This window comes from Ruditapes philippinarum, unplaced genomic scaffold (genome assembly GCF_026571515.1).
Source record: "Ruditapes philippinarum isolate M1 unplaced genomic scaffold, ASM2657151v2 ctg298_1_1_1_1, whole genome shotgun sequence".
NCBI classification, from domain to species: Eukaryota; Metazoa; Mollusca; class Bivalvia; order Venerida; family Veneridae; genus Ruditapes; species Ruditapes philippinarum.
Genome location: NW_026853973.1, coordinates 64,922 through 137,010, shown reverse-complemented (window position 1 = coordinate 137,010; position 72,089 = coordinate 64,922). Strand labels below are relative to the sequence as shown.

The window sequence follows — 72,089 nt, the reverse complement described above, 5'->3', positions numbered from 1 at the left end:
CCAAAGCATCTCCCGGGGATCGAACCCACGCCAGAGAGGTAACTGGATTAGAAGTCATCGACTCTAACCCCTCGACCACGGAGGCGGTTTATTTCTGTTTGTACAGATACATGATATGTGAATTGCAGCATGGCATCCAAATGTTATAAATATAGTAAATTTCAATCTTTATTTACTATATATGTATTAACTTAAACTGGGTTTGTTCTAGTAATAAAGAAAATGGATATGTCAATTAAATTACTTCTATACACTCACTATATGTTAAAGAGATAACACTGATATTGCCATGACAATAAAAACTAAAAGCTTTGTTTCAGCTAGAAATAAGGTCAATTGGACAATGAACATCACAATACTGTAGCAATTATACTTCATCTTATATTTTTTTCTTTATATAGTTTTGCTTTTGTTTCCTATGAACATTATGGTCTGAAATTTGACAGGGATACAACTTTTTCAATGAAAAGTTTCCAAACCCTCCAACCCTCCCCATCATCTGACAAAACTTTTATTTTTGCATGAAAAATAGCTGGGGAAAAAGCATTTGGCATTGGTGAGGATTTTATTTTCCAAGTGTCTTCCAGCAGGGCTGAGATTTTACAAGGTATTTGCTGGTCTCATGGTCAAAGTCCCTGCTATAGGAAGGTATGGATTACAAATGACTGGTGAAATGCTCTTACACTTTTGTTTCAATTAAGGAAAATTGCTTTCAAGAAAACATTGTGTTTCTTTGTAACAATTTCATTTAAAGGGTCATGATTAATTTGTCTTCATTGAAAAGATACATTCATAAAAAACTTTCATTAAATTAAGTGAAATTCTGCTTTTTATAGAAATAAAACAAAAAAAGAAACAACTTTCAGTGATAAAAACTGTCACTCCAATATTTTCAATCGCATTTCTCCAATTAAACAGTAAAAAGTAAGAAAATCAATTAGGACATACATTGTACTTTATATAATACTCTGGAGAGGTACATAAAGAAATATACTAATGGAAGTGAATCAAGTACTAGCTGTAATTGAGGAAGTATCACTGACATTTTACCTTGATTTCATCATCCCAGTATCTGTGACACATCACTCGAGACTGTCACGCAATGTGAACATTGAAACCTTACTTTTTTATACTATTTTCTAACATGCTTTAAACGTGTCAACCATATGGCATGTTGAGTGATGGATGTGATTCCAATACACATAAAAAAAGCACAACAACTGTGGTGTAATTGTTCATGTAATCATATGGGAAGGGGAAAAAAAACAGGCCAATAACTGAACGTTTTAGAAAATTGGATCAAAATACTAATGAAGAAGTGAGCTATAGGTCTGGTGTCAATGCATGCCTGTCAATCTTTTTTCAGGAATTGACACTTAAGAAGAGAACATTTCAGTATACAAATCAAATCATTTTAAGAATTGGACAGGACAGTGACTATCAAATTGTCAACTTTTATTTCAACAATGTTTTAAAAGAAAAATTTAATTCACAAAATATTTTTTCTGTGTTTGTTAACATGAAATTTTTTCCTACATAAAAACCAATTTTGTTTTGTTAGTCACACAGAATTAGATGATATTCTAAATTTGGGTAAAATCATTACAGGAGAATTTTGTGATATTTATATACATTTGCAATAACTATTTCAAACTTTTTATACACCAGAAACAATACATGTACCTTTATGAAAACAATTAAGTCCCAAAACTTCATGAAAGAAAGATTACATACTTTATCAAATGTAGACAAATATAGACCACTCTATCACGTCTAATTTATCTTAACTTCATGAAACATATGTCTTACTGTACAAACAAGTTTAAATACTCAACAAAATTACACAAACTTGGCAAAACTAACAAACTTTAAAATTTGTATTGCCCAACAATTCAGATAACAAATAAAACATGGTATTCTTGTATCACTATTAAAGTTCCATTAAATAAATTTCATAAAAAACTAAATAGCGACATTTCATTAATAAATTGGGTTTTATATCGACTCCAGGTCTTATTTTGGTGTCCAAACAACCAAAATGAGTTTTATTAGCATAAAAATAGGTAACCTCATTGTGGCGAAATGGGAAATACAATTTCTGTTTGCATGAGAAACTCCGCCTTCGGATCATCCGTACATCAATATTAAATCAACAATCATGACTATAAGTAGCAGTCCTAATTTAACGGTATATTTCCGCATTGTAACGGGATGTTTTCATACAAATTTAATCTTTTTACGAGATTATTACTTTTACTGAACCCAGTTTAGTGCACCGTGAAGCTTAAACGGTTAAAGTGTGTTTGCACAAGAAAATATCACATTTGCTGTGTTCGAATAGCAACTATAAAACTGTGACGTAGCGCATACACGAGCTCATTATAGTCTTCATTTGCATGTTAAAATTCGTATACGAACTTTAGAGGTACCGTGGGGTTCCCCGTTTAAAATCCTTATTTATGAACAATATTTGATGAGATTTACAACAATACTATTAAACAGGTTAATGAAACTGTAGAATGTTTGATTTTTAGGCCGACGGCAAAATATTTTTACATATTTATTTAATGTAACTTTAAAAGCAAATATGAACTTATGTCTAATTGACAAAAGAATACTGAATAAATAACCAAAACTGTTACACATTTAAGTTCAAGGTCATTTTGACAACAATATTACCTTCACCTTACCTTTGATAACAGATTGTGGATCCTGATTCAGGTTAGTTGGGGTCACGACCTTGAGAATGGTGTCCCACTGTGTGTTGACCTCTTTAAGAAAGACATCAACTTCTTCAGTGAGGACAGGTTGACACATTTTAAGCTGTTTGGCATAGTCATTACACAGTTGTAATTTGGGGGAGCGCTGCATCTCCTCATAGTAACTCTATAATGGGGTTATAAAAACATTTCACATTAAATTGTATACTTTTTTGGTACTAAAATCTTATAAAAGTCTCCTGTTTAACATTGTGCTAACCTTAGTAATGCGCCGGTGGACCAAAACCCCAGCTCCTATCCCCTTTTAATGTAAAAGACAAAGGTCCCTGCTATTCCCAAGTATTGGCAAGGCCTTTATAATTGACTAGTACATACTGCATTCCTTACAATGTTGTTATAAATATTTGAGGATGTGTAAGAATATTTAAAGTAATCATTCATTCTGTAAGTTTGAAGTTATATAACTCATTTTATTGGTGAACATAGTTCATTGTGGCCATAAAAACAAACTTTTCATATGTCATTTATCATGAAGGCATAATGTTCATACATAACACTGTCAAAGATTTTTTTCACTTGTAGGAGAATGGTGACAGGACCCATGGAGAAGGGAACATTAATTCATGGAGGGAAAATAAGTGACAGTTGCCCAATTTATGTTTAATTTGGATACAACTCCATTAATTTATCAGTTCAGTAAGTTCAAACTACAAGTGATGTTCCTATTTTTTTCACTGAAGGGTGTTTTTTTTTTCAGAAAAAGGGAGTAAAAATATACATTTTATATATCATATATTATATAACATTTTTGGTTAGGAGAATGGGGCTCAATTCTCCCCAAATTTGGACCTAAAAAGTCACTGGCAGACTGCACAATCCACTGTACATGATACTTATTGTTTTAAACAATAGCATCAGATTCTGCAGTTTCAATCATTATCATATGATCCAGAAAATAACTGAAAATACCAAATGAGCCGCGTCATTACAAAACCAACATAATGGGTTTGCGACCAGCATGGATCCAGACCAGCCTGCGCATCCGCGCAGTCTGATCAGGATCCATGCTGTTCGCTATCAGTTCCTCTACTTGTTATAGAGTTTGTAAGCGAACAACATGGATCCTGATCAGACTGCGCGGATGCGCAGGCTGGTCTGGATCCATGCTGGTCGCAAACCCATTATGTTGGTTTTGTCGTGACACAGCTCAAATGGTTTCAACCTTGAACTCCTTACAGTTAAATGTAAAAAAGAACTCATGAACATTATAAAAAGATAAAGATGTTCCTCTTTGGTGTAGCATTATTAAATATTAAGAGTTGATAAGGGAAGGTTTAGTGTTATAAAATTCCCCATAAACATTTTTTTCCCCCTGAAATCAGGAAATTATGCCAGTGTTTTATATGTCACATGGGAAATCAGAATTGTCAATTAATCCATCATTCTTTTTTTTATATTCAGGTAAATAGCCAGATGCAAAGTTACTTTTATTGATTAGATTTTCAACTTAAGTTACACATTACACCCTAAAGGAAAAACAAGTCAAGTAAAAGGTAATGCTATTGAATCCTTCATAGCAGCAATAAAATTGTCTTTGATTGTAGAAATAAAACATGGTTCTAATAATTATAGATTGATGGTAAACCATACCTGTCTGAAAATAGACAGATGCCATTGGTCAGTTTTAATTTAGAGCTCAGAATTTACCAATCAGGACAAAGAAGTCATAGTACTGGGTTTCTTGACTGCCACTCCATACTCAAAGGAATTTTTCTGGTAAAAAATTGATCAGGCTGCCTTAATAAGGATGAAGAACACTAATTAATTGATAAATATCATATTATGTCAGAATATATTGTATTAAACCAAGACATGTGCCTTCTTTTTCTGACAGTTTTCATATACTTATTTTTTGTACATTTTTTCACCTGGGAAAATACCAATAAAGAGACTTTTATTCAGTTCCGCCCATTGTTTTCTCGTTTAGGGCACACACTTTCTATTACATTGGGACCATACGCTGCTTTTCATGGAATGGCATGGAAGTGTCAAAATTGAAGGTTCCATGATAACCGTCATATGAACACATCTGCGGATGTTTCTAGGTTCAAAATTTTTCCATTTCATATTCTGCTTAAGCTGGTGCTAGGGGGCGTGGACGGTAGTTTGCACTTTACAGTACCGTCCATGAACAGGCTCAATCAAACCCAGCCTGCACAATTTTCAATTTTGTCGTTCTGGGCTTTCTTTTTGGGAATCTTATTTTCTCTATTCCATAGTCAGATATCTTTATTGGGGAACATAATTTCCCATTCTTAAATACAAAACTTCTTTCAGACAGATTATATTCACATTGCAGCTAAATAAAGCCTATGTGATGCAAAGAGACAAGAATACCATCCCATGTTGATGAACTGATGGGAGACAATAGTCTAACATCTGGCTGATAGTGTATAACAAGCCTCCATTACTATGATAGGTATAGATGTTATAGTTACTGTTTACAAATATCAATATTGACAGTGTTATTTTCATCACCAGATGCTGCAATAACTAAGATGTACTGATAAAGGTGAGAATGAAATCATGAAAATATGTGCCTATCTCAATGTGTGATCAGGTAGCACGAGCCAACCAATCATGAAATCATTAGTACAAAACATATCCGCCATTAATAAAAAAACTGATCCCCTTAGAGAAATATAGATGAATATCTGTAATGTGAATAATATATACAATGAGTTGGGTTTCTTTTTTGTGAATATTTGAATACACTTGGTGTGTATTGATGTAAATTAATTACATGAATGCTTCCTACTAAAACATACTCAGAATGTAAATTTGTTCAATTTTTTTTCTATGCATGAAATGACAAGTTAGAATTTCAGTACAACACATTACAATACAAGATAAAAATAAAAATCCAAATTTATAAGCCAAAATATAAGTTTTAAACCAATCTCTCAACTTAATTTCACACTGGTCTCACAAAATTTCTTACAACAAGCTCAATCACTTTTTCACAAAATGCTGACTAAGGGTTTTTTGTTTTTATTTTTTAAGACTCATCTTTTCGGTTCTGAGACAACTAATAAAAAGAATATATTTCACCAAAGTTGTCATATAAAACTGACCAAGACAAGATTTGTATGTAAGATATTTAAGATCATAATGATGTTACATAAAATGTTACATCTCATTTGACTGTTGTCATAGGAACATCACATAATATACAGATAATTGTACTTAGTTGGGTTTTTTATTCTCAGTTCTAGATATTAAAGATACAAAACTTTGATATCATCTTTTATTTTAAATACTTGGAAATTGTGGTGTAAAATGAAAAATTGGTAGTTTTCCTTAAATCATTTGATGACTTAAAATGATATTTTAAATGATATTTTATTTCACTTACATCTTTTAACCTCAATAATTCAGCGTAAAACAGAAATTGTTTAATTGAATTTTAACAAGAAAGATACAGGAGTGTAGCTGGTTTAGTTTAAGTTGTGTAAGCCAAATTCTACGTCTGGGAGCATGGACGCCAAGAATTTTTTTGTTTTTTTGTTCTAGATTGTCAAAGATATCTTTTAGCATGAACATGCATTTAGTATAATAAAATAAGTTCTTGTGATTGCAAGTACAATGTATACCAATCAATGATTTTTATTTTTTCTTTCAGCCTACCTAAACGATAGGATCAGGAAGCTATGCAAAGCTCTGACAAAATGGCATTTTCCTAAACAGAATTTTTTTGCATGTCACTAATTACAAGGTATGGCAGCAAAGAGTAATATATTTCCTATGTACATTAACACGATTGATGATTTTTTTAGAAATCTGAAGCTGCTTGATTTCACATACAATCAAATACATGTACATTATCAGAGAGATCTCTAGATCATGATTCTCTACAGGATCCTGTTTATATACTTACATGTATATATAGTGCTAATTGATTCTCTATCTACATGTATACTGCTACTAAGAGTTCATCATCATAAATACCTTTATAATCAATATAACACAAGGTCATTTTTACTTATAACCGCCTTTTAGACTCTTTTACTGTTCTGATTAGGTTAACCTGAAACCTATTGGATTTTGTGCGCAAATTTTTTTAATGTGCTTTGAATTTGGAACTGCTTTTTGTTTAATATACATGATAAGAATTTGAAAGCTAAGAATATAATAAAAATTTAATAGTTGATATAGTAGATACTGGTCATAATCATAATGCGATGATTTTGTTTGTTTGTTTGTTTTATTTTACGCCTTTTGCCAACAGTATTTCAGTCATATAGGCGGATAGATTCCTAACCATCGTTCCTGGAGAGTTACACCAGTACTAGACTACCTTCCTCCATGCTAAACTACCAAAGCATCTCCCGGGAATCGATCCCACGCCAGAGAGGTAACTGGATTAAAAGTCATTGACTTTAACCCCTCGACCACAAAGGTGGTTATAATGCGAATGAAAAGCGGGCCAGGAAAGTTACAGCTCTATAGCATTGTCTTTTGTTAACTTGATATTAAGATCTATATTTCCTTGAACTGCTAAATAATGATAAGAAAAGTTACACAAATATCATCTTATTACATTCTTTTTTAAATATAAAGTGCTTTGACAATAATAGTTTATAAATCATTCTTTGTCAATTTTCATACTTATTAACTAACCTTTAAGCATGTAAGTAGTGATAATGAAATTGTTTGTGCCACCAGTAACCAGAGTCAGGTCAGACCTTAAAATTAATCGGGTTATAAACTGTTAACGACTTCATTTTAAATTTTTAATATTTTGAAATCAAAGTAACTGTCATAAAGGACAATCTGTCTAAAAGGACAGTTCAAAATTTGAATTGTGACAAAATACAAATTTGCCTGGGTAAGGGCAAGGGTCTATAAGTTATAAATATAGACAAACATGATAAAAAATGTAAAACTTCTCCCTAGAAAATTACCTGGTTGAGGTATTTCTCTGAAAGTGCCAGAGTAGATGCCGCCTTCTGTTGAAGTGCGGTCTGAATAGTTTTCAGCCAATCAGAAAGCTCCTTGTACTGCTTAAGGAACTCACTGAACGAAACATTTGAGTTGGCTTTAACTTCCTCCACATCACTCTCTGGGGTCTGTAAAGAACATTAATTTTATAACAAATAAATGATTGTTATTTAACAATGGAAACGATATTATAGTGTCAATAATCATTTTAAAAATTTGAAAGTTTCATATTTTCCTTTTTTCTGTTTTTTTAAATATGCAAAGCCCCAAGGAAAACAAATTTTAAAATCTGACCCAGAACATATTCTCACAAAAAAAAGTTTTTACATGTAGTTTGCGTTGTTTTGTATTGTTTTTAACATGCAATTGTAATGTTAATTGAAAAGAAGTTATCATAATAAAATTGCTAGAAATTATTTTATAATCTATATGGCTTACTTGACAAGCTTCGATAATTCCTTTATCCATAAGGTATTTATAATTGGTTTCAATGGATGCCCAAAGCTCGTCTTTTCTATATTTTCTTCTGAAGTGTTCCTTCAATGTCCCGGATGGGGACGCACTTGGTGTGCTCATTAGACTATCGTCAAGGAACTCAGACAGCGTGGGAGAGTGTGACCGACTGCTCATCTGACTGCTCACTTGACTTCCGATCGAGCTCGGAGTGTCTTCTGCCATTATTCGTCGCCTTTTTGGCTCGGTTGGCAAGTCAATCAAATTATCTTCTAGATTAATAGAGCACTGACTTCCATACTTCTTATGATCTTCCGTTGATGGTGATCGCTCCAGTTTTGAAAGGTGTTGAAAAAGAAGGTTTTCCTTGCTTGGTGACCACGTTTTCTGACTCATTTTTCCTATTTTACACGAAATTAAATCCAATTCACTAAATAGATTACACAAGTGGTATGGAACACAATAAACTCTCAAATGCTGGAATAAAAACTCCCAAATCCCTACAAGCTCCTTATCAAAAACTTAACAAGGAGCAAGGTGAGAGTTACTTCCCTTGAATATTATAAACGCATGGAGAATGCATCTCCAGCGTAGAACACTTCTATAGGACCCTTCATATTTGGATCCAACTTTAATTTTCTTCACTTTTACCACAAAAATAATTAAAGCGAGAAAACAAAAAATTTATACAGTTTTGTAACAAGTTTAATTAAAGGGGTCCCATGTGCACCTTTTGTTTGGGGCCCCTTGGCCTTTAATTTTTCGGGGGCTGCTTTGACCCCTTTTTTTTTTTTTTTTTTTCCTTTAAATTATAAAGGGGGGGGGAAAAGGGAGATTAAATTTTAAAGGGAAGGGGGGGGGCCCTTTCCTTTTTTTAGGGGGCTTTTTTTGTTTGTTTTTTTAAAATTAAAATTATTTATAAAAAATTTTCCCGAAAATGAAACATCAGGCTTTTAAAAAATTTTGTTCAAACTGAAAGACATTTTTCTCCCCTCTCAGAAAACTCTATAAAAAGGCAAAATACAAACCCGTCCCCCTCTTTATATAAATTTCCCGCCTCAGGGAAAAAAAAAAAACGGCCCCGGAAAAAAAAAAACCCCTTTCCCGAAAATTTAAATTTATTTTCCTTGTTTTAAAAAACTATGTCACCTAAAAACAGATCAGATCAAAAGATAAAATAGTGTGATCAATAAAAGTCTTGCTGTCCTTATAATCCATTAATTGTAATATCATATTCCATAGAGATTTTAATGAGGGCAAATAGTGGCAGCAATGTGGTGTTGGAACAATACAACATTATAACATTAAATGCAACACTGTTATATCTCAACGACCCTAAAAGACATAATTATCACAGTATTGTATCCAATAAGCAGAATGGTTTCAGAACCTGTCATAGTGACCTATATAGGTGCCACTGATCAATAAACCTTGTCTAAAACCTTTCAATTAAAACCTTTTCATTATTTTCTATTTCTATATAAATAAGTTATTTTATGACAAAATTTTACACTTTAAAAAAAAAAAAAATGTTTTATATTTTCAGAAAAATATTTCTGCTGAAATAGTTCAAAAATTTTATCACTTCCAATTATTGCTTTAATCCCCTAAAAAAATCAATAAATCAATAAATCTATTTCAAACACCAGAGTCATTTAGCAGTCCTCAAGAATGTTTGTCTTATTCTTTTGAACTTTCTGCCAAAATGATAATATCATACAACTGTTAAATATTATCTTTATCCATCTGCTGCAGCCTCTCAAACAATATCTGTAAATCCTGCATCTTGCTTACAAACAAGTAATGACAGTTTTACAACAATCAACCTGCCAACAATAACCTAGACTAATTCCCCCGGTAAAGAAAATTACTGCATGTGTGCATCTTAGACAAGTGAAAACTCCAATAATCAATCAGTTGGTATTGATATCTCTGCAGGCAAGATCATATCTTATATGCAAGTTCTCAAATTTTCTGTCAAAACAATTGATCATTCAATCAATGGTATCTTGGAAAATAACTTTCAGATAGCACTTAAAAGATCAGAATTCACATATATTCTAATATTTCAACTTAATGGGTTAATTAATATGTTCTTCTAACATGATTATTAAGGCAGTCTCCTCTAAAGGTCTTTGTCAATTTTTTCATCATAATGTCTATACATAAAACAACTTGACTATCAATGAGGGTATATATACATGTACATTTGTGTTCATAATCTCATTCATGTCATATTGTTTAACTTAAGTCATTTCTTTACTAGTCTTGTTCATAATACAATCAGGGTGTGCTTATTGGCTGTGGTTAGCAAATTTATCTATTTTATGTTGAAAATTTCATAAATACATGATTGTGTCCCAACAACAATAAAGTTGTTATTACTTTAATTTATTTATATGTTGAAATAATTCCAGATCAGATCTTGTCAGACTGTTCAGCAATGCATGCTGTTCATTCGTTCCAAGTACTTAATGCATTGACTATTTACTTTTAGTTAAATTGTTTTATTTGAGTTCATGTTATACTTTTTTTATGAAAAAGGGACAATTTTTGTTCTGATTTCTTATAATACCTCCTACTGATTCTTCTAACAAAATATTTCATGAATAACACCTGAGTTAAATGCATACCTTTGAAGTAATGAAAAACAAGAGAAAAACAGTTTCCATAGCAGACAACATGTTGTTTTACAATATTAAACATGTCTGGTCATAATAACATCTTCATGGGAACTTTTCCCATTTTCAGGTGCAAGTAAATCAAACAGGAAGGTATATCCAAAAAAAAATTAATCAACAGCACACTTTTATCACAGATATATTATAAATAAAAAGAGAGAATTCTTTTTAAGTTGTTGGCTTTACCGTAACATTAATTTTGTTCTAAAACTAGTTTTTTTTTAATTACATATAATTTCAAAATTTATTCTCTGAATGGGGTTTTGGGAAAAAAATAAAAAGCCCAAAATTTCCCAAATGGGTTTACAACAAAATTTTTAAATTTTCTTAAATTTTTTCTTTTAATTTTTGACAAGCTTTCATTCATCATTTCCCAAGGTATTTTACAATTTTACCCTGTTAACAGCTGGTTCATACAAACCCAAAACTGTTTTAAATTACATTATATTTTTTAAAAAAGGGCAAATAATCAATTTTTATGGGGGAGCCCTTTCTTTTTTATAAATAAAAACTGGTTTGTGAAACACATTTTCAAATTTACAACACTAGATCACAATTTATTTCAGCTACCATTTTTCCACTGTATATTCCTGTATTTATGTTCATATGTTACAATTATAAATCAACCAATTAAGTTTACCAAGTTATATATTAAGTAATTCATTAATTAATCAAACAAATGTTACATTGACCCCCACACATGTCTACAGAAATGTTTTTTCTCACCCTTTTCCCCAATAAAATAAAATCACTACAAAATTGATTTTTCTCTACCCATTGTTCTTTCTTTTCACCCCCTTTCAAAACCCTGCTTTTCATAAGAATTCAATTAAAACACATAATATCTTGTGACTGTATTTTTCATGGCTTTTTTAATGTTCATCATGATTTATATAGCAACAGTGCACTCAATACAGGATATAAGTAAAGTACATAATCTTTACACCTGTATTTTATCAGTTCTTACCTTTTCCTTTTCTTGTATGTATTTTACTCCCCCTCCCAAATTTTAAACCTCCCCGAAATTTTCACATTTTTCTTTTTTTTTCTGATTTTTTCTAAATCACTAATTTTTTTAAAATTATTTTATGTTTAAAAAGGTATAAAAAAATAAGATTTTTGTCCCGTTAATAAAAAAATTTAGATATTTTAATTCATTTAAACCCCGAAAAATTTAGTGGCAATTTGCCTGTGTGATGGTTTATATCGAACTTTAAAACCTGACATAATAATAATGGATTGTAATGTAAGTATTGTTACTTTATAACTTATAAGTTAGCATCCAACATCCAATGGCATGAAGGTTCTGGCCGACCTGATGACATACTTTTGCTGACCCTGTAATTTGCATGCCAATCATGCTACTTAAGCACTCAAAACACATAAAAACTTAAATATACCTACACAGCATTGTTCCTTAATATTCACAAAGCCATATCTTTTCAAAAAGGTTCTCTATTCCACACATAACTTTATCTTCTCATAAATTTAGTGTACCTACTATTATTATCAGCAAGATCGTAATTATCCTCTTATTGTAGGAAAATATTGCACTGGCCTGTTTGAGCTGTGGCACATACATTATTTATTAGCAGGATCTATTAAATTCAAAGTAAGGTATGACAGATACCCAATATTGTCATGATTTGTGTGCATTTTGCATCAATAAAACATTCTTTAATAATGACAGAGTATTTTCTGAATATTTAGATAGTTACTGCTGCTTTTACAAGTGGCTCAATATTGTCAGGAAGAGACAACCTATAATCAAATGAAGATGGCATGTCTTGCTGATTATTTCTTTAAACATAGCATGTTCTAATCAAACATTTAAAATCAAATTGTCATTTAAATCATCTGCTTGGAAGAACGTGACTTGGGACACTTAAGAAACACTTTTTTTTAAAAAACAGAAATACACAACCATACTAAATATCCTAAAATTCTCAGAAAAGAAAGTGTTGTTGTGACCGACATTACCACTCAAAAAGAATACTAAAATGAACAATGAACAATCAATATGTTATGTCATATATTAAAGCCAGTATTTTCTTCTTATGTTCGCTTGCATGTTAAAATATCCAGTCCTAATACTTTGTCAATACTATATTGCATGAATTCATACAAGTTTCCATGATTATACATAAAGAGGATTTTGCCAGGAATACAAAGCTGACAGTTCACTAATTAAATAACAACAAAGTTATCATGCAAATGTGCCTAAAGATTTTATGCTTGACCAGGAAACTATCTTCATTGTGAACGAGACTATTTCTAAACTTGAAACTGGTTTTCGGACACAATCGGAGATTGACGTGGTATACGATGACTGGTGTAGAATTGTCACTCATAATATGTATAGAAAGCTACCAAATAAAAATATACACTACGGGTCTAGCAACAAAAGACGCCGTCCTGGTAAACCATGGTGGTCCGATAAACTTACTGATTTATGGAATAATGTTTGTATTGCAGAAAAAAGCATGGTTATCTTGCATTGATGTAAGTGATAAGAAGTCTTTTAAAACTGTTTATATAAAAACAAAAGAAAAATATTTGACCGTGAAGTACAACGAGCTAAGCGCTTACATTGGTATTCTTTACAAACGCAACTAGTAGATGAATGTAATATTGACCCTGTGAAATTTTGGAAATCATTTGGTAAAATAGGTGTTAATGTTAAAACTAATAATTCCATTCCAATGGAAGTAGTTATGCCAGACGGGTCTATATCAAATGATGTTGATGTTGTTCTTAATAGATGGAAAAATGATTTTAGCTCGTTGTTCAACACGTCAAATTTAATATCTGTTGTTAATATTGACAATGTTGATAGTGGGGAATATGCCAGTGATCCTTGTTTTAGTGACCATATATCATTGCTAGAAGTACGCACAGCTTTATTATCTGCTAATAAAGGCAAGGCATGCGGTATAGATAGTATTCCCGTTGAAGTGTTGAATAACGATGTTTCTATTTCTTTTCTTCATGTATTGTTCAATATTTGTTTTGATAAAGGTATTGTTCCGTCATTATGGTCTAAATGTATAATTAACCCTATTCCAAAATCGTCTACAACTGATAAAAGAGACCCAATGTCGTATAGAGGTATTTCTCTGGCGTCATCGATGTATAAACTGTATTGTCAAGTTTTAAATAATAGACTCACCAAATGGGCAGAAGCTAATGATATCATTACAGATGAGCAAAATGGTTTTAGAAAAAACAGAAGCACGACAGATCATATCATGTCTTTACATACAATTCTCGATACCAGAAAAAAAATCTCGTAAATCTACTTTTTGTGCTTTTATCGATTTTAGGAAAGCGTATGATACTATAAATAGAAATATCCTATGGAACAGACTGGCTGAATTGGGTATTAGGAGTAAAATGTTAATAGCTATTAAGTCCCTTTACAATTCTGTTTCTGCTGCTTGTGTAAGGATAAATTCATGTAGAACAGACTGGTTTGATGTAGACTGTGGCTTAAGACAAGGCTGTATATTGTCTCCTCTGTTTTTTAATTTCTTCATTAATGATTTATCAATTTATCTAAAATCGTTTGGGATTGGAGTACCGATCGATGGTGAAAAAGTCTGTATAATGCTGTATGCTGATGATGTTGTATTGCTGGCTGAATCCGCAGACGACCTTCAGTTATTATTATCTGCCTTAAGTAATTGGTGTTGTACAAATGACATGCAAGTTAATGCCAACAAAAGCAATGTTGTCCATTTTAGACCAAATTCCGTAGTACGCGCAACGTACCAATTCAAGTGCGGTTCCAGTAAATTAGCATATGTTGATAGATATATCTATCTGGGTGTTGCTTTTCATGAACATTTGGATCTTTTAGTAACTGTTAAAACTGTGGCCCAGAGTGCAAGTCGAGCGTTAGGTTTGCTTATTGCAAAAATCTAAAAGTTTAGGTAGTCTTCCATACAATGTTTTCACGAAACTATATGATACAATAGTTTGGCCTGTTATAAGTTACAGTGCTCCTTTATGGGGGCATCGTGTATATTCATGTATTGACGCAATTTATAATAGGGCACAGCGATTCTTTCTTGGTGTTGGCAAGTACACACCAAATGTTGGGCTTGCTGGTGAAATGGGATGGAAGCCACCAATAGTCCGTCAACTGAAATTTACTGCTTTGTATTGGTTAAAGTTAGCAAATATGGAAGAGTCTAGATTTACAAAACGTATTGCACTCTGGGCGTATAATAAAGCTAATTGTACATGTAAGAACTGGTTTTTCCATATAAAATCATTTTTAATTAAGAATAATTTGAATGTATATTTATCTCTACACAATCCCATTGCTAGAACGTTTGTACATATTGTTGAGTCTGTGTCTCTCAATAATTTTATTAATGAATGGAAAAACTAGCTTACACAATGATACTGGGCCGTCTGGCCGCGGTCGTAATAAGTTACGATTATATAAAACTATTAAGTCTGACTATGAAAGCGAACAGTACTGTAAAATGATATTACCGCCCTCTCATCGGTCAGCATTTTGTAAGTTTAGATTAGGAGTTGCGCCGATTCGTATGGAGACCGGCCGTTATGAGGGTCTGAGCATAGAAGATAGAATTTGTCCTTTTTGTAACGATATATCAGTTGAAAATGAATTACATGTTTTGTTCAGTTGTAAGGTTTATGATGATTTAAGAGTAGATTTGTACTCTAGAGCAATAGAGCATGATAGTTTGTTCTCTGAAATGCAAGATTCTGATAAATATACTTACTTGTTTCCCAATAAAGAGCCAAAAATGATAAGATATTGTGCCAAAACCTGTAAAAATATTTTAGATAGACGTCGTTTTAAACTTTGTAAATAAAACATTACAATAGATGTGGAATGTTTCACACATTTTTTATTACCTTATATATTTTTATTATATGTCAGAAACCTCTTAAATGCATGTGTTTCTATGTTGATATTCGTGCTTTTTTATTATATGCTGATATATGTTTTATTAGAAATAATTGTTTTATGTCTTACTTGTATAGTATTTTAACTCCATGCTTAGTTTAGATAAACTGTCCGATTTTAATGTATTTTCTCACGACCATCTCTTATAATTCCATATGGAATGGCATTGCATTTATTTATTTTGTTTTTAAATATATATGTATGTTTTATCATGTATATGCAATGATGAGATGTAAATAAAGATACTACTGCAACTGGTTCCTCGTTTAAATACGGTCATACTGACAAAAAGAGAATATTGATCAATTCACATTTCTAAAATCATCAATATATGTGCAATAAACATTTTTTACTCTATAAAAGCTCTGACAATTAATAGCAAATAAAATAGGAGCACTAAACAAATGCACTCCAAATTGATCAATTCACACTTTCTAAAATCATCAATATATGTGCAATAAACATTTTTTACTCTATAAAAGCTCTGACAATTAATAGCAAATAAAATAGGAGCACTAAACAAATGCACTCCAATAGCTCCTTGCTATTGTACAATTAACCATAAATACATTATCCACAAACTTGTTAAAGATATATAATCATTGCATATAGATATTTCTTATTTTCAAAATGAGAAAATTTTTCACACAGTAGTTCAAGTAAACATCAACTAACAATATCAAACATAAACATAAAAACATTGCAAATATAGCAGTGTAGTGCACTGTAAACAAGTCTGAAAACGAGGGAAAAACTGCCTAATAAAAGCTTTTAAAATACTGTTTATAATCTTTATTATTATAATTTACATCATTATTCTGGCCGAATTGCCCTTATAAAATCGCAATTGGTCATTTTAAGAATAAAGAATCAGAAAGCAAAAACAATTAAAATTATATCTAAAGTCTCTTTGATAGATCTGAAAATGGGTCATTATACAGGTAATGTTAAGACACAATTTTCAAGAAAAAAAATCCATGAATTTACGGATTTCCACAATATACAATTGATTTTCATCAATGCCATTCTTCTGACAACAAAAAACTTAAAGACTTGGTAACAAGAACTGTTGATACAGGAGCTTTATTCCAACACTGCTTCAAGAGAAAAGTCAACAGATGAAGATGTTAACATTCTTAGAGAGACCTCACACATTACACAGATAACAAGCCTGAAAAATCATCTAAATCTAAAGGTTAATTCATACTTGTTCTGGTAAGATAACAAATTCATAATCAATTTTTTATTGATTATCTTTTTGAAAGGTCTTGGTAATTAGGGCAGCTTTTGTGCTTATAAAGACAGACATTTTATTTTTATGACCATAAGTAAATAACAAAATGTTTTACAAACAGGGTTGTTGTTTTTTTTAAATCAAAATTGCACAATTACCTATTAACTCCACAACATGAAAAGATATATTATTTTATAATGTTAATATCTGCCATATTATTTTTATCCAATTAAAAAGCTTAACTCACAGGACTGGAACTGTTCTTTACACCTGGTATAGAGACTTGTTGGCAGCCCTATAATGTTAGTCGCTCCATTTTTGTATTTTGAAATTGAAATCCCTTACTGGACTGTTCCAAATTCAAAGGCAGTAAAATCCCATTACATAAATTTAGCAGGTAACAAGGGTTTATTAAATGGGACCACAGTAAAAACCAATGAACAGCCAAATAAACGACATGTACAATACTGACACATGTGTAAGGTAATGTTATAAAAATTATAATTATCAAAGACAAAGCAAACTTCAAACTAGAACTATCACTAAATGTGATTAATACCCCCACAAGTCTGCTTCGGAAATGAGGATGTTACTAGTAACAGAATACCTTGTAATAGAATTGAAACATAGAGTTATGGTTGTGGGCAATTAAAGATAATTGTGGTTCATGTATGTTGCATTTCCTTTCAATGTGGTTGGCCATTGATGAAGTTTAATTGAATTACTCTGTAATAAGTCCAGAAAGACAATGAAAAAGAACAAAGGGCAATAACTCTATAAATACTGAAGATAGAGTTATAGTTCTTGTGCACTGCACTTCCTCTTATTGTGCTTGACCATTGTATGAAGTTGTTTTGAAGTCCAACCAGTACGTTTTAAGTTATGCTCCGGACAAGGAAAAGTATCAAAGGGCAGTAACTCTGTATTTTGTCAAAATGGAGTTATGGCTCTTGTGCACTGCACTTCCTTTTAATGTCCTTGACAACTGTATGAAGTTGTACTGAATTCCAAACAGTAGTTTTCAAGTTATGCTCTGGACAAGGAAAAGTACCAAAGGGCAATAACTCTGTAATTAGTCAAGATGAAGTTATGGTTCTTGTGCACTGCACTTCCCCTTATTGTGCTTGATCATTGTATGAAGTTGTTTTGAATTCCAACCAGTAGTTTTCAAGTCATGCTCTGGACAAGGAAAAGTAACAAAGGGCAGTAACTCTGTAATTAGTCAAGATGGAGTTATGGTTCTTATGCACTGCACTTCCTCTCAATGTGCTTGACCATTGTATGAAGTTATAATGAATTCCAACAATAAGTCTTCAAGTTATGGTCCGGACAAAAGAAAGCAATGGAAAAGTAACAAAGGGCAATAACTCTGTAATTAGTCAAGATGGAGTTATGGTTCTTGTGCACTGCACTTCCCCTTATTGTGCTTGGCCATTGTATGAAAGTTGTTTTGAATTCCAACCAGTAGTTTTTAAAGTCATGCTCTGGACAAGGAAAAAGAAACAAAGGGCAGTAACTCTGTAATAAGTCAAAATGGAGTTATGGTTCTTGTGCACTGCACTTCCTCTCAATGTGCTGGACCATTGTATGAAGTTATAATGAATTGCAACAATTAGTCTTCAAGTTATGGTCCGGACAAAAGAAAGCAATGGAAAAGTAATAAAGGGCAATAACTCTGTAATCACTTTAGATAGAGTTATGGTTCTTATGCACTGCACTTCCTCTCAATGTGCTTGACCATTGTATGTAGTTATATTGAATTCCAACCATTAGTCTTCAAGTTATGGTCCGGACAAAAAAAAGAAGGCAATGGAAAAGCAACAAAGGGCAATAACTCTGTAATTACTTTAGATAGAGTTATGGTTCTTGTGCACTGCACTTCCCCTTATTGTGTTTGACAATTGTATGAAGTTGTTTTGAATTCCAACCAGTAGTTTTCAAGTTATGCCACGGACAAGGAAAAGTAACAAAGGGCAATAACTCTGTAATTAGTCAAGATAGAGTTATGTTTCTTACGCACTGCACTTCCTCTCAATGTGCTTGACCATTGTATGTAGTTATATTGAATTCCAACCATTAGTCTTCAAGTTATGCTCCGGACAAGGAAAATGCAACAGAAAAAAAGCAATGGAAAAGCAACAAAGGGCAATAACTCTGTAATTACTTTAGATAGAGTTATGGTTCTTGTGCACTGCACTTCCCCTTATTGTGTTTGACAATTGTATGAAGTTGTTTTGAATTCCAACCAGTAGTTTTCAAGTTATGCCCCGGACAAGGAAAAGTAACAAAGGGCAATAACTCTGTAATTAGTCAAGATAGAGTTATGGTTCTTGTGCACTGCACTTCCTCTCAATGTGCTTGACCATTGTATGTAGTTATATTGAATTCCAACCATTAGTTTTCAAGTTATACTCCGGACAAGGAAAATGCAACGGACGTCTGGACCGACCGACCGACCGCCCGCCCGACCGACCGACCACCGGGTGACTCCTATATACCCCCCCAAACTTCGTTTTTGGGGGTATAAAAACATATACAAGAATATGACAAGTGGCTAAAATTTTCATGGATACTTTGCTTAACAATTTTCATGGATACTCTACTTAACAGCAACATCACAAGATATGGAAAAAGTAAATTAGCCAGGATTTATCAATACATAGTAATAATGACATAGCTGATGCATTTTATGACAGCATGCAATGTGCTGAATCATGACAACGGAACTTTTATCTTTTCAACAAAATGTGCAACTCATTCATTTACTGCAACCACTAATGGAATCAACACATTTCAATGACAAAATTTCTATTATTCTTTCTCATTCAATGTTTATTTTTGAATGTCACTGCACATAATTAAGTACTGTTTGTGTTTTTGAAAATCAAATGCCAGATTTACCTTCAGATTGACTGATTTCAACATGCAATACTGAACTGGGACATTCTGAAAATAACTGGCAAACACACCTTACTACTTATTAATATTGTATCTAACACAAATCCATATTCCCGGTGTGAAACAACATACATGTTTTAATACACTCCTTAGAATACACCAATCTAACAATTGAAATATACCAAACAAATCCAATCACACTATAAATATACCAACTAACTGAGGGGCTCAGTTCTTTTTATATTTACGAAAATATTTTATTACTTCTATAAATCACACATTCACTTTATATTAATTTTTCTAAGCTCACCTGAGTACCTGTAATTTTCTTAATTCGATGTAAAGGTAGAACAATGATAATATTGAAATCTAAAGATCTCCTACCCTACAACCTGACAGAACAGACACCTTGTTTTTCAATAATTGGCTTAAATTGCTTTCTATAGTATTATCTGAATGTTTCAATATAAGATATATAAATAAAGTATAGGAAAACACTCATCTGTTATCAAAACTTCTGTTTCACCTTTCAAAGCCTAATGATTATCTCTCAAGTTTCAAGATTTTCAGTCTCATGTATCAATTATTCATACACATATACAGTTTTTATTCTATAATCTGCATGTTGGAGAATGAAACATTATTAAAACTGCATAATTCAGCAATAGGACCTGAACATTTATTGATTTAACAATGATTTTACATGCATGCAGGTAACCTTACTTATCTAATTGTATATTGTCAAAGCAACCCAAACTGCTTAATATCCTTAACAAATACATAAAAACTTTTCTGTATTTATCGAAATCCAAAATCATCGCAGACTCTGAACATACAACACCTTAAACATATTATACACATTTCAGTCCATCCGCTTAGCTCAACAGAGAAAACTTCAGATTAGTTATACAGGAGTCCCTGGTTTGATCCTTGGCAGAAGTGTAAATATCTCTGTGACATTCATCTTGGAAATTTTTTTAAGGTACATTTGTTCCTCAACACTGCAGATTTAGAAATCGAGTGGGATTAGTAGTCAGTCATTTCCGGAGAAATTGGTAATTACTGGTTAGTTATCTGGAAAAACCATGAGAATTGACAAAAAAAGGGGTTAAAACTGAAAACTTTATGTGAAAACTTGTACAATTTACATGTATTAGACTGAGAGTTGTAACTCATTTGAAACATTTGAAACAGAAGAAAACAATATATCTGTGTCTCTGTTTCCCACCACACCTTCACTATTTGTACAAAATTCATTTCTATCTCACTTATAATGTATGCAATATGCCTTGCAACATATAATTATGCAATCACAGACATTAAGAACTCAGGTATATCATGGTATTTCAGACAATATAAAAACAACAAACATAAAGAAATCAATGGAATTCATCGCATACCTTTGCTCACTATGTGTGTTTCTTTACATTTAAATATGTTTCTATGATAAATTAGTATAATGCTGAAGCTCTTTATAATCTCTATGTGTTATCAATTTGAAGTGGAATTCTAAAAGCTAGTATATGCTGAAATTATCTTGAAAACATTAAGTTGAGAGATAAGGGTACCTGTTTTAATGCAAGAGAATATAAATGTATCTATTTGCTGACCTAAATACTCTGACTTGATACTTATTTATTCATTCATACTTGTATGTCAGAGATATATTTCATAATAATTTATCTGTCTCCTTTTTTTTTTATTGCATACCTCTCTGGCTGTACATGATAAAAATGTTCTGTTTACATAATGTATACTCATTTGAACAGCCTAGATGTTTAAACATGTAAAAGTACAAGCAAAGATCATAACATGGTTTTTAAAGCGGCATACCTTCCACAATTGTTCATGAAATTCTAAAAATTATTCTTATTATTAGTCTTAGGGTCTGTAACATTTACATAATTATATCACTTATGTCAAATACAATTAGTCTTGGCCCTAAATCCTTAATGCCTGGTGAAAAATACAATGTAGTGGTAAATTTTGACACTCACTTTGAATTCTAGTTCTTAAAAATATTGACTATAACATTTTTTTTTTTTTTTTTTAATTTTCTGAAAATTTCCTAAATTGTCTTGAGGCATGTAACTTATAAATACTGTAGATCTTACAGTTTGAGATGAATAAATCAGTTCTAAACTATAGAACCACATATATTTTACCACATTAACAACTGAATAAATAACATGCCTGTCTTAAAAGTCATAACCTCAGTTTAACACTATTTAATGCAAAGAAAAAAAATTAAAGAATAAACAAAAACAAAAAACAATCTCACCTTTTTTCTACAAACATAAGGGCATTTAGAAAATTTAAAAACACAATTTTACAAAATCCAATTTTCAACAAAAGTCAATATAAAGCCAGCATTTATATTGACTACTGACCTGAAATTGTATTTTCACAATCATATTTTTACAATCATACTACTACAATAGTTTGGAACAAAATGAACGCGATCTAATCAAGCAAGATAGCTTTTCATTAATTTTCACTCGCACTTTTATCATTCAACCACCTGTAGTTAATCCAATTAAAAAATACCTGAATCACTTCGAAAATAAGCTAATTATTTTTTAAACCCCACGCGATCCGAAATTCTTCCCAAAAAGGGGAATGTACTCCCTTTTCCCAAAAACCCCAAAAATGAACTGAATTTGTACCGGGAATTTTAACATTTCCCAAAATCAGTTAAAAACCCCAAAAAGAAAAAAAACGTTAAAAAAAACACTATACCCGATGACAGAAGCATTTTAAAATTTTATCAAACTACAAAAACCCTCTAAAAAATAAAAATTTTTTTCCTTTTTTGTTCTTGGGGGTAAAGGAATTTTTTTTTCCTGTAGGAATCATGTGAAAAATCAGCCCCTGTAGCTGTTTTATTAAACACTTTTTACGCACCAAAATTTTTAAAACCAAACACGTTTATCACTGATTGGAAACAGATTTCCCCAATTAAATAAAAAAAACCCAAGAGTTTTAAAAAACTGGGAAAAACAAACAACCTGATCCCCCAAAGAGAAAAATATTTTTCAATATTTTAAACCCGAATATACGGTAATATATGACCAAAGAGGCTTTCAAAATCATTAAATCATTAACCAGATTACAAAATGGAAATTTCAAATTTAATAAATATATACTGTACAGTTACAAAAGACTCTTAATGTCCTAGCCTAACAAATTGTGCGCCACAGCTTTTTATTATATTGTCGATGATACACCTATCAACATCTATGAAATATCAGTTTGTAAAATTGGTCGGTCTTGTAGCCGAAATATAGACTATTAATGTCCATAATAGAGGATCACTTACAATTTTTTTCACTATTCCACAAGAACTTTACTGCACACTAGCAACTCCAACAAAAATCCTAAAAAATCTGAGCGAATCTTCCATCCAATGTGAAGAAGATCACTATATTGACTATATCACTATCACAAGAATGCCCGAGATGCTGTGAATGCATGTGCATCCTATTTACCACTTGCACAGTAAGAGGTTAAATCAATGAGTATATGTTTCATTTGGTTGCCGGGGAAATTTTAAAAGGTAATGGGGAAAACCCTTTTCTTTTTAAAAGATTCGGCATTGTTCCATTTCCCCTCCTTCCTGGAGCTAATATTAAGGTGGAAGAGGAAACAGTTTGGGAAACTTTTAAATTTTTTTTTTTTTTTAAAGATTAAAAAACCCGAAAAAGTCAAAAATTTTGACCCGGTGTTTAAAGTCCCCTTTAAATTCTATAATAAAAATACTTTCAAATAGCCCGTGTTAAATAACCCCCTAAAAAGACCCAAAGGGAATAACATGTTTCTTTCCAATATTACGAGTCTTAAAAAAAATTAAAAAACAAAAAATTGTAAAAGGAAAAAAATTTTTTTAACAAATACTGATCCTTCTTTTTATTTTGTTATAAAAAAAATAAGATGAAATGGATATCTTTTTTACGCCAAAAATTTGGGAAAAATTTTGGGCCCTTTTTGTTTTTTTTTAGACGGTTCTGGGCAGTGGGGACCCCGGGAGCACAAAGTGGAAATTTTGTTTTTATCATTATTTAGTAAATATTTTTCATTTTTTTTTTTTTCCTTACATTACTTTTCAGCTGCAAGGGCCCTTTAACAAAAATTTGTTTATTTTGGAAATTTTAAAAATTTTCCCCTCATCTTCTACCAAAACTCATGCCCGTTTAAATTTTTTGCCCTTTAAAAAAGTATGGGTTAAAAATTTTTCTTTTATGACCCCAATTTTAATTATTTATTTCCCAAAAAATATTTGCAAGTCCCTACATGACCTCCTCCCATACAATTTTTTCATTTTAAAAAAATCTCTTTTTGTGATTAAAACACCCACTAACTCCAATAACATGCTAATTGGGCCTTCTTTTAAATTTTGGAACCAAAAAAAATCATTTTCTTAAAGTAAAAAAACTTCTGAAAAAAGCCATTTCAATGTTCTATTTTTTTCCGGGGATTAAACAAAACCCCGTTTTTCAGTCCAAGGGGTAAAAAAACAACTCTTTTTTGGTGATTAAAAAGGGGAAAACAGACAAATTTAACTAAATTTCCCCCCAGAGAACCCCCATATGATGGGGAACTAGAGCGTAAATTTGTATTTTTGCCCCAAAAAACAGGTTGGGTACTTAAATAGCCCCTTAAAAATCACCCGGGGGAATGAACATCTTCAAAATTTTTTGGCCGGATACTTTTAAAAATAAGTTTTTTACCTTTTTAAAAGGGAATTTTAGGATGTTTTACCCCTGGGAAAAGTTTAAAAATCTTTAAAATGGGGAGGCCCCGCTTTTTGAAAGTTAAATAACAAAAGTTCAACGTTTTTTAAAATCTTAAGTCGTTATTGCCCCTTTAGGGACTAAAAACTTGAGATCCTAATTTTTTTTCTGCTTTTTTTTTTTTTAGACAACAAAAAGGATTTGGTGGGGAAAAAACAATTTGGTTTAAAATTTTGTTTCATTTATTTTTATTTTCCCAAAATTTAATTTTTTAAAAATTTACCCAACTTTAATGGTTAAAGTAAGTTAAAGCTTTCCCTTTATGGGCAAAAACACCCGCAGGAAACCCCATTTTTCACAAATTCCCCTTAAAAATTTCAACCCTTTTTTTTTTATAATCCCTTCAACCTTTTATTGATATTTGAATTTCCATGACTAAGAAATGCAAAAACCCCTTTGGTTAAAAATTTTACCCCCAAAGCAAACCCGTTTTACTACCCTTTTTTAAACCTAGTTATTTGTAAGCAATCTAAATAAAGTTTAAAAAAGGGGGGTCTGTTGGGTCAGGTTTCCCCTGAGATAAATTCCTAGAAAAGGTCATATAAATTCTTCAATAATATCAGAAGTAGGTAATTGGGTCACCTTTGGTCATGTCATGTTGTGATCAGGGGTGCTCAGGTGAGCTACAAACTGTTCTTCAAATAAGTCACCTGTTCACACTGTGTCAAATTCCTCAAGACCAGTTTTACTGGGATTACAAGTTAAAAGAAGAAAAAGAGCAGAAATATTTTTCCCTTTAATATAAAGAGAACAACATCTATCTTGGACTGACAAGGTCACAAACTTTTAAGCACCATTACTACACACATAATCAGTATAATTGTAAGGACACACCTATGGACAAATGTCAAATCTTGTGACAAGTTTTCTTCATACCTACTTATCTCCCCATGGGGGGAATCAACGTTCTCAGATACTTAACACAGAAAAATTGTCTTTTAATGAGGACAAAGTGTTTAAATTAGGCAAGATTAAACCAAGCTGGTCAATTATAGCATAACTGTCTGGACACCATGACCTTATAGCAATACATTTCATAACATAAAAAACATTGCGCACATAAGTATGTCAATGAATTTTTTTGCAGTAAAATAACAGCAGATTGTGTGACCTAAATAATTCATCTTTGCAAGTTTTTATTAACAACACATACATGTGTGATACCATGATTTCTTCTTTTTCAAATTCAATATTTGCTCAGAGGAGCACAACATGAGAGGTATGAAAATGTTGCACTATAATTGTTAGCCTACATGTTGAAGTGTTTACAACTGAAGCTTTACTAATTAGGAGCATCATCTCAACCTATTAAAATAATTTAATGGGCAATCTTTATGGGGTATACATATAACATATTTTTGTTTCCTTCATTACAGCTTGTAATAGGTGAGGAGAAGATCAAAGCCAGGGAGATTTTTAATGTTGAGAGTAGAAAAAATGTTGGTAAAATTATCTGACAGAAGTAAGTTAACTATGGTTCACTACAACAGCTTCAGCTTTTAAGCTCCACTTTTATCACTTTACCTGATGGCTAAATATTCCAAGAAACAAAACTTGTTGCAAGGTGGTTGCATAGGTATGTTTGTCTATATATAAAAATATAAGATGTAGGGTTGTCTATATAAATAAAACTATGTCTATTAAATAAAAGATGTAGGGTCTTTGAACAATTATCTTTTTTATTTCTGTAAGAAGGAACTCAATCTTACAAAAATATAATTTATATAGCTTTAATGTGGAAACACCAAACAACACAGTGTTTTCATACTCAGTCTTATACAAAACAAGTTTAAGTTTAAGTCTTAAAATAATAATGTGTCCCAGACAAATTTTACAGAAAAAATAAAAATCTATCAAACACAATCTAAATTAAACAACATACTAAATATGTATGCACATGCACTTAAAAAATAACAAGTTTTAATGCCCTTTTACTATTATCATCCATTTACAAGTTGACTAACATTAAAACAATATTTAAAGTGGGTCTTTTCAACCGGTAACATCAGTAGAAAAAACACTTTTTTGTGTTCTGATGATGTTGTTTTTTGCCTTAAGGAAAGAATTAACAATCAGGAAGATCTCCTGTTTTTTATAGCTAATTTGTTTAGTTTGTAATTAAATCACAAGATACATCCTTTACAAGGAAGATGGAGGTCAACAAGATCTTTAATCAAGGCTGTTTTATGTATAATGTTGTTTTAATAGGAAAATGATACAAAAGCTATTTCAGCCGGAGAAAAACCTATTTGTAATTAAGTTAACAATCAACATACAAGAAAATGGGAATAATTAGCTGATTATGGTGTATTTAAGTTAATTAACAGCTAATTTAACTTCATGCTATACTTTGAAACAACTTATGTGGAAATGCACAAGTTAAGCTAAGCTGAGACTTTGATTAACTTTTCATTTATAGACGACTGCCCTAGATATCCTAGATATATGTATATGCGAATACTATTTCATTCAAGTGAAGACATTATACTTAAAAGTTCTCCTCTGAGCACTTTTAGGTACAAACATAAACCAATCCAGAACACTGTGATGGGTAAGTGCAGAATGAATGGAAGATATTCAGATGTGGCCCCACTGGATATACTAGACTAAATAGTGGTATAAATACTAAACCAAGGAAATTTCCCTTAAATGAATGTGTCTCAGCTCTCAGTGACCTGCAGAACTATTCAATAATCATTCAGGTATACATACAAAATGTACTAACTGAAATCAAAACTTATCCAATGTAATCACATTCCATAGAGTATTAACTTTTGATTAAAGACCAATCCAATACAACAGAATTGAATGGGATCCAATATTACTGCAATGAATTTTAATGAAAACCTATAAATATATATATATATGTATGTGTGTGTAAACCAGTGTTAACATTCCTGGCAGCTTAGTGCCTGGTTCAAATTTATAACTTATCATCTTAAAGAAATCCTTCACAATTTTATGTGTTTTATACTTTAAACTTTCTTAATCATGAGCAAAAAAATCCATTAAAATTCTAATTCATACTTTTTAGTTTACATAAAATAATATATAAATATAAAGCATATCTTTCACTTTTCTAATAAAAAATGTTTATTAATAGAATAAAAACATGAAGGGTGTTGAGTTTGACTCCCTGTTTTCAAGTCTTATAAGAAAGGACTTATTTATGTCACAACTATTTAGGGGAGAATATGTGTAAGCGACCAGATAACTTTGTCGGTAGAGCCGCAGAACGGTATTCTGTGGGTCCCGGGTTCGAGTCCTGGTCAGGCTGCACATTATTCTCACCATGATATTTAGATTTAGTATGTGGATATAACAAAAAATACATATAGCTTTTAAATACCTGTGATATGAAATTAATACCTTAGCAACCTCAGGTCGAAACACCATATGACTAATCTTTATTGAAAATCTATACTTCATTAGTAAAACATACTTTACATGCAAAACATATCAATCATTCAACTCATGCAAAAAATGACAACATTTTCATCTTTTGTTTCATTAATAGTCACTGTAGTTCATCAATAAAGATAATAAAAAAATTCATTTCCAGCATAGATGGTACTTCATGATTACCAACCTATATTGATTTCTGGTTCCCTTAACCCTTATTCAGAAACAATCAGAGAAATTCAAATAAGAGAGAAAAAACAACCCTGTGACCCGAAGCTGACCCCAGAATCATTTAATTTACAGGTAATTGATATTCTGATTGCAGGAGGAAAAACAATAAAATCACCATGGTCACTTGACACACAACAAGTGGACAACTTGTATTTCACTGCTTGAAATGATATAGTTACAGATCTGCATATAACTGGACAGCTGTACTAATGGTATTAGGGACATGTGAATTGTCAATGTGCATTTCCACCTGATTGTAATTAATAAAAGAAACAAAAGATTCAATTTGCACTATTCTTTTTGGGGGGCTCTTCACTGCTGGAAGCCCGACTAAGCATCCTCAAAAGCTCAAAGGTTAAGTCAAAGATATCTTCTGTAAAAAAATGTGTCTGTTCTGTCTGTACATAAAACTCAACATCTGACTCCAAATATTAACATATATTGTTGTATATATCTTTACAATGCCCATTGAAATGCTTAAAAAAAGCTTACAAGAAGGTTAATTTTTACAAACATAATAATTAATAAGTTGATCACAATAAATAACAATAAAATCTTAAAAGTTTGTTGTACGAGAGTATATCATGTAAGTTGTTTTAAGAGATGAAATCAGTAAACAAGACACGATAATGTACATCACAGTAGCAAATAATAAAACAGGCCATTAAATTAATACTGTGACCCAACAATTCATACTATAGTTGACAATATACTTGTAAACCCATCTGTCAAAATCTTACCACTTCATCTCTAAACCAACAAAATCGTGTAACCTGATCTAGCCTTTTGTAACATTTACCAACTTGTAACAAGCCTCTAATACTCCGTAATATACATATAATGATTAAATAAAAACATTCTTAAATTTCGTAAAATCGCTTATTAAGCATTGTCGAGTTAACGCTTGAAATTTTTCTTGAAATAATCTTGTAATAAAATTTCATTACTTACTATTAAGTAATAATAAATGTCAATTTTCAGGTCATGAATGCTGGAATGTTTCTTTTAGCAAACATGAAAAAATCATTTGATATAGTTTAGCTTTAATGACTCGTTATCAAATTATAGTGTTCATAAAATAGGCACTATGTATTAATTATGGCTACTAAATACACAATAACATTAAAGCTTTTTCTTTTCTGTAGAAAATAAAATCATGTGAAAGATATACCTGATTATTTTAAAGATTGAATGCAGTTTTTTCAGCTTAAATGGCTCCCAATGTGTTAAAATTAACACCAGTACAGAATCAGAGCAAAATAATCTGTCTTTTATGGGTCCCTATTGACATAGAAACACATTAAAATCAATTGGAACACCTGCAAATTCTTAACTAAATAGATCTTTCATTTACATTTTTCCGCCTCAGTGGTTATTACTTGCATGGAACAACAGTGCATTGGTATTAAAATCTATAGAGCAACAATAAACATTGATCCAAGAACTTGGCCACTTCCCATATTAAATGCAACAGAATATCACCAAAATCTGATTGTAATTGTTTGTGGCTATTATTCATGGTCACTCGTCCAGATATTAAAGTCATTTTATCAATTAAGCAAATATTTACCAGCTTCAGTCTACAATCAATATATCCCCGGGACTGTAACCTAGGGAACCAGTACTAGTGAGTACTAAGAATGTACATGAGCAGTGTCCTTATATGGCATAAAAATTATGTTGCTATCGCTTTAATAAAAATTCCAGCTCTATAAAGACAAGAGGTTGACACACGCCTGTTGGAAATAAATTCCTTTAAATTAATAATAAATTCTGCTATCTCTGACAGTAATGAATTATCTTAATCAAATTATAAGGGAGTCTACAGGCACTGCTAATAGCAAAAACATCTGTCTGCTTATTGTTGATGTAGCCGGATAGACCAATTATCTAATTGTTGCTGTAAAAAATATTTTGCCCTTTTAAATGTGGAAGAATTGAATGTCTGTATAGTTGGAAGTGTTTTATTCAAAATATTCTCACCAAAAATTGTTTGTTCAAAAGAAAATTTAAGTACTCTTCTTTTATATTACTATTTTTTTTGGTTTATATAACACTTGTAAAATCTCCAAGCTTATAGCAAAGAAAAAACTGCAGAAAAATACAAACAATATAAAGTTACAAAATAAACAAAAAAAACACACTAGCAATTCATTTGATTCAATATATAACTCAAAGTCCCAGAACTTTCTTGCCTTCTGTGTGTTTTGTGAAGCAAAGTACATTGAAATTATTAAAAAATTGTAATCTATCAACATTACTGGAAGTGGCAGATCTCAGGCCATCCTTAAAAAAATGTTTGTTTGCAGTAACGCGACCGACTCACAAAATTTGCCCCTACTCAAAATTGTTTTTCATGGTCTGGATAAAAAATTTTTTTTTGGAATCAAAAAATTATGCCCTGTGCTTTGTTTTCGTTCTTTTAAAGGTTAATAGAAGAAATAAAATGTAGGTCTTATTAAATTAGAATTCAGATATCAATTAATTAATTGTTACCAGATTATCAAAGCATATATTGTCCAGCATTTTGAAATTCCATGTTTATTTGGGAGTACAGTTCAATAAAAAAAAAAAAAAATCAACCTACCTACCCACCTTGAAAATTCTGGGTCGGGTTACTGCAAACAAACATTTTTTTAAGGATGGCCTCATGTGACCAAATATACATTACTTCAGAGTTTAAGCACTTGTAGGTACCCTAGTAGAGCCACTGATGTGACACAATTTTCTTGAATTTTTATGTTTTGTGAAGCAACATTGAAATGGCATATGGTAAGTTCCAGGAAGCTGACTTGATATTGGTTCAAATACGGTTAAGATTTTATCATAACTGAGTCAAAATAAATGTTTGAACTAAAATCATAATGTTAAAATGAAGTCAGAGTAGTGAACAGCTCCTTTTAGGTTATCAATTTAACAAAATGTGTAAAAACTAAGGTAGATGATTGAACATTAATTAGCAAGACTGTTCATTTCAGTCGAACTTTAGTGTTCATATGACCAATCTCTTGGATTAGACACCTATATGGACTAGACCTCTATATTTATTTCAGGAGTAAAACTTGTATATAATAGACTTAAGAAATTGGACTGAACCTTATTATAATATACCCCAGGATCTATTCCAGCATATAGTCCTTTTATAACTTTTTACAGGGCTAAACATAATGTACTGGTATGATTGTTTCAACTTACTGTTTAACACTGAAATTTGTTCATTTACTTGGTTAATTTGGATAATATCATTCTTCTAATGTATTTTACCATTTACCTTATTGACTCAAGTGTATTAAATACAAGAGTCGAGAATTAAATAATTAAAACACTTATACATAAAAAATAGAATGTATATTAAATGTAAGTGACAATTACTGTATAATAAACACTTGACATAAGCGATATATAATAGCAGGAAGTTCCGAACACATCATTAAATTCATCAACAACTTTCAAAATTCCAGGATACATCTACGATGAGTCATAACAAGCACTGCCTCACCCAATAATTGGCTCGAATTTGGCGTTTAAAGTTCATAAATACAATTAAATCACCACTGTAACACTATCAAAATGTGTTAAATTATTTCTCACCACATATTCCATTCACATTTCGCTTATTTTCTCAAAAACTCCTGAAACATTCGTGTTTTGAAAAATAATCATGTCAAATTCAGCAACATGTCTGTTAACCTGATTCTGAAACAGCGTTTTTCATTGGTTCTTTCTTAGACACGGGAACAAATCAATAACTTCGAGACTGCTGCTTCAATGAATGGAACAGGCTCTGTACAGTTTTCCCGCCAAATGTCATAAGATGTTCTTATACCTGGGACATAATATAACTATACATTACATTATGTCCCCCAGAAGTAGATCTTAATAGATATTAATTATATACTATATAATGTATTTTATTGCATTTAATGTAGATCTATTTTATTTTCATTTTCTATTAGATCTAGAGCAAGCTCATGACCATAAGTTTCCAAACATTTTTTTTTTATAAAACTGTTTAGATAAAAAAATAAGAAAACGATACCGCCCATATGAAGCTTTTATCACTAATGAATTTTGATATTTGTTACTGTAGAAAAAGATTGTTAAACACTGCCTTTCAAATTGAAAAATACATTTTGTTTATTTAATACAATGATTAATGAGAAGATCGCAAAAAATTATGATCACTCTCTTAAATATGAATAGGTCATTTTGATTATCTTATTATATCTTTCTGTCATAATCAAACAGAATGTATTCAATCGTTATTAAACAGGATTTGAATTAAGAAAGGTCAGTTTCCGATCACCTGAATTTGCGTATACCTAAATAGACCTATATACACATGTATGTATATAACGTATTTAAATATTTGGCGGTCTACGTTTTGAAATTTAAAATAAAACTGAAAAAATGTTATTTTCCGTTTCAGAGAACGAGAAAGTAATCTTCATATATTTTTATTATTCGTGAGTCACGGATCAGATGCATTATTATTAGGACGTAAGTTAACATACACGAAGATCGAGAGATAAGTTAAAGGTATAGAAAATACGATGTCCGATAAATGCTACTGTTTAAGGTAAAATTGCCATTAACTGATTTATTAATTAACAAAAACATTTTGACACGTCGATACAAAACGGGATTTATGACCAATTAATACAATATCACAAAAAATCTTACCTTAATTAAAAGAGTCCTTTGTCCTCGAAAAAAACAGTTAAATTCCCGCGTGTGAGGTTTAACTCCTCACGTTAAGCAGCCATGTTTGAAAGTTTGAAATGATCGTCACACTGTATGCATCTCTACCTAGAGGGAGCGTTTCTGCGGTCACGTGAAAAAATATACTTACATACATTAAAATTACTTATCATAACGTATATAATGTGTAAAAAGTTCATGTTGAGGCTGTCAGATGTCATTGTTATTATCAGAGGTGTTGTTTAATCATTAAATGTGGTTAAAATATTTCATTTTATTTTAATTCGCTTTACAATAAAATTGTTATGTCATGAGTAAAATTTAAAAGAAAAAATTTAAAAATGACCAAATAATGAATTAGTAAATTTTTCAATCATTTCATGAAATATCTATATTACCGAAAATTGTAATGTATTTCCACTGTTTCGTGTATTTGAAACGAAACTGGAGGTTACAATGTCAAATTGTTATCTAATTTCATCTGCCCCTATAAAATTTTCAAAAAATCGTAATCTTGATATCAGAAATAAATTATCTTAAGTAATCTTGTGTTACCATAGTGTTATAAATTTGTTATCTCAATAAGTCATACTTGTAATAATTGAGAATGATTGAGCTGACATATTGATTTTCTTAGGATCGTTTACATATAATTGAATTATACTAAATAGGCTTACTTGGAGTTATCATACTTCATTTTAAAAAAAAAGATTAAATTAATAAATTAGAAATATTTGCTGTTTCATTTTAAGTAATCGGTAATTTCTGCCAGGTTAATAATAGAATTAAAATAGTTCCTGTTCCAAATTGAGTCCGAGACTGCGCGTGATGATTTGGTTGTAACCATAACGAACAAAACAAAACGGCAAGTTTATTAGGATAACTTGAAAAAATCAGCTTTTCTTTACAAAAACATTTCCATTTACATCAATTCATGTGACATTTATAGATAATGCATTACATTTGAACGTAGTTGAATTTGCATATCAGCGTTAACATTACTATTTAAATTTTTATATCTAATTTCAACATGATTGAGCATAAATAATAATTATTTTGAAATCTATTGTGATTCTGATATAGTTTTAAGTTGAACCACGGATGTCATGAACACAAAATCATAGAAAATGAAATTTTTCGATATGACTATGTTGACATTTTGCATCCAAGGACATACTACATTATGTCACAGGTCAAACCAACGTAATTTAGCAAGGTTGTGGAGATTTAAGGCAGCAAGTAAATTACTAGTTTTTTGAGGTCCAGAGATGATTTCGAAACTCGGGTTTCCTCCTCTCTCATGATCCAGGCGGTCATTGGTGGCTTGGTGGGGCAAACTGCACAAGTACTATACAGTACGGTGCAGTATTAAGGTATAATTGCCTCACGATTTATACTATTAAATGGACCAATCATACATATGTCAACAAATATTTTATTTATAAACAGTTCATTGACATTATAAATTACAAGCAATAAATTTTACGGCTTTAGGAAGCTCAAAAAACTTTCTGTTCATGCCAAGGCATTTATTACATGAACTATATTTTAAAATACGAGTATATTTGTAGATAATGCAGACGATCAAAATTGCATCACATGTTGTCATTGGAGTTCATGTAATCATCGTAATAAGTCATATTGCATGTATCTTGAATACATCTTTTTATCAATTTCTCTTTCTATTTAACCGTATTGAAATCTTTTTGAAGATATAGTAGAGATGAATATATTATTTTATAAACTATTAAACACCTGAAGTAGCAGACATCGTTAAAGTGTATAAATCATCTATGGTCTACCGATTTTACATTCTCATGATTCATATATAAATCTTCAAACTTCTATTAGTTTTTTTATCTCCATGCAAAATACACTACACATGATGTTTTTTCATGCATGACAATATAGGTAAAACAGAATTCTTTGTTCAGGCATTTTTAAAAATAGAAATCCAGATAAAATATATTATATATAAATACATATTTAGCGTAATACTACTGTTATTCAAGTAAGAGCCCGTCTACACCTATCCAAGTCTTGAATGCAAGTATCATATTCTCTTGTATTGGATAGTGTAGACACCCTACTTGAATGAGTTTTAAAGAGAAATTATGTGACATCCAAGAAGATAATTCCTTGCAAGAAAGTTAGAACACGTTCTATTTTTCTACAAGTTTTTGGCTGTCAAGACACTGATAACACCGGTTTGACACAAAACATGTGCCCGGAGGTTTGATAGTGCTGTTAATTTTATTATTTTCTGACTTTTTGTTGTTGATTCAGTGTACATGCCCTTTGAATTTCAGTAAATGATTACAATGTCTTGGTCAAAGGAACAAACCAATATGCTGATACACAGAAGAGCAAAAAAAAAAAAAATAAATAAAAATAATTTACATTGTAAAAAAATAAAAAAGAGCCCTTTTTCAAGTAAAGTCAAAATGGATTTAAAATGATCTTATTCATTTAGTGAATAACTTTCCTCAAATTAAGAATTTGCATCAAAATAATTTTTTGTCACATATTTTCAATTTTAAAAAAGAATGAACAGATTTCATTAACTCCATTCTGTTTTAGCTAATTCCATCATTTACCCGCTTTTTTCACATATTTTACAGAAACATGATAGTCTTGCAAAGACAAAGGTATAAATCCTGGGCTATCTTAATGAGACATTTCAGTAAAAATTGTGCCTGATTATTTGTTGTAAGGGCCATTTATATTTAGCTTATCTAAAATGTGACATGTAAGAAACTTGAATAGGTGTAGACACGGCCTAAAAATAAGGAACAAGTTGCAGCGATGTTTTAATTTACCTTCTATATAGCTTTAACATTGCTTTAACCAAGCGTGAAAACAAAAATAAGTAAATAGGATTTAGCCATAGGGCCTGGATATAATAGCAGTTTAACTTTATACCCTCTGTGCCATACAATATAGATGTAAAACATTAATGACCATGGCAAAATCTAATAGACAATAAAACAAGTTGTAGAAGGTGATAAAAACCTAACTTTTACAATGATCTTTAAAGTTTATTTTAAGCTATAAAACGGCCTGGTGGTATTAAACAGCACTTTTTAGTATGTATATATAAAGGCCATCTAAACTTTTTATTACATTGCAAATTAAGTTAGAACTGTTCATTTTAGAGTTATACAGTAGGGACATTCAGTTGCAATACTTGACCATTCATTAAGCTTTTATTTCTTTTTCTGCTGGAAATTAAGTCATACCACTATTAACTTTCTATCTTCACTGGTAGTGGATTGTGAGCTAAAACCGGCAATATATCATACAAAAATAAGAATTGGCATCTGGAGACACACTATCTTGGGACAGGTCCATAAACTCAAAGCCATAGGTCCCTTAAGGACAACATGACAAAGAATGTTCAGTTATCCACATATGTGTGTGTGTATTCCAGTTTATTTATATTTGCCACTGGTTGCCCATATGGGCAAGTCCTCCAGAAGAATATTAGTCATTTTAGATCTTTTGAGGATATTGCAAGATATAGAAGCTTCTCGAAGCTTCTCCTGGTTCTTTAGTGTTTAAGCACTTAAACACTGGACCTCACTTTTAAGTCCATCCGAAAGACTGTTTTAGAAAATTTAGCTGGCCCGTCTGGGAACCAAACCCATAATGTCCAGATTACAAGTCTTGTGCTCTAACCAATTAAGCTATGCATGCTGGCTTATTACCACATATATCTATCTTAGGCTTTCTTATATACATGGTTTAAAGGTCACAACTTTAATCTTGCTTGCACTTGAATGTAGTAAATATGATTCTAACTATATGTTAATACCAATTCTGAAAGGGTGTTAACTGTAATTCAGGAATATTTTACTTTTGATATATTAACACAGCAACACTCATCTTATATGAAAATAAAATACCAAAAATGAATTAAGTACTTTGGCTGAAATCTCACTTAGATCATGATAAACATAAAACAAATATATTTGCTGGAAAAAAACAACAAGAAATATTCCAAATTCTTACTAAAAGTGTACAGATTTTATCATTCACAAAATATTTCTTTGTTATTGTAAACATGCATAATTCAGTTTGAGAAAACCTAAAGCACAATGATAATTTGTTTTACTTCCCTTTAGTTATTTATTTACTGTCAAACAGGGAAGTTTAAATTGTTTATTAAGCAAAAATTTGAGCTGATGACATAATCATTTTCAGGTGAAATCTGATTATCCACTTTGATAAGGGATGAAACACCAGTAATTGAGTGACAACAACCACTGAATTTGTTTATACATCTCAGGTAACAGAACTCCTGCAAAGCTAAAAGTTATCTAATGATGTATTTCTTAGCTACTAACAGTCTGGTCTCAGTTTGTATTTGAAATAAGTTTATCTATTTCATTTTCAGATTGTATAGCATCCACTATCAGTAATGGAAAATAATTGTCAGTCTTTATTTGTAGTGTATCAAATTTCATTCCTGTCATTATCTGATGAAAAATAGATGCAAGGACAGTTTATATAGCATATTATAAATCTGCAATTCTGCAATGTCATATAATTATTCTTTCCCTCTGATTAACTTGAATTCTCACTTCCTACAGCATAATTATCAGCCATATTTAACAAACTCGTCCAAAATTTTATAGTAGAACTAACATGTCCTCCACATCTAAATGCTCTATGTGACATATATACGATGACAGAAATGTGTCCATAGGACACAGATGTCCTTACATCCCACAATTTTTACAGGTGGAGGAAGACCTCAGGTGGCCTTCTGTGCATTATTTTAGGCACAAACGGGCACCTGAGTAGAACCACCAACGTTCCACAAGCTAGCTGGATAGCTTCCTCACATGAAAGAATCCGAAGTCCCCGTTGGGATCCGAACCCCAAGCAGTCAGGGGGGGACAAGTGGTTTGAAGTCAACGACCTTAACCACTCGGCCAATGATTCCCCAAGTCTATGAGCAGACAGTGTAAAGTAAATGTAATTGTATATGATCCCCGACCCCATATATAATATATCAAGCCCTCTTCCTGCGGCTATGAAAATATATTCCGTCTTTTCCAACAATCTTTTAATGATGCTGAAAATACCACCTACCTTTACCAGATGTATATTTTTAAAGGAACAGGTAATATTACCTATGTTTCGTAATTACAGCAGTGAATTAATTATTAAATAGAAAATCAATGCAGAAGTTACAGGAAGATTTTTATTTCCTCGCGAGGAATTCCAAGAATGTAATTGTGTAATAAAATGAGATAATAACATGTTTGTAACAGGAGATAGACATAATGTGGCTACAAGTAATGTATCTTTCACATGCTACCATAAAAATAAGCAAGAACTTTATTATCTTGTTATAGGTAAGTATAGAGATTTTATTGAACTTTTTAGATGCAAAATAAAGTCTGGGATGTTCTATGTATTCATTTATATAAAATGGGTATATTTCAGGTTGTATTTACTTATTAAGGTTATATCTTAAGAAAATTGTTTTTTTTATTATTTTTATTTATCTATTTATATTTGCATCAATAGTCAAATCCAGTTGATCAATTGACCATTTAAATGCTACATGCACCTATTACTGTCTTATGCTATCAGGATGAAGCCCAGTCAGCCTGCATTTTGAATACACCTTCAATATGGTGTTGTTGGTAGTTTTCACTCCGGATCACGGCATTAAATTTACCAGAGCACAGTTCAGCCACTGCATTGTTGCTAGGCAATCCATCAATGAGTTATAGTTGCCTTCACATTTGCAAGGGACTGATAACTTCTGTACATGCCAGAGCAGATGTACAATGCATATGACCATAGAAAGGATTTAATGATAAATCACAACAAAATTGATCTGGGAATCAAACCCAGGTCGCCCAATGCACAGTTCAACTCTCTACCTATCAAACCAATGCCTCCAGCAATCCCTGGATAACAAGTCAGATATTCTAACCACTCAGCCAGGCCGCCACTCATTTTCAGTGCGTATACTTCATTAATATTCATATGATACAAAGACTTTAAATAAAATTCTGAATCTGCATGTATAATGCCTATACACTACCCTGTCAAAACCAAAAGTGATAATTAGTCTATTCCACCAGTATAGAGCCTGGCCAGCCTGCAAATCCATGCAATCATGACAAAATTTATCCCCAAAATTGAAAATGGACAGGTCCAAAATGAAACCTAGCCAAGTTCAATTGAGAAATTTAGCAAGTTAAGGACTATTTTGATCTGCTCTGAAACCTAGTATGAAGGATAATCTCACAAATGCTTGTGATAATACATACTTTTTTTGTTTGCTATGTTTTTAAACTATTTGGACATCATATTTCATACTTGACATTGGTTAAAACGTATGTTTCATATGCAAATATGCCAACAAAGTTTTATAAGTTGTAAAATAAATATCAACATCACATGTAAATTTGCATTTTATTCCTTAACAATTCTTTTCATAATATTACTCAGCAACTTTAATAAAATATTAAATACTAGAATTGTCATAAAAGAGGCATTTAGTATTTAAACAATCAAAATTATTCGGCAATCACCATTCATAACTATATATTTCTATCTTGAAACATTACAAATCTGGAATATTCAACATTTTCCATATCTTTATCCTCACAGTTGTTTTAAATTCTCGGAAAATCGCGCCAGCAAAGTCTACAGAATTATTTGCAAAACCAAATTCTCAATCACTTGGTGCTTTTCCTTTTCTCTGTTTATCTTTTCCTTGAGTTTTATTCCCTGACTTTCCTTTATTTTTATGTCTTAAATGCCCTGGCTTTTTACCTTTAAATTTCATCTGAATTGATTTCACAAGGTTTTGCTTTTTCTCAAATTTTCTTTTCTTTGCATCACTATTATCAGTGTCAGGATGTGTTCGTTTTCCTAGTTTCACTTTCTGTCCATCACTGTTAGAAGTAGAGTCATTGTTAGGTTCCCCTTGTCCCTGTGATTTTAATGTCTTTTTCTTTGTATCATATATAATTTTCCTGAAAAAATACCATAAAAATACTTTTGTTTTCTAGTACTAATATTACATGTTGATACAAATATGTGTGTAAGACCATTGAGGTTTTAGTTTCAGTTTAAATCTCACATTGTTAACTTCATATAATGTGCACTTTCCATAGACTCTTCTGTGCATTTTTTCAGGCAAGCTCGGGCATCTGGAAAGAACTACCAACCTTCCATTTTAACAGCTTCCTCATATAGAGAATTTGGAGTCCATGAAACCCTCAATATACAACTGCAACAATTTTCATTTCATTAATTTGACTTTTGGGTAGAAATACATACAAACACAGTATAGGTCATATGGCGATTTTCCGGCTTTACTTGTGGAGGAAGACCCGACGTGCCCTCAAGATATCAATCACTAAATCAAGGTGCAATGGGAAACAGTATTTGTGACGGAAGGATGGATTACAGGTTTAATAAAAGAACATCTAGAGTCTACATTTCCTACTTACCTTTTATGTTTATTCTTCTGTAGGTCATATTTTGTCACTGTAGAAATTTTCTTCCTTTTTATTGCAGCTTTTGACAGTTTCTTTCTATCTTGCCTGTAACAAAAATATACATACATAGAGATCTAAGTAATAGTAGAGCAGGAATAATGGCTGGTATTAGGTTGGATTTTCGGTTCTTCCAAAATGTTATGGTCAATGTTAAGGTCAAACAGAATCTTCCAGCTTTAATTCATACCATTTCTACAAGAATATGAACGTATAGCGGTGAGTTGCAACTAAGCACTCCAAAATCTTATTGATAAAATTAATTTGCAATATTACGTCCTTACTGGTTTTTCTTTGATTTTGTATTTTCACTTTAATCATCAAATGAACTGTTTAGGCTTCAAAGTAAACACTAGTTTTGCTGGTGACCTCAAAAGTCCCTCTGTGTATCATTTGAGGAATGAACAAACACTTGGAACAACCTGAACTGTGTCAATGACCAAGTCAGGCAAAAATTATGCCAAAAATATGTTTCCCTCAAATCTTTTCTTTTTTTAAATCTGTAAACTTTTAAATCAAATTTTGATAACATAAAATATAAAGCTATATGATGAGCTCTCACCTTGATGGTTGATTAATTTTAAGCATATAATCTGGTACTGGGCATCCAGCAGTTCTCATTACATTGGCTATACTGAAATATACAAAGAAAGACATTATGAAAGTTTCAGCAAGGACGTCAATATTGCAGATACTCACATCATGGTACTGTATACCTGTAGCAAAAAGTAGAATCAACGTTATACTCAGAATGGTAGTGTACACTTGCAGCAAAGAGTACAATTAAGGTTTCAATGCAAAGCAGGCATTTCTTTACATGTTTCTGTAAGTAATATAATAATTGCAAAAAAAGCAATATTCATGTTATTATAACAAAAGAAATGGGCATGTACTTCATAGCAACATAATCTAGACAAATTTGTAAATGTAATAAAATACATGTACTGATTAAGTTAAACATTTAAGTACATTTATATCTTTATAATAAAAGCTTGAATTTATTTGAACCTTTTGTCCTCTCTATGTACTTATTATCATTGGTGTCCGAAAAATGAGCATGGGCATGATCCCCGATAGGTCTCAAACCATTGATCCTTTGGTTGAAAGGCAAACAGTTGAAAGGCAGCATTAGGCTATCAATTAATATGTGGAATAATTCCTAATTTAGTGTGCACTTAGTGCGAAATTGTTTAATATGAAAAAAAAATGTTTTTCAGTTTCTATGCTTTTTTAAAAATCTGACAATCTTGCAATTACATATAATTGCAACATTTTCCTGCACTCACTATATAACAGTTTACATAAAATACTAAATCATGACAGATCCTGATCTCAATATCAAACTGATCTATAAGCTACATCATATGTTAAAGTTATATAATATTTACCTTCTTAAATAAACACCATCATCCTCTGTAAAGAAGGTAACAGCTTTACCAGATCTCCCAGCTCGACCTGTCCTACCTGAAATATAAACCATTCCATAACTTATACATTTTCTTACTTATTTTAACCTATTTGTTACCATTCTTAAAGACACATTATGCAATAGAAATTAATGCAATTTTTTTTCCTCTGAAAGAAAAGGCTTTAAAAATAGAGCATTTCATTTTTAATTACATGTAAATGGGAGTTCCGGCTTTGAATTTGGAACATTTCATTTTTTGGTTAAATGGGAGTTCTGTATCTAAATACTAAAATTGGACAGCTTATAGTATAAATAATGTCTGATCAAACTGTTAACATATACAAGAGCTTGGTCAGTCTGAACAGATATGAAGGCTATTAATACCATACACTGTTAACCAAAAGTCTGTTAGTTTTGCCTTACATGCTTATAAGCTTGCGTCTTATCAAAGTTGGAAATGGTTTTATACAAGTTACAACAAGTTAGGAAATAGAAATTTTTTTGAGAGCTATTTAAGTTTTAACTTATATGTTAAAACAAAAGTTTACTATATTTATGCACAATAAAAAATATGTAATAAAAATAATGAGAATAAAATGCTTTAGGAGCATGTATCAATAATGTATATACACTGATTGCTCTATCTATACACTTTATTTCAGAGCTTTTGAAAATCTAAAGCTAAAAATATCTGCATGTATAACCTAAATACCCAATATGCAATTAGGAACTTTAATGTCATTTAATAAAAAAAATTGTTTTTAAGACTTATTCGATCATTAACACATTGCTGAGCTTGCGAAGCAGAAATTCAATCCCCAATAAATTCAATCTTTACCTATCCTGTGAATGTAGCTGATTGCACTGTTAGGAAAATCGTAATTGATCACAAGATTCACTCCTTTAAAATCAATACCACGACCCATCAGCTCCGTGCAAATTAAAATCCAGATCTTTCCAGCTCGGAAACTTTTTATTACATTATCTCTCTGAAAAATAAATTTAATAAGAATTTTAACTTTAAGATCAAAAGAAATGAGCCTTGTCATGACAAAACCAACATAATGGGTTTGCGACCAGCATGGATCCTGATCAGACTGCGCGGATGCGCACTATCAGGATCCATGCTGTTCGTTTACCAACCCTATTACAAGTAGAGAAACTGATAGCGAACAGCATGGATCCTGATCAGACTGCGCGGATGCGCAGGCTGGTCTGGATCCATGCTGGTCGCAAACGCACTATGTTGGTTTTGTCATGATGCGGCTCAAATGTACATGATTCTAGCATTACTCAGAATAGTGCAGAGAGTGCAAAATGATTCTCATTCATTGTTTATAGGGATATATCACAGAAATAAACACACTATTCTGAGGGCAAAGTCATTTAATGAAGGCATACACTTACATGGAGACCTTGTAACTTTAGATAATTGTCACAAATTACTACAAATATTAAAATCAAAAGCAGTTTATTTGTTTCCCTATATGTTTAACACAATCCTGATTCAAGATTTTCAATTTCAATTTAAATACAATAACACAAAGTTTGTATAATTTACAAAACCATGAGAAAACATATAAAAGAAATAGGTCAATATGATGCTGTATCTCCTATTATCACATGGTACTAGAAATAGTCCAGATAAAAGAATTCTGTAGTGTATTTAAAGCAGGTATTATCCCTTTGGTGAAACAGCACACTGTTTTCGGAGCAAAAATGTAAAAAATATGCATGTTGTAGTGATATTTCGATTTCTTTCAATTATTTTATGTATTTAAATTTGAAATATTAATACAACAGTAGATTATCTGTTATCTTCTGGAGCAATGTTGCTTTAAGTTTGATTGTAAAATATCTTTTTATACTTATTTAATCACTTGTTAGTCTGTTTGACTGACTGACTGACCTATACTGGTGTCATATACAGAACAATAACCATAACACTACATTCATATGCAGACAAAGTTTTGTGTAGTTACCTTTCCCTGCTTTGAATTTTAATGTAGGAATCTTAATACAAGAATGTTGAAATGTAATAAGAAACTGTTTACAGAGTCCAGTCAGACCATACTCAAATACAAACTAGCATAGCTCTTTCATATCAGACTGAATTTTCTAGATTTTTTTCACCTGTGCCAGAAAATATCATTGAAAGGGATATTCAGGCAAAATAATGACAAAACTATTAAAATGATCTTATATACTGAAGTCACGCTAAAATGACTTTTCTTGAAGTTTCAGCATGAATTTCTGTTTAAATTCTATATATTTTGGGTTTGAAGCGTAAATATATCTATATATGTTGAACAAAATGTACACGCCAATAGAATCACCAAATAGTTTTGAAACAAGTCAGGTGACTTGAACAAACCTTTGAAGTTACAATAACAGATATTGTGGATATTGCATGATTGAAACAAGCCTAAGTCATTAATTTGACATGTTCTATAGCGTTTACAGAGTTCACTTTTACAACTATTGTGAAATGCTAGCGCTCTAACCTGACCCACGCAGGTCAAGTTAGGAAACCACCATTTTATTCTTTATATAGAGAAAAGTTTTGTTCCTTTGACTGTCTAATATATTCATTTTGAGGGCATTTACAGAATAATGAATGAAAAATTCAAAATTAAGAAATGAAAATTTTGACTTTAACACCCCCATGTTACTAGAGTCGGCTGCCTTAAAATGACATCATTTCAGCTACATGCTTGTACTTTTATAAATGACTTTCATTTTTAAGATTATGACATACCATCATTATGAATGAAGTTGTAAGCTGATATGTACATTACTGTAAGAAAAAAATGTTGAATAAAAATATTGATTGTCACAATTTTGTTTTCAAAATTTTGCTAAATATGCAAAAATAAGAATCAAAATCTGGCTGTCATCACAGACATAAATATTCTGCCTGCAGGTAACTGTGTACCTGAAACTTGACAGAGCCTCGTTGCCACCATAAACACTAACCCCTGAGTTCTGGTCTATACTAACAGTTTGTATAAAATTCATGTATCCTATATTAAAGGCAAGTCATTTTTGTTACTAGCTTCTAAAACTAAATTGTTAAAAAAAACATGACGCAACAAAATTACCTGTAACTGTGTTCTATCTGCGTGTATCACATCTACATTCATACCATCATAGATCAACTCATGGAACAATTCCTTCGCTCTTTCTTTAGACTGTACAAACACTAACACTGGAGGCTGTATACCCTACACAATGTAAAACACATATTATATTCAATAATATAATATATTTAGCAATCAACACTTTTCAATAATGTCATACGCCCCTTAGTTCATTTTTTAAAGCAATATGGACCAAATTTGTTAATCCATCATCATTTTACATACCAGCTTATCAATTCCCAGTTCAGAGAGTTTTCCCTATTGCTGCTAAACTGAATGATCAATGAAACATATTCTAACACAAGATATGTTTGTAAAACATGTATGCCCCCTATCAGCAGCCAATTAGTCATGTGATAAGGTTATTATGCATGACTTCTGACCCAGTGATCAAACAATTAATAAGTGTTATCAAGTATCTACTGGTCATGACCTTAACCTTTGACCCCTTGACCAAAAACTCAATAGGGGTCATCTGCTGGTCACGACCAATCATCATACAAAGTTTGAAGTTCCTAGGCCTAAGCGTTTTTAATTAAATGATCGGAAACCGTTTTTACCTTCAAGGTCAATGTGACCTTGACCTTTGACCCCTTGACCCAAAACTCAATAGGGGTCATCTGCTGGTCATGACCAATTATCATACAAAGTTTGAAGTTCCTAGGCCTAAGCTTTTTTAGTTAATTGATCGGAAACCGTTTTTACCTACAAGGTCAATGTGACCTTGACCTTTGACCCCTTGACCCCAAAATCAATAGGTCATCTGCTGGTCATGACCTATCACCATACCAAGTTCGAAGTTCCTAGGCCTTAGGGTTCTTAAGTTATTTATTGGAAAGCATTTTTACCTACAAGGTCAATGTGACCTTGCCCTTTGACCCCTTAACCCCAAAATCAATAGGGGTCATCTGCTGGTCATGACCAATCACCATACCAAGTTTGAAGTTTCTAGGCCTAAGGGTTCTTTAGTTATTTATCGGAAACAATTTTTACCTACAAGATCAATGTGACCTTGACCTTTGACCCCTTAACCCCAAAATCAATAGAGGTCATCTGCTGGTCATGACCAATCACCATACCAAGTTTGAAGTTCCTATGCCTTAGGGTTCTTTCGTTATTGATCAGAAACCGTTTTTACCCAAGAGGTCAATGTGACCTTGACCTTTGACCCCTTGTCCCCAAAATCAATAGGGGTCATCTACTGATCATGACCAATCACCATATCAAGTTTGAAGTTCCTAGGCCTTAAAGTTCTTTAGTTATTGATCGGAAACCGTTTTTGCTTTCAAGGTCAATGTGACCTTGACCTTTGACCCCTTGACCCCAAAGTCAATAGGGTCATCTACTGATCATGACCAATCACCATACCAAGTTTGAAGTTCCTAGGCCTTAAAGTTCTTTAGTTATTGATCGGAAACCGTTTTTGCTTGCAAGGTCAATGTAACCTTGACCTTTGACCCCTTGACCCCAAAATCAATAGGGGTCATCTACTGATCATGACCAATCACCATACCAAGTTTGAAGTTCCTAGGCCTTAAGGTTCTTTAGTTATTGATCAGAAACCGTTTTTACCCAAGTGGTCAATGTGACCTTGACCTTTGACCCCTTGACCCCAAAATCAATAGGGGTCATCTACTGATCATGATCAATCACCATACCAAGTTTGAAGTTCCTAGGCCTTAAAGTTCTTTAGTTATTGATCGGAAACCGTTTTTTGCTTTCAAGGTCAATGTGACTTTGACCTTTGACCCCTTGACCCCAAAGTCAATAGGGTCATCTACTGATCATGACCAATCACCATACCAAGTTTGAAGTTCCTAGGCCTTAAAGTTCTTTAGTTATTGATCGGAAACCGTTTTTTGCTTACAAGGTCAATGTGACCTTGACCTTTGACCCCTTGACCCCAAAATCAATAGGGGTCATCTACTGATCATGACCAATCACCATACCAAATTTGAAGTTCCTAGCCTTAAGGTTCTTTAGTTATTGATCGGAAACCGTTTTTGCTTACAAGGTCAATGTGACCTTGACCTTTGACCCCTTGACCCCAAAATCAATAGGGGTCATCTACTGATCATGACCAATCACCATACCAAGTTTGAAGTTCCTAGGCCTTAAGGTTCTTTAGTTATTGATCGGAAACCGTTTTTGCTTACAAGGTCAATGTGACCTTGACCTTTGACCCCTTGACCCCAAAATCAATAGGGGTCATCTACTGGTCATGACCAATCACCATACCAAGTTTGAAGTTCCTAGGCCTAAGGGTTCTTTAGTTATCACTCGGAAACCATTTGGTCTACGGACCGACGGACCGACAAGTGCAAAGCAATATACCCCCTTTTCTTCGAAATGGGGGCATAACAAGACTGACAACTTATAAAAATTACTTTTAACCAAGTTGTGTAGTTGATTAGTCTGAATTCAAAATTAGGAATAGTTGTTACTTTTAACCCTTAATCTGCATAATTTTTGTAGTTGATTTGATTTTTGTGGTTTCAAAAACAACGGCTAACCACTTTCAGTTTCAACTGATTAATAGATAAAGCTAAGTGTCAAGTAAAATCATGCTGTATTAAACACCAGTTAAATGATTTACATAGTAAACTTGATATACTTTCTAGTATCTACTCAGAAAAAATATGTACCAAAAAAATATATAGCATTTAGTTACTATATAAAAAGGACAATTATAGTGTATCACCTTTCGTATAATATCCCTGATAGCTATAAGTTTGCCTGATTCTGTTCCACAAAATAATAATGACTGCTCTATTGTCTTTGTTGCAGAATTCCTAAACAAGAAAAGATTACAAAAAAAAATTCAAATAAAAACAATAGATTCAATGGGAAAGATCTTGGTTTAAAACTACATGTTATAACAAGACTAGTGTTATTACTAACCCTTTTGCTTTTATAAAATATTAAACAAGTACTTGGAAGATTCAAAATTTTGTCTTTTTATAAAACCATTCTATTGGTCAACTAAAAATTGTACATAAATTTCACAAGAGAAGAGAATCTGGTGAAATGTTGGAACCAACTTGTAGGATTACACATTGAATATAAATTAAATCAAAATAATTCTAGCTGTAGTAAGAAATCTTCAGCTGTGGATTTGAAGTCGGCGAGAACTGTGACAACAAAATATTTCTTACCTTGCACCTACATACACCTGTATTACATTGTCAAGGTTAAGTTTACACCAGTCCTCAACATCATACGCAAATGTAGCACTGAACATTGCTCTTCTAAGGTTAGTTCCATCACATGACTTGTATATAGTGGCAAGCTGAAAATAATGATCACTCGAGCATTAATATGGAAATATATTTATTCTTTTTCATAGAAATAAAGAAATATTTTGTATTAATTAAAATTTTAAACCTGATGTACTCTTAGGTATAGTACAGTACACTGTGCTTCTGTCATATATTTAAAACAAAAAAATTAACCATCAGCCTTCCACTCTTGATAGATTAGATATGTTTTCTTTCACATTGCTCACTATAGTAAAAGCTCTACTGAGGTTACAAGAAGTAGGACTCAAACTTATAGGGTTAACTAATGCCTTTCAAGCTTTCGAACTTCGTCGTTTAACTAATGCCTTTCAAGCTTTCGAACTTTGTCGTTTAACTAATGCCCTTTCAGGGAGAAAAAGACTTAGGCCATCCTCTTTGTAATATTTTAAGGTCATGACCACTAAACTTCATTAAGAAACTGTTTAGTTTTGTGACGATAGAGAAATCTATGACAATTCTATATCAAAACTAAGAGAGATAAGATCAAGCAAATCTGAGAACGCATTTTCAATTACTCTGTCACACAGGTGCTTCTAAATATATCATATATCATACAGTATGAAGAATGACACTAACCTGATCCCTGAAACCTGTCTTTCCTTCTTCAAATAATTTGTCCGATTCATCTACCACTAACCACTGCACACTGTAAACAATGGAAACAAATACTGCTTATTTATAACAACAAGGGTTAATATATGTAAACCTATCCTCAAGCTTCTATTTCACTGACATTGCTTCACTTAGCCACACAAGCCTGAATCAACATTTAGCTCCCAACAATAAATTTAATATCCAGAATAATAAATATAAACATATACATGTATGCTTTAACACACCTTTGTGCCTCTTTTACACGACTAGTAACTAGAGCTATTACTAAAAGTGACTTGCAATTTAAAAAGTTGTCCAAAGTCAAATTTGAACTTGAACTATATTTTATAATGTTTCATGTGTATCAATAATAATTAAAATTATCATCTTGTTAAAAAAGTATAAATATTATGGTGAAATTTTGAATTTAGAACCATCCACAGACACTTGAACAGTAGAGCTCCAAAAGCCTTGAAATCCGAATAAAATGTGTATTTGTCAATCCTAAATATACATGTATATGATAAGTACATGTGCTGGGATTGACAAATATACATTTTATTTGGATTTTAAGGTCTTAAAGCTCCACATCCCAAGTGTCTGTGACTTGGTTGGCTCGAACTTTCAATGTGACAGTGAAAGACTCCACACTGTGTGTCACAGCACAATACTGAGAAAGTTGGATAAAAAGCATTTAATATTAAATTTCTTTCTAAATTGCATAGGGTTATTATAACAACAAGCATTATTTCATACAAAGACGACTATGACTTTAATGTTTCTTTCCAAAAGCTTCAAAATCCATATTTTTGCTACTAATCAAATTAAAAAACATATAACAAAGACATTATTTGTAGATATTATTACCTTGTGAGGGAAATGACTGCAGGTTGTTGTTTGAGAAGATATATCAGTCTATTTGGGGTAGAAACCAGAATATCTGAAACAGAAAAAACAATCAGTTATTATATAATGTTGGGGGAAAAAACTTTCACCTCCAAATATGACTTTGATAATAAAAAGACTTCTTATTTCTCTTCAAAGCAAGTCACTGATATTGCAAGCAACAAGTCCACTATTATATTATATACAAGTCACCCTACCAATTTGACAGTGCAATTTCCGTTATTTTTAGACAATTGTAAAAACAGCACCATCACTGCATGATCTTATAAATTAAGTGATATTATATGTTATTTTGGTTTTGGAGTGATATATGTGGATATATTACCTGGCAAGATTTTATAACGGCGAGGGTGATATAAAATCTTGCCAGGTAATATATCCACATTTATCATGCCATTACTATGACAACTGCCTGATAAAGCCTGTCTGAGAACAGCAACCTTTCTCAGTCAGTGACTTGAGAACACTATGTTCCTACGCCAGATCAGCACTGATGATGTTTATTGTTGGTATTGTTTAATTAACTATGCTGAATATTTATGATAATACACAGTAAATAAATTGTTAAAGCAAATTGTACCAAAAATTGTGTTGTGTTATAAAATTATTGGTAAAAACCCTCGGACTACTTTTTTGGCGTATAACCCTCTTGTGGTTACCGTACTTTCAGAAATTAGCGCCCCGAATTAAAAAAATAAGATGCAAAATCATAATAGAGACATGATAAAAAGAATAACAGGTTACTGTCTTTTGAGAAAGGGATTTCTCAGACTCGGCTAGATATGGTCCGGAAGGGGCTCGGCAAGCCTCGCCCCTTCCAGGACCATATCTAACCTCGTCTGAGAAACCCTTTCTCAAAAGACAGTAACCTGTTATTCTCTATATATCACTCCAAAACCAAAATAAAAATTTTATTACCATTCCCATGCCGAGAAAGATTTTAAAATAAATCATTGCTGTTTAAATTGTAACGTCGAAATAATATTCCCTTTAGGGTACCCCTTCACCACAACATGACGTCACATAAATACATGACGTATTTGCTTACGTACCTAACGAATGTAAACAAGAGAAAAGGGGTAGTCTGTCGAAGACACTTTTTTGTAATTAATATCAAGCATTGGCGAGGTCACACTGATGAGAATATTCATCATTACTTTCTTTTGGTAAATATTTTTCATTTGACATTTAAAAAGTGCTTGTATATTGGAATTTACACCGCATAAAATCGAACCGTACGCGCATCGCCACAACGCATGTTGTTTACAAAGTGGGGTACCAAACGGGTATATTAAGTGTGTATATTACCCGTCTGGCTCGGTAATATCAATTTCTTTCGACGGATCCATATCCAATCAAATAGGTGGAAAAAATCTGGAAGGGTAATAAATGTGTATGCGACATTGTTATTGTCGCATATATGTATGTATGTGTAGCCTAGCATGAATACTATTTCAATCATATCATGATCAATCTTTTGAATTAGGTTTTAAAAATCTTTGTTACCATAGCAATAAATATTGTAAGACAGATGGGCATCAGTGGTCAAATGGTTCAGATTGTTGACTTTAAACCACTTGCACATCACTGCTGTTGGTTAGAATCCCAACAGGGACTTTGGATTCTTCCATGTGAGGAAGCTATCCAGCCAGCTTACAGAACCTCGGTGGTTCTACTCAGGGACCCATTCGTGCCTAAAAAGTCTATGACACAGGATCCCCACCTGATCTCTATGACACAGCATTTTATGTTGCACAAGATCATTTTTTTTCCAAGAAAACCTTTGAGTTAAGGTTGACAAAAAGGTAATTTGAAAAGTATAGACTTTATAGTGCAGACATAAAATATTCCAAATTTGACCTTCAAGAAAGACATTGAGTCTGCACTGAAGCAGTGGCAGAATGTGTTTTGCACATTCCCTTGTTAATTAACATTTAAACCAAGTTTTAAAAAAATGCCTCAAAGGGTATAGGATAAAAAGATAAAAATGTTTTCAGAGTTTTTGTTTATCACTGACTGCGACAGTTTCTAATACTACTAATATTGAAACATTTAAAAAATCTTTGAACTTTAAACAGATTTATCATCTTATACAATCATATCAAATGGTCGAATAATAAATAATCTGTTATCAGTAGGATTTTTAAATCAAACACTACCTTAATGATAACTTTAGTGTTACAGGTATATTTTATAAACAATCATGGACAGGGTAACAAGTGTTAGCTTTATTCCAACAATATTATTAGCACTGGTAATAATCATACTATGTGTAGGAAATACAGATTTTTTACTGTCAAAGACCCTATACAACAGGATAGAGAGTCTGGAGAGTAAAGGTAACAACTTTTATCTTAAGTACTGTGATAGGCAGTTTTCAATACATTTTGTGTGATAGTAAACATTGAATAGTCGATATTCATCAAAATGCTATCTATGATATGTATCAATCATTTATTTTCAACATTTTATGTTATTTTGTAGGTTAATATTTTATAAAGTTTATATACTGAGTAAGACTGTAAGACAGAATAATGCGACACTGTATATTGTGTATATGTGTAAGAGTATATTTCAGGAATTACATGTATATAACACATGAATAGTTCATCAGCCTATCTAATTCTGTTTAGTTTTATAATAATAACATTCATTGACTGTGAAGATTTATCTTGCTAACAAAACTGCACAAAAGAATTTACTGAGTTACGTAAAGCAGTCACATTATTAATTAGCCACTATTTTTATTTATTCCAAAATCTAGACATTAAATTTGAAGTATAAATTGTTTAAAGGAATTGGTGCTATCAAGAAATGACTTAGGACAGACAACAGCTCTAATTTAAACACTTTGTGCCTAGAAGAGCGACACTAAATACAAGAAAAGTCTGAATAAATCACTATTTCATACATGTATCATATATAGGAAGAGAGCAACAGATTAAGATAGAACTTCTAGAACAACAAGTCCTAAATCTCCTCTCTAGACAGATATCTAGCAGTGAAAATGTAAAGACAGGACAAAAAGGTAAAATATGAAAATTATAATTATATATTAAAGTGGTTACACAAATACATGAATAAATGAATAACTGAATAACAGAATGAGTATTTCAATGTGAGGTATTCAATATCAATATTAAAGTGGCCTTTAGCTTTAAGTTTCTGTTGGAAATATAATTATGTGTTGTTTCAAACTAGGTATTTTGATAATTTTATCTTGGAAAAGTGCATCATATCATTGTTAAGCCTGCTTAACAGCAACCTAAGAGCTAATTATAACATGTCAGTGACATTCATTTCCAAAAATAAAAGATCGGGGAACAAATTGTCCATTTTACAGAATTAACTGAGTGGACAAGTAGCTTAGATTCCTTATTGTTAAATGCATTTTATCGTTGGCAAATTTAATATTCCAACTGATTTGACAATTATATGAAACGATTTATCTAAAAATAAAAAACATATTTAACCTTTAGAAAACCTGAAGGCTGTTTTAATCACATGCCTTACAATAAAAGTCATTTACTTTATGGCATACTGATATATATTACTTGATATCTAATGTGACATCATCAATTTATGAATATTTTAATTTTCTTTAACTCTCTGACATAATAATTCCAATAATGAAAACTTAAATCAGTCTTAGTATTATTGAAAATCTAAATTTGACTAAATCTTACACAAAGGCAATGGTTGACAGACATTGTAATACATTCTTCATCAAATAATACAGTAAACTTCAATTATAGCAAACTTCGGGTTATAAGGGACAATTTATTTTGGCCCGAATTTTGCCCTTCTTTATTTAATATACGGTTATAGCGAATGGTTATAAGGAATTATCGCTTATAAGGAACTCATTTCTTAGTCCCAATTTAGTTAAAAGTGCAGAAAATTACACTTTTAATACGAACTCCAAAATATCGGCTATTTGTAAATATATCCCGCATTTTCAACCTTCGTTTTCATTGGCACGGATTAAAACTCGGAAATGTACCATTTATTGTTGTATGTTATTCAGTATATCTATGAAAATTAATTTGTATAGAAGTATGTAATAGTTTTTTATTTAGGATATTTTAGCATAAGTTCTTGTCACAAAGATAAAACGGTAATTCTTTTTATTCTATTATTTCTTTTCTTTAATAGTTTTGCTCGAGAAAAATAATTATAATCATTTTAAATCGGTTTTCAACATAATCATGCATGCTTGCAAACATAATCCATAGAAAACTTCAAAGTATGCTTGATTGAAATGAAAAGAAATTTATATATTTCATTATTAAAGTCACCCTTAAATATAATAGAAGTGTTCAATATAAAAGGAAGAAAAAATGGAAAATCTTTATTATTCTTATTCATGGAAAGAAATCGAAAACCACTGAGTTAAGAAACAAAATATGATATTTTATGAGAAATTGAGAAAGGGAGTAAAACTAAAACGGAAATAGCGAAGGATTTTCAAATTCCAAAATGTACACTCTTCGGTATTGTGTCTAAAAAATAAAAATAAATGGCTAATTATTCTTAATCAAATGTTCTTCAAAATGGCAGACGATGTTTAACAATCAGTTCAATATATGTAAATCTGTTCGCTATAAAAACTCCTGATACAAGGAACTAATTCAAGGAACTCCGGATATAAGGAACAGATTTTGAATGTCCCCAATCAGTTCGTTATAAGCGGAGTTTATTGTATTGCTGATTTTCAATGTTATATAACTATCATTACTCCAAATACATGTAAAAAATGTTTACCATAAAATGTAAATACATCTGAATTTCAGCAATGGAAAGTTGCTAATGAATTTGAGAAAATTTCAATCATATTTCAATCATTATAAGTTATTCTCATTTTATGTATTCATTAATATTCAGGTCTACAATTTTTATATCAAATTTTTTATGGATTTATTTGAATTAATTCCACTTTACAGGAACGTCAACAACAACAAATGTGGTGGCATTCCATGCAAGGCAGATCACAGATTCAGTGACATACCCGAATATCAACGATGTCATCAAGTTTGAAAATGTCACATTGAATGCAGGGAACGGCTACCACTTTAGACAAGGTCTATTTGTCGCCCCGATTGCTGGGACTTACTTGTTCACGGTCACCCTTTCTGGGGATACATTGAGTGGCTATAACATTTGGGCATCGGTCAGAAAGAATGGAGCGATGTTGGCAAGAATTGACTGTATTGCTGGTCTAGATGAAAGTAAGAAAAGCTTTGATCAAAGTTCTGTAACCATAGTAACACCAATGGAAGTATCTGATGAAATTTGGACCGACATTTACTCCCCTGGTAATGTTTCTATTGGAGGAAATGGATTCTCAAGCTTTACTGGAGTTTTACTGTATTAACTATTTCTTAAACAGGGAATAAATTTCTTGATGTAAAACATATAGTGGATTTTTCTTTTTATCACATTTTAATTATAATATTGTTTATATTCCCATAAATGTCCTTAGTCAATTTTAATACTATAACCTTTTAAATCAAACTTTCACATGTACATTTTAGTTTGTTCACTTGACTTATGTTGAAAATTAAATTAATCATGTTCAAAACCTTTAACAAAGTAAGTAAATAAGAAATTAAAATTTCAACAAAAATTAATACATATAATCAGCTAGTGTAAGTTGTTGAATTACCGTTTTAAGCATAACAAGAGCCATGTCAATATGGCTATCCCCCGCCGAATGTGTTTGCTCATTGGAAGAATGTATATGTAGTAGAGCAGAATAATTCCATTTTTAAAGGTCTTTTGGTAATGAAAACTGATGGCTATAGTGATTACAGATTTGAAACCTATGTGAATACTGATGGCTGAAAATAACAAAGGGCAATAACTGAAAAATAATGCAGGGTAGGTAATCATTCTTGTGTGCTGCATCCCTCCTCAGTAAAATCTATCCACCTATGAAGTTTCAAGTTGATACCTCAAATACTTTTTGAGAAAACAATTGAATTGAAAAATTAAGTATGCAAAATAACAAAGGGCAATAACTCAAAAATTATAAAAGGTAGAATTATCATTCTTTTGCACTGCACACCTCCTGAGTGAGATCTATGCACCTATGAAGTTTCATTTTGATATCACAAAGGCTTTTTGAGTTATGCTCTGGACAAAAATTAATTTTGAAAAATAACAAAGGGCAATAACTCAAAAATAATGCAGGGTAGAGTTATCATTCTTGTGCACTGCACTCCTCCTCAATGAGATCCATCCACCTTTGAAGTTTCAAGTTGATACCTCAAATACTTTTTGAGATAAGCTCTGGACAAAATAGCATGAAAAAAAAAACAAAGGGCAATAACTCAAAAATTGTATAGGAAAGAGTTATCATTCTTGCACACAACATTCCTCCTCAATAAGATCTATCCACCTATGACATTTCATGTTGATATCTCAAACACTTTTGAGTTATGCTCCACTCAGGTGAAAAATTAGGCATGAAAAATAACAAAGAGCAATAACTCAAAAATTATGAAAGGTAGAGTTATCATTCTTGTGCAATGCACACCTCCTGAGTGAGATCTATGCACCTATGAAGTTTCATGTAAATATCTCATAGGCTTTTGGAGTTATGCTCTGGACAAAAATCAATTTTGAAAAATAACAAGGGGCAATAACTCAAAAATCATGCAAGGTAGAGTTATCATTCTTGTGCACTGCACTCCTCCTCAATGAGGTCTATCCACCTATGAAGTTTCAAGTTGATAACTCAAATACTTTTAGAGATATGCTCCGGACAAAAATGTCGGACAGAAGGACGGAAGGAAGGTCGGACGGACGGAGACTATTTCTATATCCTCCGCCGAAAATTTTCGGCGGGGGATAATAACTCAAAAATTATGTAGGGTAGAGTTATCATTCTTGTGCACTGCACTCCTCCTCAATGAGGTCTATCCACCTATGAAGTTTCAAGTTGATAACTCAAATACTTTTTGAGATATGCTCCGGACAAAAATGTCGGACGGAAGGACGGACTACGGACGGATGGTCGGAGACTATTACCATATCCCCCGCCGCCTTTTTGCCGGAGGATAAATAGAGGATATTCAAGTTTTATATCTATAAATACAGAATTTATTTCTATCAAGTGATATGAAAATAAATATTACTTGAGTGGCAGTACCCACCAGTGAAATATGATAATTTTCATACCACAAGATGAAAATAAAGCCTGTATTTATAGAAAAAAACTTGAATTTTCTGTCTATTATATACATTTTTCTTTTTGATATTACAATTTGAAAGATTTCCCTTAAAGTTTGTGTATTGGCTGAATTTAGAAGAAAGTAGTCCGGCAAGACACCAGTGAAAATATGGAAAATATGTTTCACTGTAGTGAAAAATAAATTTTTTACAGTGAAAACATGGAAAATGCAAATACGCATTTTATTTCATCAATATTTCTCAATTTTTCATTTATAGGTATATAATAAATACTACTATGACTTAGGTGTAAAATTATAGTTGATATCCATACATGAAGTATACATGTATATGTTTATCAATTCATAATCAGCATCCATCATTAAAGAATGCACAATATAATTATGACTAACATGTAGTTATATAGAAATTAAAAAGTAATCTTACCACATTTTTTGGTAGCTTTTCTAATTTTTTTCATATCACTTCCAGTCTTGTCAATGTACTGTATCCTAAACCCTATACCCTCAGACAGACGCTGAAACTCTCGGTATGTCTGTTGAGAAAAGGAAAGTTTTTTAAAACTTTTTTTATCAACATAATAGGTTTGCGACCAGCATGGGTCCAGACCAGCCTGCGCATCCCCGCAGTCTGATCAGGATCCATGCTGTTCGCTTACAAAGTCTACAACAAGTAGAGAAACTAATAGCCAACAGCATGGATCCTGATCAGACTGCGCGGATGCGCAGGCTGGTCTGGATCCATGCTGGTCGCAAACGCATTACGTTGGTTTTGTCATGGCGCGGCTCAATTATTTTTTCCCAATAAACAGTACTCAACAGCAGTCAGTCTTACTAGAATTCCACAAAATCTCAGAATTCTGTATAAAAGAGTTCCTACTAAGAAATTTCCATCCCTCTTTATAACAATCACTTAAATAAGGTAAATACATCTTTGGAATAAAACAGACATGTGTTCAATATTTTGAGGAAAAAAAAAGAAAAAAAAAAGAGAAAACACCCAATAATCAAATATTGTGTCATCAAACTATGACATGTAAGCTCCCTTGCCTACCATTTTGCCTATATCCAGGCAGCCTACATCAATGTAGCCTCACCATACTGTGGGCAGCTTACTTTCACAAATCTGACATCGCAACCCTATATTCTAACAAAGGAGATTCCGATAAGACCAATACAGTAGTTCAACAAAGTCAGGGTTAGGAATGGATATTGTAATATGCAGTGCCTAAATATTTTCAAGAAAAACTAGAACTGCCACTATCATGGCGTGAATACCCCCGCATACCACTTTGTCACAATCAACAGTGGCCATTTAGAGCTCAAGGACAACCTCCTTGCCAAATCTGAGGTTACTAAGCCAGTGCATTGCTAAGTTATGTATTCTACATGCTTCAAATGTGAAAATGTCAAAATCAATACATTGCGGACAGGACATTCTTTAGCAATTGAGAAGAAAAGCTTTTTTTGTCAAGGTCCCTGTGACCTTGACCTTTGACCCAGTGACCTCAAAATCAATAGGGGTCACCTTATAGTCATGATCAACATCCATGCCAAATATGAAGACTGTGGGTCAAAGGAATCTTAAGTTAATGGGTGGACAAACTTTTTGAAGTCAAAGTCCCTATGACCTTGACCTTTGATCCAGTGACCTCAAAATCAAAAGGGGTCATCTACTAATCATGATCAACATCCATTCCAAATATGAAGACTGTGGGTCAAAGGAATCTAAAGTTATTGGGCAGACAAACGTTTTGATGTCCCTGTGACCTTGACCTTTGACCTGGTGACCTCAAAATCAATAGGGGTCATCTACTAATCATGACTAACCTCCATTCCAAATATGAAAACTGTGGGTCAAAGGAATCTTAAGTTATTGGGCGGACAAGCTTTTTGAAGTCATGGTCCCTATGACCTTGACCTTTGACCTGGTGACCTCAAAGTCAATAGGGGTCATCTACTTAACATGACTAGCCTCCATGCCAAATATGACGACTGTGGGTCAAAGGAATCTTAAGTTATTGGGCGGACAAGCTTTTTGAAGTCAAGGCCCCTGTGACCTTGACCTTTGACCTGGTGACCTCAAAATAAATAGGGGTCATCTACTAATCATGAGTAACCTCCATGCCAAATTTGACGACTGTAGGTCAAAGGAATCTTAAGTTATTGGGCGGACAAGCTTTTTGAAGTCAAGGCCCCTGTGACCTTGACCTTTGACCTAGTGACCTCAAAATCAATAAGGGTCATCTACTAATCATGAATAACCTCCATGCCAAATATGAAGACTAAGGGTCAAAGGAATCTTAAGTTATTGGGCGGACAAGAAAAAACCGACGGACGGCCGGACGGACGGACAAGCTGATTACAACTTTGTTGTGCGGTGGTATAAAAAGAAAGATTCAAACCAAGAATAGTTTGAGATGCATAACATTATTGGAGAGATAGAAATAATGTAGTGTTACTGTTACAACTTAATTTGCCGGCAACATTTTGCCTGAAGCACAAAATTGACTAGACATGGACTAACATAATAATGAAGAAAAAGGTTGACCTGTTTTGCTAACTCTCTTGTTGGTGCCAATACAAGTCCTCGTATTCCCTCATTTCTTGGTTCCCGGAGATGATGTAGTATAGGTATAATGAAAGCAGCAGTTTTACCAGAACCAGTCGGGGCACAAGCCATTAATTCTCTTCTCTAAATTAAATAAAATATTTATATATATTTTTTTTAATTAATCAATAGATACAGAATCAATGCATGTTACATGACTTTCACAGGTATGGTGGTTTAATGACATATACATCTCAAATGATTTCAAATGTAAGTGCCTTTACTTATCTATTTTAATCTATATATCTGTACTAATCTTCCATCAAATCATTTGCTGCAGCATTCAAATTGTTTTTACAACATATCAAATCTCAAATCAATCAAAAGGAAGCATGGAGTGAGTTTAAACTTTTTTTATATATTCAGTATTTTAGCAAGTTTCAATACCTGTATGGGTTACCACAGGTATTCAAACAGGCATATGGATCAACCTGACTCTAAAAGCTTAAACAATTATATAATCATAATTTGAATGTGTATAAGACAAGCTTTTTCCCCTTTCATCTCACAGCTTCATTCATGATAAAAAGTCTATATTAAGTAGACATGTCCCAAGTTTCTATAGTTCATGAACGTACATTGGAAAATGATTGTTCTGATCATTAACATACATAGTAACATCAGTTTTATAATTTTATAGGACTTAAAAAATTGCAAAATATATAATACTTAAATAATAGCAAAATATACAATACTTAAATAATAGCAAAATATACAATACTTAAATGATAGCAAAATATACAATACTTAAATATTCGCAAAATATACAATACTTAAATATTCGCAAAATATTCAATACTTGAACAATAGCAAACTACACAATACTTAAATAATAGCAAAAATACAATGTGCCATGTATTTGCAAGTTTATGAGCTTATGATGAAAGCATTATTACTCAAATAAAAACATCATGAATAGAGGTACTTACATGTAACATGACTGGTATAGCCTGCAGCTGTATAGGGGTAGGAGTTTTATAGCCCACATTTTCTATGTTCTGTATTATACGTGAATGTATATTGTATGTGTTTCTCAGATCCTCGAATGTCTCCGCAGGCTCCGGAATATCTGTACCATATGCATGTACACGGTTCAAATTACGGACGTGATTTACCTACAACCAAAAATCAATCATTAGGTCCAGTGTTCACAAAAATAATGTCAGGATCTGGATGACATGATTCTGACTTTATTTCCATTGCTTTATGACACTTATACAATACAAATTTTAATAAAATTGGATTAATGTTAGGATAAATTTAAGGACCAAGATCATAATTTGGATAAACTTTCTTATAGAGTTTCTTCATTTTATGCTATTTTAAGTCTATTTTTGAGATAACATTTATGATTTAATTTTAAATCTATCACTAGACAGATAGAAAAATTTTGAAATATAGTTTTTGTTCCTGATCTTTATCCTTAACCCTTAGTGAGAATGGGACCAGAATTTATTAAGAAATTTCATCTCAAAAGATCAACAGCATAAATGAACTTTTTAGTTTTCCACTTGCACTCATGTTGGTATAGGGCAACTTAATAAGATTTAAGATATAAAATCTATACAAATTCTGTTGTAAAATCATTAATAAAATCAGTTACTTTACTACAAGTGTTTCACACCAAATCATTGAACTTCAACTTAACTTACTTGTTCCTTTTTTAATTCAGCTGTTTTCTTTGCTGGGTCAGTATTTTTTCTTTTTTGTTTCCTTTTCTTTCTTTCTTCTTGCCAATTGGCTCCCTGCTCATCACCCTTTGATTTTATATTTCCAAGTAGCTGGAGCTCTACCTCATCTTCAGAACTGGAACCAGACTTTGAATCTTCATCATTATCACTAGAAGACTGTGATGTGTCTGAATCTGAGTCACTAGAGGACTGATCTAAGTCTTGATCCGAGTCTGACTCATCATTCTCATTTTTTTCTGCTGGAAAAAATCAAAATGATCTTGTTTTTATATGTGGAATTAATGATTATTTTATCAATTAGTTATCTCTTTTGTAAATAAATAAAATACGATTTTAAGATTTACATTTAAAAAAAAAATTACAATCAAAATATTTTATATTGTACTATTAAACTGCCATTTTTGTAATATACTCTTTTAAATTCTTTGAATTTTTTTTAATCTGTTTAACCTGTTAAATGTCTGTCAAGGTTTATAGAAAATGAATAAGTAAAATTTGAATGCCAATATTTCCTACTTGGCAAATGACAAAAAAATAATTCTAAGAATTTCATCATATAAACACATGTATGCTTTTTCACTTTAAATTGTATTTTCAGGCTGTCCAGCATCTTCCGACATAAAATTAGGGTGAATTTTAGGGCAATATTTTAGAAATTTTAGGGCTAAAATTAGGAATTTTAGGGTACATAATAGAAATTTTAGGGCTAAAATTTGGAATATTATAACTAAACTAAGGACCCAAAAGACCATGATGTGGGATAACTTTTGCATATTTGATACAATAGTAACTCACAAATAATGCTCTAGTTTAATTAGAGCAAAGGTGTCTACCAGTGTGGACACACAGTGGTCAACTGCCTCCCCTGTCATAGTCAAACCATGTTCAAACAATATTTGAAATATGTTTTATCAATGGTTCAACATGTCAAAAGAACATGTTCTACCTATGTTTTGGGACTAAATTGGGAGTGTCTAAAAGGAATTCTTATACAGTGAAATTCATGCACAATGCAGCTTTTGAATATCATTGGACAAATGAAAGTTTTTGTACAAGTAGGAAGTAAAAAGGCATTAGCCTTAGCATAGTCATTTGAACAAATGGGAAGCATCAATAATCAACACACAGAATTGCACATCAAAAAAGTTCATCACACAGACCATTCAATTGCAGTTTATCTAGATCTATAATTGCAAAATGTGTGTACATGGTAACTGGAAATAAGCTTTATATTAGTGAACTGCCAAATTATTTTGAGTGTGATAAAATTATATGAGTCTGCCTTTTCCTAAATTGCACCATATGAATGAAAGAACAAGAAGTGAATGAAATTGATAACTTTGTGGCAAAATAACTATTTTCTCCTACAGAGGCATCAGAAAGGATAAATAAGAATGAGGGAAAGAATTAATTTTGCAAAGTCTACATTAACAGATTTAGTACTTTACAATGTTGTTTTGAAATTATGCAGATTTAATTAAAAGAGTTGTGAGTAAACAAATTGTACATTAATTTTTGACAACTATTTATACATGTTTTTTAATACAACATCTTCATGATGATCATTTTCAAATATAATATGATACAAATGGACCACTTCAGTCATTGGAAAAAAAGAACAAACATAAAATTCAAGATATCTGGAGTTGGCAAAACAGTGTCAAAATATTCCAGAATAAGTAGACCTCTTATGGTTATGATTTAAGTTTCAGGACCATGATATGGTAGTGTTTTTGCTGTTAACTGTCAACATGATTATCAACAACTGCTTTGATTATGAAATAGTAATGTTACGGACATAGTCAAAGTAACTTTTAGTTGGAACAAAACCATTTCAATGTCACCAATTTTGAGTTGGCAAATCATGGCCAAATCATTTTTGACCATGTTCAAAACATGGTAGACTTTGTTATGTTCGATATCATTTTCAAAGTGTTACAAGTTATAAGTATGTTTATAACAAGACATAATAAAAATTAGGAATTTCAGTGAAAAAATAGGGCATTTTTAGGAATTCCCTTTGAATTTTTCACTTTTTTAGGAATTTTAGCCAAACTGAAAAAAATTAGGATTTTTTAGGAATTTTAGGGACGCTGGACAGCCTGTATTTTAAACCAGCAAAATGACAGTAATCTTTCATTTTGTTATGACAGATTTATCAATTAAAATATTGTTGAATATAGAATCAGTGTGATGTTAACATGTTTGTATCTTAGTAATCTTCACCACTTATTCTTATCATTTTTTTTCCTGCATAAACAGATCCTTTGGCAAGTTTTTAGTTTACACTCTTGACATTCTTTCGTGACATGCTTGTCGCTCAGAGCGCATAGATCACACTAGACGGGTGACATAGTTAGGCCTAGGGTGACTTAACTAAAGGCGAAGGGTGTGGCTCTAAAATGATGCTGCTGCCTCCCGGAGGAGGTGCTTTTCAAGTATTGTCTTCCTTTGTTCTACGATGTGAAAAATTTGGTCCTTGGGACAGACAGCTTGAGAAGACCTACGTTGTGGCTCTATGATCAGCAATGTATAAAGGCTATTAAACTAAGTCCTCCAATGTGACTCTACCACCAGCGACGTAACAGAGGCCCATAGTCTGAGACATGTGGCATATATATGGTCATTATAAATAAACTTAAAAACACACATTATTACGCGGAAAGTCCGAGCGGGGCCAAAGGCCCCGCAAGGGCTGTAGCGCTCTTAGATAACATGTATGACGTGCATCAATTCAAATGAAATCAAATTAAAAGTAAATGAAAATTTCAAAAAAATATAATTATATCCTATTCCTAATGAGCTGTGAAAAAATCCTTAGTTTACAGGGCGCCACCATTTTGAAATCCTTTTGAGCTAAATATAGATATCACAGCGCTTTTAATGAGCGTCTACATAATTCAGACTATTGCTAGCAGACGCATGCATAATAACACTTCCGGTGAAAGAATGATGTACAAAATCAGAAAATTAACATTCATTTCATTCATAAGAACTATAGTAACATTGATATAAATGTAAAAAGTTACTTTTAAATCTTTTTTGATAAATTAGCACATTAAAAATAATGTAAAAACAACATATGTGATTAGAGATTAACAGAAAATGGCGGACGGGTTTTTCAAAACGCCGACGCATGCGCAGTGGTCCCTCTTCCGATGATAGGTTGAACACCACCAATTTATTCGTTTCTGTTTACGGTACAAAATACCTACATTTACTTATTAACGAATTGCATGATAGATCTGGTTAACAGTCATGTACACTAAACATATTATGCTTAAATCATAAGAGCTTTCCGCGTCATAGGTAGCACCTAATTTCATATTAGTTTTTGTAGTGATGGAAGACAAAAAGTCATTATATTAGACATTTTGACATGAGCCTGCACCTCAGTAAAACCACCAACCTTCCTAAAGATAGATAACCTGACTCCCTTTATGAAATAATTCAAAGTCTCTAGAGAAATTTGAATCTATGGTGGAAAGGGGGCAATTAATTAACCTTTTTATAGTCTTTTGTTCGTTTAATCATTTTACACTAACATCAGCACATACTTAACTTACCTTTATCACTAGTATTTTGTGCAGTATAATCTACTGAAGTGTTGACATCCTGACGTGGCAACTGAACTTTACTGACTGGCTTTACTAACTGCAATTAAACAAAAACAACCACAACAGATATTAATGTGGTCAAAACATGAAATATTTGCCATGATTATAAGATTAATGATAGCCTAATAAAAGGGGGCATAACCTTGTCCTCATTGATATAATTAAACAGTCGGCAATGATGACCAGATGATTGTCCAGCTGGCAAGTGAAAGTTTGCCAATGTTTTTTATTTTCCACAATATTTTGCCCTTGTCAACATTCCAAGAAAATTGCCTTTTTTAAAATCCATATGAATCCAGTACAATATCTGGCCTTCCCTTCAAGGCCAAATCAAGGTTTACAAGTGTTTGTGTGGCTTTGACAAAGTTGTCACTTTATATAAATTGTAATAAAAAAAAATATGGCACTTCATCAAGGATGTTTAATAATACCAAAGACGTAAAAACACTCAAAAGGTCTAAAATTATCAATCAATGATTGTCCTTGGTTAAAATATACAATCAATACTTCATAGCGAGCTTGAAGAGCAGTATGGTAAGACAAGTATGTTCAAAAGTGATAGTGCCAAGTCAATATCAACTTTTGTTTCTTCAGTTTTGTTTTATCGATTATTTGCGGGTTGGTACAATGACATGGTTTGAAATTGTGTTTTTACACGTAGAAAAACAAGTGGGGACAGGTTACACGTTCGTGTCTGACCAAGCAAAAATACAATATTCTATCCGAAATGTTGGTTTGTTGTTCAAAAATGGTTGAAGTGGCATTCGGCAGATTTGGCCATTTCAACCCCTTGTCTATATATTATATATACAGTATATTCTATAGTGTATTATATATAAGTTTTACTTCTGAAATATACATAGGGGTCCAGGAGTATATATAAGGTTCATTCCATTTTCTATAGTGTATTATATATAAGTTTTACTTCTGAAATATACATAGGGGTCTAATCCAGGAGATTGCCCAGTATATATTTTTTTCTCTAGAATTACCTTTTTACACTATTCCAACACTGTGCCGGGTCCCTGTGTGAATGACAACTCTAATTTTTAAAACGGAAAATTGAATGATTTTTTAAACCGACTTTCTCGCTCATACAAGGAAGTCAATGTCCGGGTCCGCGAATCGGGCCCGGGCTTTGGCTTCCCCGGCTATTGACTACACATGTATATTTAAAAGAAAATCAAATAAAAAAAACAAAAAATATATAAAATTCTATACCTAGGCCTAAAAAAATATGTTTGTTTCTGGTAACATCTTTGAAAAAACAATGGGTCGGTAGGTAGCCATTTTTAAAATTTTTTTTTTTGTAAGGAAGGAACCAAAGTCTAGGTATATACCATGGACTTCCTGATTTGCCTTTTGGCTGTAAGTACATCAAATATTAAAATTGTTTTAGTGTTTTTCTTTTCAGGTATCATTGAAGGTACTGAAAACACCGGAATATGAATTCGTCTACTCATTTCCACTGTTTTATAAAACTTTCTGTCTGAAAACGAAACAACAGAATTTTAGGGATAATTAAACGAAAAAGCAGTGCAACGAGCAACATTTGAGACAAGAAAAACAAACCAAAAGTAATATTTAAATCGCTGAATTGGCCTCTGGAAAATGACGCTGCACTTTGAAGACTATTCGACTATTTTAACTTACCATACATCTAGCCTCAAAATCCAATGTTTTTCCGCCCGTAAATGATTCGTATATATCGTGCACCGTACTGCTATTGAAAACAGATTTGATGACGCTTATTTCATCTTTTCGGTGCGAACATTTTAAAATTTTTATTGCCAGTAAAGTCGACAATGACTGCGACCGGGGCGCAGCCATTTTGTTGTCATGACAATGAGTAGGCTAAATTATTGACAAATTCATATTACGGTATAAAATCCGTTACGCCCGTACCGGGACGGCTTTTCGTCCGATATTGTTTTTGTAGGCGCTAAAATGTTTCGGTCGGTTGGGTTACCAGAAACAAACTTATTTTTTTTTTTAGGCCCTATCAATTAAATTATCAGTGTAAGTTCTAGTTAGGCGCCGCCATTTACAATGTAACTATATGATAAAAGACGGTGTATTCCGATAACGGAACAAATCTTAACTTTTCGGATAAATAAAAAACGACGAGTGTTCTGAGTGAAAATGGAAGCGATGCAATGAATGGACTTTTTAACAACTTCCCCGGTCATAGGCTTTGCCTAATTTCATATTAACGTTTGCCTAAGGTCATATTATTAATTTCTTGAGTGAATGAAGAATAAGTAAGTTGAATGAAGGATTTTCAAGTTGAAGAACATAAACATTGCTTTTCTTTTAAAAACTGTGCAATGTTTTCATCGCGAATACTGATGACACTGGCGGATAGACTGAAATAAAACCTTCAGTTAATAATAAAAGTAACTAAAAATGGCAAAAATAATTTACATGTAGTTTCTCAGCATCAGATCTGAAGCGTTTAAGATCAAATTTAGCTCCAGCTCCTAGTTTTCTAAACAAATCGTAAGCATCCATGCTTACCGGAAGTATACAAAGGGGAATAACTCATATAAAGAGAAAAAAGACATGTATAAACCCGGAAAATACTGAGATCTTTTTTACGGAAGGAGGCATACTTCAGTCGTTTGTATTGCACGAACAGCACGCGTATTGAAACCTCGAAAATGAACTTAAAGGATCGGCATAAAAATTGTTGTTTATCACATAATGACATTTTTTTTGTCTGGATAAACATAATTATACTGTACCTTTTTTACCATAAATTTGTCTAGAAATCAAAGTGTGTTTATTTGGTTTAAACAAATTTATTTAAGCTCGATTGCGAAACAAGTTCTTGAAACTTATATTTATCACTTTCGAATCCGTTTCCTGGAACCAACCAGTACTGGTGTCATATGAAGAAACACGGTCGTGACCCGAGTAGGGCTCGAAACCATAATCTCTTGGTAACGTTGAGAGGCAGACACCTTAACCACTAGGCCACCACTCCCCCCTATGTTTATTTGCAATTTTTGTTTCAATTCATTAAAACAATCATAGATTTCAAACATTGTCAATTACATGTATGTATTCATAACATTTTTTTCTTTGTCTCAAAAAGAAACTTTTAAAACAAGGAAACAGTTTGATTATCACTCAGATGAATAGCAGAACTATATTAGTTTACACACAAGAATATTATGAATAGGCTAACACTAAACAAACTTAAATATTAAAATTTTGTCTCTTTGATGGTATTTCTCTATGTATGTATGTATGTGTGTGCGCGTGTGAGCGTGCGCGCGTGCGTGCACCCTTGAAGAGTTATAATTCTGAAGCACAAATTCGTAATAATTTACCTGCTTGCACAGAGTATTAGCTATAGAAGAGAGTTTTGAGTAGAAAGTAGACAATGTTCAGGGGCCGAAGAGATAATAACGTACAGTAATCATTGAAATAATGAATGAGGTTAGTCTAACTATTAATTCGTCACTGCATAATAGGGGATCACACACCCTAGTATCCTTCATCGTCGTCCCTCCCTACACTGTAGGGCCACTTCCCTTGGCTTCAGTCAGGGAGTAGGCAGCTGGTTTGTAGAATGCCAAAGTAGCTTAACCTTAACTCCTCAATGTGGTAGTAGTTTGACTTCTATGGTCTGTCCTCTCTACACAAGAACAACGCTAGGATCATAACCCAACCTGTGTCTGTGGTAAAGAGAAGTCAAACCAAGCTCCAAACTTCTGCCGATGCCATGTGCCTCTCCACGAGGTGGACGCACTGATTGGAGTAGCTTCATGTCATTCAAACATTGATAACCCAGCGAGAAAATTTTCCATTTTAGCCATTTTGGATGACCATTTCACTTTTTCACAGTGATCATAGTAGAATGAATGACTAGAATTCATTTTATTGTGTACTAGTCTACTTAATTAGTTATAAATTCTTAACTGAAGGCATTTTAAAACTGATTCCGATTTGCAGTCACATTTTCTAGTCATAATATGACAGAATTCCCACTATGTACAAGCAAAAAAATAAGACAGAATTCCCACTATGTACAAGCATCAGCTTTATTTATCTCAACAACAACAATAGCAACAATTAATCTGCAATTTGTATAAAAAGTGAAGCTTTTGTTGGAAGAAAATATTTATTATGGAATCTCTGAACTAGAAAATATATCATATTTTGGCGTAATTCTATATTTAACTAGTATGTAGTTTTTTTACGATGATTCATAAAATGATATACATGTACATAGCAGAAGGGAGGAATTGTCTTTTCTGTACAACATTCTGACACCGATTTTCCCTGTATATACGTCTGATTTGTCTCCTTTTAACATTAAAAATGCTAAACATTAAAATAGCTAAAGCCTGGTGATGGTTATAAGGACATAATTATAACAATGAAGAGATGTCATATTGTGTTTCTTCTACAACGATAAGATTCTTTACATTATGCATTTTTTTCCATATGTAGATTGACAATTATTCAAAAAAGCTAGACTCTGCTCTGTTTGGGTTACCGTGCTGTGTATTTTCACTTTTGAAGATTCCCATATATACATGTTTCGTTGCAAACTATTTCGGCAAGTATTCAATCTACAACACGGCATTGGAATCCACAATTTCAAAAGAACAAAACTCAAAGAAAAAAATGAAACCACTTTCACATATTTGGGTATAGCATACCATGTCAAGCGATCGTGTACTTTCTTGAAAATAACCAAGCATATCTGAATGAAAACAAACAAACAAACATACAAATAAGATAATAAAAAGACAAAAACTAAACAGGTTACAAATTACGATGTAAATGATTGAAAACTTGCAAGTAAACATTATTTAAATAGATATTCATTTTACTATTTTTTCAAAGCTTGCTTATTAGTGGCAAGGTTAACAGCACAATTGGTCGATATAAGACTTAACCTATACGGGATTTAAGTTTAACCCATATATTTAACAGCATCTAACAATGTACATTTGTACTATGTATACAGAAAGTTTATTACACACGATCGATATTTGTTTATTCTATCTTTTTTGTATTGACCAATTGTTGAGCCAGGTTAATATCCGATCTACCTTGAACTATTAAATTGAGATTATATTTTAGTCGTTTAAACAAGTTTACGTACTATTAATTCTCAAAACATTTTAAGCTATGTACAAATAAAAGGCAAAAGAGTGTTGGACTATATCAGGAAACTGTGATGTGAAATTAAAAAACTAATTGTAATTTAAGGATCTTGTTCCTATCTAAACGATACGGTATAGAACAGTTTAACAACATGTCCGACAAAGTCGGGGGCGCCGGTAAAAAGTCGGGAGAATCATCTGTTTATAAAAGTTCTGAGGAATATGATGACTATTGTTGCGATCCTTGCAAAACTGTCGGAGATTATGCCAGTGCTTCGGGATACTGCAGTAATTGTGAAGAATACCTATGTAGCAATTGCCTACGTAGTCATTCTAGAAGCAAATTGTCCAAAACTCATGTTATTTTAGAGAAGGACGCAATGCCGCGAAAAGCTGAACATGCATGTGAACCATGCAAATTTGCTGGAGATAAAATAGAAGCCGTTGGATTCTGTAAAGATTGTCAAGAATTCTTATGTAGGGGTTGTTACAAAAGTCATTCGAGAAATAAATTATCCAGACACCACGTGCTCGTTGAAAATGCCAACATATCAAAAGATACTTTCAGTACATCCGTTGCTAAGATGAATATAAATCAAGGAGCATCAAGTGATCAGAACGACGTGATTTTTAAAGTACGTGACTTCAATATTAAAACAGACAGTGACCAAAAAAATTGTTATATAGTTGAAATAGTTATGGTCTCGGACAACGATCTGCTGTTATTTGATAAAAATAACAGCTGTTTAAAGCATTATGGTGTTGATAATTCTTTAAAAGACACGTTAATGTATCAAGATGAGATATGTGGCATGACAGCGATATCTAATGATCAGGTTGCTGCTGTGGTATATAACAAATACCAGATACATATAATCAATGTACGTGGAAAACTATCTAAAGTCCAAACAATAAAAACAAACTGGAATTGCTTGGACGTTAAGATGATGAACGGAAAGTTATATGTTTCTTTTAATAACCCTGTCAAGTTCCAGGTACTAAAACTGACGGGTGCTATCATCAAGACGATAGAACCAGAAGCTGAAGTTTTAAAACATTGCAAACATCCGCGGCATATCGCCGTGAGTCTCGATGGAAACGTAATCTATGCGTCTGACTTTACAACTAACAAAGTGATTGCTATTAACATAAATGGTCAAATGACTGCTTTGTATTCACATAACCTGGATAAACCTTACGGCGTCTTTCTCTCCCCTTCTGGTGCAATCTATATTTGTAATAGGCAGCATAATGTTGTGTACAGGATGACATCAGCTCTGAGCGAAGTTTCTGTAGTTATTGGGCCGGGAGACAATTTACGTCTTCCACAAGCGATTGCTTTTGATCGCAAAACGCAACATATTTACATTAGTACAGGGTGTAACGACGATAAAGATGCAAATCGAATTGGGGTTTACCAACTAAAATGATATGTGAGGCAATTAAGTGAATAATTTGAAAATGATTATATACATTCAACGGACATGTACGTACTGTATGTATGACGATAACAATTATTTTCTTAACAATCTCAACCATTGTGAACAAAAAACTTTTCCTGGACTAAATGTTGTCTATTGAAATTAATACATGATGGTCTACATTTGTTTAAGTTGAATTTTTGAAATCCTTGATATGGCTACAGACTATTAAAGTTGTAAAACAATTATATTTAGTTACTTTTAGACATTACGCTTTTTCAATGTAATATAGTTTTCTTAACATTAAAATGGCTGATTTTGGCGTTTTGCCAACCCGTTGTCTTCAACAAAGCTTATAAATGCTTTTAATGTGTATTTATTAACATTAGCTGGAGGAGCAATGTCGCTTTATCCGAATAATGGCATGAGTGTCATTTCAATTTTATGTGGCATGTTTTTCTTATATGCGTCACGGTTCAGAACTGTTGACTAATTGGAGGC

The 72,089-nt window shown here is 32.2% G+C and overlaps 2 protein-coding genes across 3 annotated transcripts; one reads left to right on the top strand and one right to left on the bottom strand.

Annotated features, from left to right (window-relative positions):
- Nucleotides 1-39,502: 39,502 nt before the first annotated feature.
- Nucleotides 39,503-67,597, bottom strand: LOC132738568 (probable ATP-dependent RNA helicase DDX52). Of its 2 annotated transcripts, none has more exons than XM_060726078.1 (16): nt 67,469-67,597; nt 64,994-65,081; nt 61,389-61,666; nt 60,666-60,851; nt 59,677-59,820; nt 57,553-57,661; nt 49,894-49,966; nt 49,009-49,078; nt 48,289-48,422; nt 47,835-47,925; nt 45,095-45,217; nt 42,832-42,982; nt 41,974-42,049; nt 41,148-41,219; nt 40,541-40,633; nt 39,503-40,060 (listed from the first exon to the last, which is right to left on the bottom strand). In XM_060726078.1, exons 1-16 carry the CDS (start codon nt 67,553-67,555, stop codon nt 39,757-39,759), a joined length of 2,079 nt encoding a protein of 692 aa, XP_060582061.1. In that variant the 5' UTR covers nt 67,556-67,597; the 3' UTR covers nt 39,503-39,756. The 2 variants fall into 2 exon arrangements, with proteins under 2 accessions (XP_060582061.1, XP_060582063.1); XM_060726080.1 differs by having other exon boundaries at nt 61,389-61,663.
- On the top strand, nt 52,085-55,348 carry LOC132738569 (C1q-related factor-like). The gene is made up of 3 exons (XM_060726081.1): nt 52,085-52,271; nt 52,859-52,960; nt 54,876-55,348. The coding sequence occupies exons 1-3, from the start codon at nt 52,136-52,138 to the stop codon at nt 55,304-55,306; spliced, it is 669 nt and encodes a 222-aa protein (XP_060582064.1). The 5' UTR covers nt 52,085-52,135; the 3' UTR covers nt 55,307-55,348.
- Nucleotides 67,598-72,089: the final 4,492 nt, after the last annotated feature.

Coding starts and splice junctions, on each gene's coding strand:
- LOC132738569 (XM_060726081.1), top strand. CDS start 52,136: ATGGACAGGGTAACAAGTGTTAGCTTTATTCCAACAATATTATTAGCA. Junction 52,272..52,858: donor AGAGAGTCTGGAGAGTAAAG/GTAACAACTTTT, acceptor TATCATATATAG/GAAGAGAGCAACAGATTAAG. Junction 52,961..54,875: donor TGTAAAGACAGGACAAAAAG/GTAAAATATGAA, acceptor TCCACTTTACAG/GAACGTCAACAACAACAAAT.
- LOC132738568 (XM_060726078.1), bottom strand. CDS start 67,555: ATGGATGCTTACGATTTGTTTAGAAAACTAGGAGCTGGAGCTAAATTT. Junction 49,079..49,893: donor GCAGTCATTTCCCTCACAAG/GTAATAATATCT, acceptor CATTGTTTACAG/TGTGCAGTGGTTAGTGGTAG. Junction 45,218..47,834: donor TCAGGGATATTATACGAAAG/GTGATACACTAT, acceptor TACATTGTGTAG/GGTATACAGCCTCCAGTGTT.